General features: G+C 34.5%; 1 protein-coding gene and 1 long non-coding RNA gene across 2 annotated transcripts; both read right to left on the bottom strand.

Annotated features, from left to right (window-relative positions):
• Positions 1 to 12580: 12580 nt before the first annotated feature.
• LOC125674318 (uncharacterized) lies at positions 12581 to 15157 on the bottom strand. The gene is made up of 2 exons (XR_007370074.2): positions 15079 to 15157; positions 12581 to 13023 (listed from the first exon to the last, which is right to left on the bottom strand). It is a non-coding gene; the product is annotated as an uncharacterized LOC125674318 (long non-coding RNA).
• Positions 15158 to 34404: 19247 nt separating this feature from the next.
• Positions 34405 to 69517, bottom strand: LOC125673730 (atrial natriuretic peptide receptor 3-like). Its single transcript, XM_056159360.1, has 11 exons — positions 69145 to 69517; positions 56568 to 56677; positions 49047 to 49181; positions 45124 to 45360; positions 42567 to 42673; positions 40457 to 40564; positions 40204 to 40314; positions 38790 to 38928; positions 38510 to 38664; positions 36794 to 36920; positions 34405 to 34678 (listed from the first exon to the last, which is right to left on the bottom strand). The coding sequence occupies exons 1-11, from the start codon at positions 69381 to 69383 to the stop codon at positions 34674 to 34676; spliced, it is 1473 nt and encodes a 490-aa protein (XP_056015335.1). The 5' UTR covers positions 69384 to 69517; the 3' UTR covers positions 34405 to 34673.
• Positions 69518 to 72089: the final 2572 nt, after the last annotated feature.

Below are 72089 nucleotides of genomic sequence, written 5' to 3'. Positions count from 1 at the left end.
CAAAAAGCGATATTGAAGATAAGGTTCCATAAATAGAATGTGACATTCAAAATAAGATTCTATAAACACAGATACATTCAAAAGAACATTTAGTAAACACGGAGACATTCAAAATAAGATTTTATAAACACAGAGACATTCAAAATAAGATTCTATCAATAGAGAGACATTCAAAATAAGATTCTATAAACACAGATACATTCAAAATATGATTCTGTGAACACAGAGACATTCAAATTAGATTCTATAAATAGAGAGACATTCAAAATAAGATTCTATAAACACAGAGGCATTCAAAATTAAATTCTATAATTGGAGAGACATTCAAAATAAGATTCTATAAACACAGAGGCATTCAAAGTTAAATTCTATAATTGGAGAGACATTCAAAATATGATTCTGTAAATAGAGAGACATTCAAAAGAAGATTCTATAAACACCGACATCCAAAATTAGATTCTATAAACACAGACATTCAAAATACGATGATGTCAACACCGAGATATTCAAAATTAGATTCTGTAAATACAGACATTCAAAATAAGATTCTATAAACACAGAGACATTCACAATAAGATTCTATAAATAGAGATATATTCAAAATAAGATTCTGTAAATACAGATATTCAAAATCAGAATCTATGAACAGAGACATTCAAAATAATATTCTCTAAATAAAGACATTCAAAATAAGATTCTATAAACACGGATATTCGAAATAAGATTGTATAAAGACAGACATTCGAAATAAGATTCTTTAAACATAGACATTCAAAATATGATTCTGTAAATGCAGACATTCAAAATATGATTCTGTAATTCCAGAGACATTCCAAATAGGATTTGTCAAGTGCAAAACGACATTTAAAATAAATGTCTCTAAATAAAGAGCGACATAAAAAAGGTGATTCTGAAAATGCAGAATATATTCAAAACAAAATTTTGTAAATGCTGAATTTAAAATAAAATTCTGTAAATGACATTGAAAGCAATAGATTTAGTTACTAGATACCTGTGATATAGTACATTACTTGATGTATCATGTATGTTTACAAGATCGCAAGAAAGAGAAACATTTAAAATTACTCTTACCAGTCGTAGTAGCTAGCTTTGCAATCTTTTTAGTAGTTCTATCAGTTAACACTTCAACACTGGCACTTTATACTAGGTAGCGACTCATGAAGGTGGCAGAGGGCATTAAAGCACTGACTACATTTCAGTCGTCAACACAGTCTATATAGATACTGATATCAATCCAATTCCTTGTTCAACTCAAATCGATCTATGAAATCAATGTTACTTCTACTTCGACGTTACTTCAATTTTCAAAACAAGCTCACTAATTGGTAGGTCTAAAGACCAGGACGGGACAGGAATGGAGTTCTGGATCGATCTGCTGATACTCATAATTTTATTCGTTCAAAACTAATTTATCGACAGCATCTTTCAGAATCCGTTAAGATATTAACAGTTTAACAAAGATTGGAATATGAAAAGCCTACCGGAATGATCGAAGGTAGTTAACACATTTTGCTTTCTCAACATAGTCATCGACGCATATTTCTTTATAGTTCCTATAAATTCCAATATTTTCCCATTCGGTAAACTTTAACACAATCTCTTGAGCAATGTAATTTCAGAACATTTCAAATTTATGACAATTGGATTATTTTTAATGTGTGATAATCATGGCATAATGCGTAAATGTAGTGAAATAATGGAGCCGTCGCGACGGAGAATGCAAGGTGAAGATAACGAACAGTGATCAATCTCATAACTCCTATAAGCAATACAAAATAGATAGTTGGGCAAACACGGACCCCTGGACACACCAAAGGCGGGATCAGGTGCCCAGGAGGAGTAAACATCCCCTGTTGACCGGTCACACCCGCCGTGAGCCCCATATCCTGATCAGGTAAACGGAGTTATCTGCAGTCAAAATCAGTGTGCCAAGAACAACGTAACAATCGGTATGAAACACGTCAGACAGCATTTGACCCAATGTGAGGTTGTATTGACGAACTAGATCGTTATAATGACCATAGAATTTGCAAAATGCTGACTTCAATCGAGACTGTTGAAATCCCTGTACCATCAACTTGTTTGTCAGTAGCTTACCTCGATTTAAAAACTGACTATACGCAGAAGAAGCTCTTGCATATCGAATCAGTTGAGATATATAAACACCATACGCAGGCGATAATGGGATATTGCTATATAAATATGGGAAGTTGGCGATGGAGAAGGTGAAATCATCCCGTTTGTCATAAAGTTGAGTTGTTAGTTTGCCGTAAATGTATACTCTCAATAAAATATCTATGTATAAAGCAGAAGTGGACGAATGTATTTTCAAATATGAAGATAAAGAACAGTGATCAATTTTATAAATACTATAAAAAAAACGAATTAGAGATTTGGGCAAACACGGATCCTGGATGCACCGGAGGTGGGATGAGGTGCCTAAAAAGAGTATACATCACCTGTCGACCGGGCACGCCTGCTTTGAGCCCTATATCATGATCATATCCGTAGTCAAATTCAGTGTACCAAGAACGGCTTAATATTTGGTATGAAACAGGTCAGTCAGCATTTGATCCTGTGATAGGGTGAAATGGCAAACTAGATTGTCATAACGGCAATAGAATTTGTGAAATGCTGACTTTCAACGATACTGTTCAAACTCAACTTCTTTGTCACTAGCCTGCCTTGATTTAAAAACTGAGGATGCGCAGATCAAGCTCTTACATATCGAATCAGTTGAGAGAAACAAGCACCATATGCATGTGATAATGGAATATTACTAGATAAATATGGGAAGTTGACGGTAGAGAAACTGAAATCATCAAGTCTGTTATAAATTAAGTTGAGTTGTTGGTGTGCCGTTAATACCCATTTTCAATTAAATATCTAAGTATCAAGCAGAAGTGATCAACTCTGTGGTGTTTTTTATTTCAAGTTCGTGTAATCTCTATCATTTCGAAAATCAGTCTATATTATCTTCCCAAATTTTTCCACCTCTTCACAACGAGTCAAAGACGTGTGTTGATCTCTGATACCCAGATTAGATGATTTTATTGGAAGTTATTTGTAAGATTATGAAAGCAAAACTGGATCTAACACATCGCAATAGAGAGAGAGAGAGAGAGAGAGAGAGAGAGAGAGAGAGAGAGAGAGAGAGAAAGAAAGAAAGAAAGAGAGATAGTATCTGGTATCTTTAATTATTGAATATACCTATACATGAAAGGGGAGGGTAACAAACAGTGATCGATCTCACAACTCCCACAAGCAATACAACATAAAGAGCTGAGCAAACAGGGACCCCTGACTATACCAGAGGTGGGAATCAGTTCCTATGAGGAGTAAGCGTAAATGCAGTATGCTTGTCCTTTACTGCATAATAATTCACATTCAAAACACAAATCACCATTACTACTCATTATTATTTTTAGTACTGTTTCTAAACAGTGAATTTAAGAATACAAAATAAATGAAAGAAGGGGATAAAAATGAAAATTTCCAAAAACAATTTTGCTCATACACAGTATATGAATGGTGTTTGGTATCGTTGTAATTGGCTCAGTAAGCTGAAAAACAATATACATATCAGGACAAAAATGGGGGAGAACTTGTTTTGAAACAACCACCTTTTTCATTTGTATTTAGCCTATGGCACATTGTCACACTTCCTGCAAGGTCACAGACAGGTACATTTAGCAGCTCTTTTTGTAATGTTTCCTTGTAAGAGTTATTGTTCGTATAGGACGGTCTATATAAACTTTCGGCAACGAATTTACAAATCACTCAAATAAAAAAAATCCTTTGAATATGAATTCCCTTATCATTACATGTACAGACTTACCATTAACTTCGAACACTACCATCAAAGACACCAGGGACTTCCAAAATTAACTTACATCCGAACATTGCTTCAAATAAATCATTTTTAATAAGTATCAACAAACTTCAACTTGCAAGTTTTGTGTGTTGTTGACGCAAGTCCTAAACCCTTACTTGCGTCTATAGTTTTTCCCCCTTTATTTTTGCTTCTTGCATCTCGGGTCAAAATTCTAACATAAAAAATAAAATCAAAGCAAAATCCTAATATATTCTCCCACTACACTTACGTCAAAGCATACCTTTAATATGGCTCCATGTGAACTGAAAACACACATAAACAGCTACAAATGATATATTGTACTGATAGTCTGAGATGTAACCCGTGGAAGGTAGATTTCTCCTCTAGCTGCCCCCGTTCCTCCCCATTTCCCCCGGATGAATATAGTTTACTGAATTTAACGATAATGCCGGAACAGTCATCGATATTATACTTTATCTTATGAAGAATACAAAAGTTAATATGTAAAACTTATACGGTACCAATTTTGATGCACCAGATGCGCATTTCGACAAATAATGACCCTTGAGTGATGCTCAACCGAAATGTTTGAAATCCAAAATAACAATGAAGTTTTAGAGCTATTATAGCCAAAAAAAAAAAAAAAAAAAAAAAAACATCGTGCCAAAAAAAGCGGAGTCAAATTCGTCTAAGGATAAGAGCTATGCATGAGGAAGATAATCCTTAATTTTGAGATGAATTTCTAAATTTTATAACAGCAATTAAATATGCATCCGTATTTTCAAGCTAGTAACGAAGTACTTAGCTACTGGGCTGTAGAGACCCTCGGGGAATAACGGTCAACCAGCAAAGGCCTCGACCCAGGGGTCATAATGTAAAACTTATATGGTACCAATTTTGATGCACCAGATGCGCATTTCGACAAATAATGTCTCTTCAGTGATGCTCAACCGAAATGTTTGAAATCCAAAATATCTATGAAGTTTTAGAGCTATTATAGCCAAAAACAGCGTGCCAAAAAAGTGGAGTCAAATTCGTCTAAGGATAAGAGCTATGCATGAGGGAGATAATCCTTAATTTTGAGATGAACTTCATTATGGATTATGCTTGCAGCGTGGAATTCTTTCCAATGCTTATCGGTGTAATACTGACCAGTAGTTATGAGTCCGTTATCTTCACCTTTCATGCATGATATTGAACCTGACTGGGAACTTTCAAAGACGTTTACCTACAAAATGGACTATAATTATCGTAATTGTGGGATAGTATAAATATCAATTTCTATATGCATTTATTCGTTTTATATTTTTTCATTTATCGTTTCATGAAATGTAATCTTAAATTTTGATTTATCAAAAGTTCTATTTTGCATCTGGATTGAGTTGGCTGAGAAAAGTTTGATTGTGTAATTTCATTGGCTCTTGATTGCATTGGTCATTTTATATTTCTTTATTCAATAATAGTATTTTTACAGTATATGTAAAAATCTACCATGTTTACCCATGGAATCAGAGCAGTAATACATTTTGACGACTTCCTGCTGGCTAGCATCATCCGCACCTTATGGTATGTTATTTCTATATTTCATTATATATTACTTTTCCATATAAAGAGATGATATCCGTAATTATTTTGATTGCAAGTCTTCTATTTCATTGTAATTTTGCAATCAAAGTTGTAATGATTAAATGAGTCTGTAAGATCTGGATTTAAATTATTTACAAAACACATGTACATTTTTTTCATAACGTATAATATTCTGCTAAAATGTTTACTGTGGATGTAAGTCGGATCAATAATTAATTAACATCATCTAGACTTTTTATTATTACGACCTCTCCCCTTTTAAACACATTTTATATATATGACAATATTTTTTACTACAAATATTTCGTTCCATCAGTACAAATTTTTTAATCGGTTAGATTTTTTTCCGTTAGCCGGAATATTGTTGTCAGCCATAGTATGTAACACATGATTTCTCAGTCATTTATAGACAAACAAAATTTTGGATACCGTCTCACACGAACGACAACTCGCACAAGCAAGAATTGCGAAAATCCCTAACATCAGAACTCACAGCACAAACAACAATATATATCAGTAATTCTCAGCACCAACAGAAATCATCAGTACCAACAGTAAAAACATCAGTAATCGTTAGAATTCATCAGCACCAACAGCTTGTTAACAGTAATTATCATCAATTGTCAGCAACGATGAAACTCGGTACATGTTCTATCCAAGCGTTTCAAACGCCTCTATGACAGTCAGTACATCGCCAAATCTATGGTTGTTATAATGGTCTAGTCTGCTAATACAGACTATCGCTGGGTCAAATTCTGTCTGACGTGTTTCATACTGAGTGTACGGCTGTTATAAGCACACTTAGCTTGACTACTACGAACTACCCTGATCAAAATACAGGAATCACGATCAAGTACACAGAGAAATCCAAAGTCAAAATCAGTATATAAAAAATAGCCCTATAATGGGTGCGAAGCACGTCAAATTTTATCATATATAATTACCGATGATGCCGATTTCTAAACTGTTTTCCACTTCAAACAGGAATACCTAAATTACATAAAAACGGATTTGTTCTGCTCGCATCGTGTGTACGTTGGCGTCGTTACAAAATAAAACTTAGGCTCCCTGCACTTACACACTTCTGTAAAACCTTGGTCTAAAACAGATTCAAATGGAGCATATTAACGCCACTGTCTTGCAAAATCAACAGAAATGTGTGTGTTTTCAAACAACAAATATGAGGCATCTTTTCATTGAATGACCAGATCGAACCATATAACTATTAACGTTTGGCAAAAACCAGGTACAGGAATTTTGAATACGAGAGCAACAGTGATTGGGCCACTAATGATATAATGATAATCTTTATTTATACAGTATGACACAGGATTGCATACAGATAATTTTCATTGTGGTATTGCATCAAAACACATATTAAAACGTATCTGAAATTCGTATCAAAATACGAATACATGGTATGAAAAAACATCATGAGACAAATACATATACACAGTTTCACATCACAACTATATAAGAGATTATGGCACGCTATCAATGAACCTCTAAATCGCTCTTTGTAGCAAGTGATATAGATTTCTCTCCTCTTTGCGAGTTAATATTTTCAATTGGAAATGAACAATATAAAAAAGAAAACAAAACACAATGAAAAATAAAAACTTGATACATCTCGTGGAACACCAAGAAAAATAGTTTAATATTACTTCCATTCATCTGGTGTTGAACTTTATTGATTGTTAAACTGATATATCAGATTTAGAGGAATAAAGGAAAGCTAAGGAAATCAAACTTCAAATTCCTTGCGTTGACAATCATATCGCTAGTAAAACATATTTCATTGTTCATCCCTCCCATCTTAGGGATACAATTAACTCATTCAACATTGTATTCAACTTGAAAGTCCATACAATTTAATTACATATACAGTCTTTCATGAATCAGGAAGTTTGGCATGGACAGATGCGTTCCTGAAGTGCGCAGTTTATTAAGTACATCTTTTGACTTATGATATGTTGATGGTGCTACTATTAGGTGATCACGGCTAGATATAACTTACCTACATTCTCAAACATCAAATCTCAAACACCTGTTTATTTCCATTTGTCTGCTGACACAACAGATTAAACTGTTAACTTCTATTCTAAAGCTGATTCTTCATAATAATTAACTCACAATTACAATGCATCTACTTTGAATTGAAACTTTTCAGCTTATGCTAAATATTATATTTCTGTCTATACATTTTCCTTTTGTAGTGGCGAGGAAAGAAGGAAACGAGACCGGAATTCAAAGATTGGACCCCTGAATTTAATATTGGTCTCCAGCAGGTGCCCTTCCACTGAACAATACGTGTGTCAAATCGTATAGTTTAATCTGCATGATTGTTGCAGCCACCCTTATTCATTTTCGGGCTCGAAATTAGCAAACTTGCGTCCATACAGAGTTATTCATGTGCCAAACGATATATCGCATTAAATGTAACAAGAAAAGGATAACACGTAACTGACAATACCAAATTTAAAACCAGGAACTCCTGGATATCCATACCTGTGTTTTACCATATACTACTGAGATACCAGTATCCTGTCAATGCCGATCAAATCGTCAAATCAGTCTGCCCATGCTGTGTATTCTTGATCCAAAACATGAAATCTTAGTTTGACTGCCCAATTAATATTTTGAAACAATGTGCAACTAATTTAAATTTCAATTTCCTAAAACCATAACATGATATTCAAAACCTTAATGAATTGTGACTGTAGGCTGACAAACTTTTGTTTTAAGAATTGTGTTTTGAAATTTGAATAATTAGGTATTTGTGAGAGAAACACTCTTTTACGTAAATAACTAATTCAAACCATCTGTACTTTCTTTGTGATATATGTATAGTAAAATTGCATGCATGGTATCGGTAATAAGTAGAAAAAATATATCCAACGATGACTAAGTACACATGATCCACATTTGATTAATTGCACTTAGCGCTTTCGCCGTGTAGTTCGGCTCTTCAGAGTGTAACAAGTTTTACCAAAGGAGTACAATGTACTTATTATGACATTGTAGTTAAGACATCGCTATTGTGACGTCGCAAAGGCAGCATACTAAATTGGCGCAAGTTAAATTCAATAAGGCGCCAAAAATAAAGCAATGACTTGAAATATAACATCCAAGTTATAATAATTAATTTACATTCAATTTAGGTTTGAATAACTTTATTAAATAGTCCTCTTTTGTTCTCCGTAAGTGTTCATTATTTTCTAAAACTTTATAAAACGGAAATATTAAAAAGTTTCCATTGGCACATAAATCAAAATGTTCACTGCAGGGTGTATTCCTGACGGGCGGGTCCCGTATTTGTTGTTTGTGGACTCTCACACAGTCGACTAGTTTGGTTCCGGTTGTCCTATATAGTTGCCCCGGTAGGAAGTACATCATAATAACATTTATATATATGCACTATAAAATACATGCCGTCGAAGATGTGTTGATGTTCCTAAAATACGCACAGTACATCCTAATCACTTGATATCATCTTTTGTATAGAGCGAATTAATTCAGGTAGATCATGGAGTTCAAACACCTTTCCAAAATGGAGCAGTTTTAGTAAATGTTTTGTTAATCTCTCCTTAAAATATCATCGATATTAAATTTAAAACGTTTTTAACAATATACAAGTACAGCCTCAATGATTTAACTGTACCTACTATCGCCCATATATACTAGATCGGTGAAAGTATATACGGGGTCATATGCCTATCAGAATTTCATCAAATAAAGAAACTCCAAACTTAAACTCAGAGTTTTATACCGCTGTGTTCTAATGTATGCTCCATGTGACATTTAAATAATAAAAGTACAAATGTTAATGAGTTCATCATGTAATTAACATGAAACGAGATTTTTGGTAAAACTATATTGTGGAACGTTAGTTTATAGCCATTTCAGTTCATCTTTCATTTTTTATGTAAAACTTTGTCCTAATATGACCTCATGTTTAAAGCCTATTTTGTGAAAAAGTCTTACAAGCTATACCATAACAGGTTTCTATTTTTAGAACATAGAAAATACTTTAATCACTAAAGCATACCCTCAATATGTGAGATCGCCTTCTTCATATATACTTGGATATTTGATTAAATATAGACGTTATCGGAAATCTACCGACTCAGCTGTATAACGTCAGCTTCTACATCGTCGACCTCCCAAATTTATATAACAATATTCCATTATACCCTGCATTATGGTGTTTATGCCAATTCGATACGTATAAGCAAGACCATCTTCTGCACATTATCAGGTATTGAATCGAAGCTAACTATTGCCAAAAAGGTAATGCTATAGGGGTTTAAAATAAAACATTTCGAAAATTATTAGGTCATTACATCCATCTAACTTAACAACACAACACGTCATTGGATGAATAGCTTGTGACGTGTTTCATTCCAATTGTTAGACTGTTCTTTACATATTAATTTTGACTACGGATTACTCAGTTTATCTGAACAAGGTTTAGGGTTCAAGGTGGCTACATCCGGTCAACAGGGGAAACTTACTCCTTCTAAACACCTTATTCCACCTCTGGGACTGTGTTTACCCAACTCTTCATTTTTTTTACTTTATAAGAATTATAAAGTGCCGTGTATGTACCGTATCAGTTTTACATTATGACCCCTTGGTCGAGGCCTCTGCTGGTGGACTGTTAGTCCCCGAGGGTCTCTACAACCCAGTAGCTAAGTACTTCGTTACTAGCTTGAAAATACGGATGTATATTTAATTGCTGTGATAAGATTTAGAAATTCATTTCAAAATCAAGGATTATTTCCCTCATACATAGCTCTTATCCTTAGACGAATTGGACTCCACTTTTTTGACACTCTATGTGTCCTTAAAATAGCTCATAGGACCTACAAGTTTACTGTTATTTTGGATTTCAAAACTTTCGGTTGAGCATCACTGAAGAGACATTATTTGTCGAAATGCGCATCTGGTGCATCAAAATTGGTACCGTATAAGTTTTACATGATAATGATGACAGTTCATTATCTTCGCTATTTAAATTCATAAATAGATAGAATAGATAGATAGATGCAAGGTGAAGATAACGAACAAAGATCAATCTCATAACTCCTACAAGCAATACAAAATAGATAGTTGGGCAAACACGGACCCCTGGACACACCAGAGGTGGGATCAGGTGTCTAAGATAAATAGATAGATAGATAGATAGATACATGTAGATAGATGTAACGATATATTCCTTTAAGGAACGACAGTAATTCGTACAAGTTTTATATGAAATAAAATATTTTCTGGCAGTATACAAATTGTATTAAACATGAATTTGATATAGTTTTCTTCCGTTTCATTCAGATTTAAAAAATGGATTTGATGTAATATCAGAGACATTTATAAAGAATGCTAGCATGTTGTTACTACGACAATATTGTTTCGCGTCATAAAATCCCATAAACGTATAAACACTGCATACAAATTGTAATATTAATGTTTCAGGTAGCATGAAAGGTGAAGATAACGAACAAAGATCAATCCCACAACTCCCACAAGAAATACAAAATAGATAGTTGGGCAAACACGGACCCCTGGACACACCAGGGGTGGGATCAGGTGCCCAGGAAGAGCAAGCATCCCCTGTCGACCGGCCAAATCCGCCGCGAGCCCTATATCCTGTTCAGGTAAACGAGGTCATCTGTAATCAAAATCAGTGTGCCAAGAACGGTTTAACAATCGGTATGAAACATGTCAGACAGCATTTGACCCAATGATAGGTTGTGTTGACGAACTAGATCGTTATAACGACCATAGAATTTGCTAAATGCTGACTTCAATCGAGACTGTTGAAACCTCTGTACCATCAACTTGTTTGTCAGTAGCTTACCTCGATTTAAAAACTGACTATACGCAGAACAAGCTCTTGCATATCGAATCAGTTGAGATATATAAACACCATATGCAGGTGATAATGGAATATTGCTACATAAATATGGGAAGTTGACGATGGAGAAACTGAAATCATCCCGTTTGTGATACAGTTGAGTTGTCAGTTTGCCGTCAATGTCTACTTTCAATAAAATATTTAAGTATGAAGCAGAAGTGGACGACTCTGTGGTGTCCTTTACTTCGAGCTCACAGGGATATTTCAAATCGACATATGAATGAAAGTTATTATTGTTAATAGACAAAAAGATATATTTAAGTTTATTATGAAATCTTCTATTTGAATAAAATGAATTCTTTCATTCTAAGCAAACGTTGAAACGTTCAGGAAGGAGGACACTGCTGTTCCTCAAAGAAATAGCATGGAGTGGTCCGCAAAGATTAGTATCGTATCTGTTGTTTGTGAAAGTGGACACGAATACAGTCTGCTTTCAGCTGTTGTGATATACATGATATAATTTCTTGTCCCATGTTAAAGATCACAAACCCCTTGGCACGGGCAAGGTCATTTCCCTGATTTTCGATATATAGGAGGCTCGCAGAGGTTCGTCACGGAAACTAAAACACCAACAACCAAACATATTTCAATTAGTTAACTGCCGTAAAATGGCTGAAATATTGTAGTAAAACTATAATCCATCAATCAATCAATTCATATAATTTCTTAATCTGGAGAGCAATTTTACAACTGGGGGAGAAAATGCAAAATATATGAAAGGGTTTATGCAATTGTTTATCAGAAGAAAAAAAATGAAACAAATTATTACGATATCTAAATTTGAATGGAATGATTGTATACAACATAGGATACACTATAGTAATTAGATATACCATGATGATTATTGAGAACATGATGGACATTGGATTAGTTACTTTAACCCTACCTCCATCCATTCTTTCTGGTTTATTTCGTAAATGACAAATCTTTCCGATATGAAAACAGCTTACCAATACAAATGGTATCCCAGCTATATACAGAGCAAAACCAATTTCAGTTTTCTTACGTAAATCAATTGATATCATCTCAGACAAAAATAATGCTTGTCTCACTCCGTACACTCCTCTTATTATAAAGGAGAACACCCAAATGATTATAGACAATTTAAATACCTTAGTACAAGTAATTTTTAGACTCTTTAGAGGTTTAACAATGAAAACGTAGCGAATGTATGATAGCAATATCATGTGAAAATGTGCAGAATGCATAAACAAATAACTAAAGATCCCGAATACATGTATTGAATAAACCTGGAAATTAGAATAAAACAAAGAAATCAGGAACATAGCATAACGCGTGGAGGAGGCCAAGCAGTCGGATATAGCTAGACAGGCGATCGTGACGTAGGTTGGAGAGTGGAGATGTTGTGTGACGACAATTAGTAGCACGGTTATTAGGTTTCCAACTATTCCAAAACCGAAAAGCAGTGTACAGACAATGAAAATCATTCTCATCCCAGAATCATCAATGAATGGGAATGATTCCTCAAGGAGTTAGAAAGATTCATCAGCGAGATGAAAAGATTCCTCATCGAGTGGATAGAAAGCTGAATTAGATACATTGGTTTCACGGAGTATGTCCAGAAGCTCAGTCCAACGGTGTGTATTTGTGGAAGATTCATAAACTGGGGGAATGGTTGTTGTGAACATTCTCATCTGTAGGAATTCTGCAAAGACACAATTTAACGTTTCAAAAGTTATCATTCCATGAAAGGCAGTTTTGATAAAGTTTGGTAAAGATAGTTTTGTCACTGATGGTAATGTTTGGTTTCATGCACTTTATGTATCAACCAAATCTATAAGCAATACAAATCTACTGAGTCGTCCACTTCTGCTTCATACTTAGATATTTTATTGGAAGTAGACATTAACGGCAAACTGACAACTCAACTCTATGACAAACGGGATGATTTCAGCTTCTCCATCGTCAACTTCCCATATTTGTGTAGCAATTATCACCTGCATATGGTGTTTATATATCTCAACTCATTCAATATGCAAGAGCTTTGTTCTGCATATAGCCAGTTTTTAAATCGAGGTAAGCTACTGACAAACAAGTTGATGGTACAGGGATTTCAACAGACTCGATTGAAGTCAGCATTTAGCAAATTCTATGGTCATTATAATGATCTAGTTCGTCAGTACAACCTCGCATTAGGTCAAATGCTGTCTGACGTGTTTCATACCGATTGTTAAGACGTTCTTGGCACACTGATTTTGACTGCGGATAACTCCGTTTACCTGATCAGGATATAGGGTTCACGGCGGGTGTGACCGGTAGACAGGGGATGCTTATTCCCGCTAGGCACCTCATCTCCGGTGCGTCTATTTTGTATTGCTTATAGGAGTTATGAGATTGATCACTGTTCGTTATCTTCACCTGCATTCAGCCATAAGGACTGTCAAACAGGGAACAGGGCAGGCAAAACCACGTTGAGTAATATGAAGCGGCCTTATAGCATTTTCCATAAGCAGAGATTGTGTTTCTTTGTTATTTGACATGTTTTTATATTTTTAAGGACAGAATTTATTCAAAATCTTCTACATAAGAAGAATAAATTGTCTTATGCTCTTCTATTCAATTAACCTCAGTTAACTAGAAATCTAGGACATAACTTAGTCTTCCACATTTGCTTCATGCTCGTGCCTTTGGAATCAGTTGAAAGACATGAACACCATATACAAGTGATAATGGTATGTTTCTATATAAATATGGAAAGTTGACGACGAAGAAACTGAAATCATCTCGTTTTTCATAAAATCGAGTTGTTAGTCTCTCAACTGATTCGAAAGGCACGAGCATGTCTTGCACATGATCAGTTTTTAATTCGAGGCCGGCTACTAACGGTTACTTTGATGTTGAGGTTTCAGCAGTTTTATTTGAAGACAGCATTTTGCAAATTCTTTGGTCATTATAACGATCAAATTTACAGAAATAATACCTAATTTGGTCAAATGCTGTATAATATGGCTCATACCAATTGTTAGGACATTCTTTACATTTTGATTTTTACCAAAGATTACCTCGTTCGACTGTTCAAGATATAGTGCTAACGTCGAGTGTGACCAATCAACAGCGAGTGTTCACTTCTCTGAAGCACCTGGTCCCAGCTCTGAGGTGTCCAGGGGACTTTGTTTTCCCCAATCTTAATTTTGTATTCTTTATAAGAATTATGAGATTGACCATTGTTCGTTACCTTAACCTTTTCATATACCTTTAAAATACCTCACCATATTTTCACTATTAATCTTCTCACTAATTGAAGGGGGTATGACTCTTTAGCGGTAAATGTTTTTAACCCTTTTACCCAATTATCCTTTATGATAAGTTTAGTTGAAATTTGTCCAGTGCAGACCACTGGACAAATTTCAACTAAACTTATCATAAAGGATAATTGGGTAAAAGGGTTCAGAATTTTACCGCTGAAGAGTCACACACCTTTCAAAATTTGTAAAATACGACAGAAGGACAGAGAATGGACGGAGGACGGGGCCGCCGGTGATCAGAAAAGATCACTTGAGTTGAAAGCTTAGGCAACATAAAAAGATTTTTTGTTTATCATGACCCGCAAGTACTATTTTGTTATCAAATGGTCTTAAGTTAAATTTGCCAAGAGGTCTAAGTTTTTTATAGTTAAATAAGATTTTTAATCATTGCAAACCTTTTCTGGTATAGAACTTAACAGTGCCCATGCTACATGTACAATCCGAAATATTCTTACCGTTTGTTACGCCAGAACCGTCGTCTTACTTTCAAGTTTCTGTCTCAAGGAATGTATGTGTTCATTTAATTACAAAAATAGAAAACTACACTTAAATAGACAAGAAGGCCTCAATGATAGGAAGGATGGGGAAGGTTGGCTTTTACTGATAACGAGGATGAATTAGGGCATTATAAGGCAAGTTGTAATTCACACACAGTCAGTTATTCTACTATCACGCGATATAGAGTGTCTCTAGGTCCATTTCTGAAAATAAACAAATACTTTCCTTACTTTGTTCCAATAATCTCAAACTTTCTGGACCGAGATCAAACCAAATAGAAAAGAGGAACATTACATTCATCTCCATGTCTCAGCATAGGACCTCAAAAGTGGGCATTCCCGAATCGATGAGATTGGCTATACAGTAGTGTTTGGTCGTGTATCATCCCACCCCATTTTGAGATTGTTACTGTCGTATTCGAACTCCATTTTCTACCTTCACGGTAGTGTACTTCCACAGTATGACATTTCTCCTCATCTCGTTTAATCTCGTCGTTGTGAAGTTAAGCATCGCACGTAGCTATCAAAGACTTTTACATTGGACAGTATTTATTTTTTACCTCTAAATATGAAGAACACAATTTGTAATTACAGAACGACATTGAAAGCATAATTCTGTATATACAGAGGGACATTTAGGATACAACTTTGTAATTGCACAACGACATTCAAAATAAGACTCAAAAGTACAGAGCGACATTCAAACTAAGAATCAAAAGTATATAGCGACATTCAAACTAAGACTCAAAAGTACAGAGCGACATTCAAAATAAGACTCAAAAGTATTGAGCGACATTCAAAACAAGACTCAAAAGTACAGAGCGACATCCAAACTAAGAATCAAAAGTATATACCGACATTCAAACTAAGAATCAAAAGTATATAGCGACATTCAAACTAAGAATCAAAAGTACAGAACGACATTCCAAATAAAATTATGTATATACAAACAAAATCCAAAATAAGATTCTATAAATACAGAGCAATATTTCAACTTAGATTCTTAAAATACAAACAAAATCCGAAATAAGATTCTGCATTTACAGAGCGACATTGAGAACAGGATTCTATAAATTATATATACAGAGCGATTCTAATTTTTGGAGCGGAAAATGTACAAAAATTGATTGCAACCCACATTTGAAATGTTCTTGATCAACCCCTGTACATGGGTTCTCGAAATCATTTTATCTCTAAAGGTCATAAGATGTAAGAAATGCTTTGAGAATGAATTTACATTTTCTCCCTAACCATGTTGTGCTTATAAATCATGTAGATACAGATACTGGTGTACGTGCACAAGATAAGTACTTGTCATGAGAGAAAGATGAAGATAATGAACAGTATGTAAGATACATATATTCTATGAAAGAAAGGTATGAAAGATATTTCTATCTTTCATATCACGTGACGTTTATCTTTCATATCCCATGACGTAATAATCAATACACAACTAGCCTGCAACTTACTTCGATTGACGAGCATTAGCCTAGCGTCCACAAAGCTCTTGTACAAAAAATGACATATTGCCATGTCTCTGATTATCTCCAGGTGTATGTGACCGGACCCAAAAATACACAACTACCGGACACTCAACAACAGTCACATATTCCTCATATCGAAAATGCTATCGAGTACATCTATGTCATCCGGTGCATTATGCCAGTTCACAGAAACCCAGCCCACACGGTCTACTAGTTCTAGACCTACCTCCACATTCACTTTGTCAACGTCTACTGTCCCTATATGTGTCTCAGGTGAAACAGGTGCCTCCAATGTCCATGAGACTCGAGTCCTTGCACGTGTGGAAAACGAAAGTCTATCCATGCCCATATCCACCAACAAAACCCACTTGGAATCTCTCTTCACACACTCGTCATTAAATAACTGCTTAATTAATATTGATATTAATGCTCCTTTAAGAAAAAAGCGTGCAGTTGTGGATTCAGATTCTGATTAGGTCTGTCAAAATGTTTCGAACTGATGGACTGCCGAGTGACGTCACGCATCACACTGATTATCGATTTATTGTGTTCTCATTCAAAGAGGAATAACTCTAATGCAATTCACTTATACACTCGTCGACCGATTTTTTGTCAGCAACGTAGTTACCAAAATGAAGGTTGTAGAATTCGATTCTGGTCTTATTTTTAATGTACAGCTCAAAATGCCGTTGCTAGGCACAAGGAAAACGGAAACTTTCTAGAAATATGAGAGAAAAATACTCTCTTATGAGTTGCCATGAAATATTAAGGTGATCCAACCCTCAGATAGAATCACCTTATATTTCATGGGTTACTCATAAGAAAGTATTATATTGTTATGAGATAATGGTGAAGATAACGAACAGTGACCAATCTCATAACTCCTATAAACAATACAAAATAGAGAGGTGGGCAAACACAGACCCCTGGATATACCAGAGGTGGGATCATATGTCTAACAAACTGAAAAATGTGACCACTTGAATGTTTGAATTTACGCAAATAGTAAAAGGGAGCACAAAAGTGGACAGAATTCCTTGTCAGGCTGGAACTCTAAGCAAATAGTAATTGATTGGTCAGCTTGCATAGTTTTTGCACGATGTAACATTAAGCTTACGCTGCTTGGCTTCCCTCCTTTTGCTTCAAAATGTACGTCAGACCTTTGTATTACTCGAACTATAGCCTGTTTTGACTTAGTCACTAATTCCCCTAGTCTGAAAAATCAAAAAAGGCATTGAGAAACAATCCTTTCAATAAAACACGGTGAAGAAAATTGGAGCATGTATTATGTATGGCATTGATGAGTTTCATGAGAATTTGCCCCATGACATGATTTTTGACAGACTTTTAACAATTTTTGTACTAGAAAATTTTGGGATGGGTCAGGCAAGTTTAAAATTTTATGAAGAAATGAAATGGCGGAAACATGCAAGGTGAAGATAACGAACAGTGATCAATCTCATAACTCCTATAAGCAATACAAAATAGATAGTTGGGCAAACACGGACCCCTGGACACACCAGAGGTGGGATCAGGTGCCTAGGAGGAGTAAGCATCCCCTGTTTACCGGTCACACCCGCCGTGAGATGTGATGCTAACATGCTTGCCGAGTAATTGTTTTCGTATAGGTGAGCAAAAAAGTTACAAATTGTAGATATTTGTAATGGGAGAGTAAGCTTTGATGCTGACCAATGATACAACTTATCCCATGTATGTAGATATGCCTTTTCTGTAGCAGGGTTGAGAGAGACTTGTAGTAAGTCACATGCCATCGGTGTCAAATGTGATAAAGCTGGCATGGAACGTGTGTTGGTTGCTTGGCCAAGTATGGAGCTTCCCTGAAAGCTTCCGGAAATTTTAAACGAGAGAGCCTGTCAGCCAGTACAGTAGCTTTTCATGAAACATGTTTAGCTCTGAAATGGATATTGTATTGCATCCCCTGTCGACTGGTCACACCCGCCGTGAGCCCTATATCTTGATCAGGTAAACGGAGTTATTCGTAGTCAAAATCCGTGTGAAAACAACGGCCTAACAATCCGTATGAAACACATCCTGCTGCATTTCACCAAACGTTGTAATGGGAAATTACATCGTAATAGCGACCATATAATTTGTGAAATGCTGATTTTAAACGAGATTGTTGAAACCCCTGCACCATCAACTTGCTTGACAGTAGCTTGCCTCGATCTAAAAAAGTGATCATACAGAGATCAAGCTCTTGCGTATCAAATAAGTTGAGATATATACACACCATATGTAGGTGATAATGGAATATAACTTCATGAATATGGAGAGTTGACGATGGAGAAGCTGAAATAACCCCGTCTGAGTACAGACAATATCTTGCAGGTAGAAATGTGACATTTTCTCGTCTCCATCATACATAATATTTACCATTCACGTGTTGGAGATTTTGAGAGAATAACGTTTCAATGAAAGATGAAGAAAATGAACAGAGATCAATCTCATAACTCCTATAAGCAATACAAAATAGAGAGTTAGGCAAACACGGACCTCTGGATATACCTGAAGTGGGATCATTTTTTTGAGAATGAGTAAGTATCCCCCTGTCAATTGCTCACAACCACCGTGAGTCTTAAATCTTGATCAGGTAGATGGAGTAATATGTAGTCAAAATTAGCGTATAAAAACAGCATAATAATTGGTATGAAAGTCGTCAGATTCTATGCAAATCGAGCTACAGATAATTTTGGTTTCCTGAATATTTTCACGAGAATACCCAATTTGTATCAACTAGAAATTGTTCTACTCTTATCCTGTGTAATATTACATTTTTAAAAATAAATCTTAGGCTTCAATTGCACTTACTCCCTGTCGGCGCGTCACGCCTCCGTAAAACATTGGACTTCCACATATTTAGATTTAAGTCTGGTGCAATGTAAAGAGCGTTCAGTGTTTTCAAACATTAAAATCCAGGCATATTTTCCTGGATTGATCAGACCGAATCAGATAACAATTAATGTTTGTTAAGACCAGGTATAAGTACATGTAATTAGATACGAGAGCAGCGGTGATCAGTGCACTAATTAAACAATAAAATACTTTCTTTGTCGTTTAATTCATCGGGTGATGAAGGTAGCTACCATTGCAGAAAAAATAACAGAGAAAAAATAATAACCCGTGTAATAATAATGATAATAATATTATTTATTTATATAGCACCCTATATGACTATACATTACCGCTCTAAAGTCCTGTACACAATACAATGATACAGCATGTTATAAAAATAGTAAAGCGAAATCATAATAGCATTAAAACAGATGATATCAAAACAATGCTAGAAAAGCATCAATAATGTGAAGTAAAATTACTAAAATCTGAAACATGATATGCATGAAAAAAAAGTTCCACGCCGTACAATCAAATTACATAAAATACAGTAGTTGAAATAAATGTACAATTATGCACTTGAAAAAGTCATGTTAAAATGATGGTAAAATAACTATAGAAATGTTACCAACTATAATACTAATAATATGCAAGTCTTAAAAGATGTGTAAGTGGGTTATTTGATTTTTTCTTTATTTATACAGTATGACACCAAATTGCATACAGTTATTTTCATTGTGGTACTGAATTGAAAGATATTGGAAATTAGCAATTCGATATGAATACATGATATATAAAAAACGCCAGCAGGATACATAAATATATACACATAGGGTCACATCGCAACTTCTTTTGAGAATTTGGTACACTATCAATGAACTGAACTAAAAAGAGGAAAGCACAATATTAAGCGATACTTTATAATCCCTCATTGCAGCAAAGTTAAATAAAGCTGTCTCATATTCATGAATTTTTATTTAAAAGCGAAAGATAAAATAAGATAACTTGAGATATATCTAGGAACACAAGCAAAAGAAATAGTTTAATATCAATTCCACTCACCTGGACTCAGTTGCACGAAGGTTAGTTAACTTTAACTGACAGTTAACTTCAAGTTAACACTATATGATTGTTTAAGTTAATGGCAAGTTAACAGTCAGTTAAAATTAACTAACCTTCGTGCAACTGAGTCCAGGTTTTGAACTTTATTGATTTAGAGGAATATGTCTACGTAAAAAGTATGAAAGTCAAACTTAAAATTCTACCGAGTGACGATCTATAGATGTCGCGGTACCTATGGTGTATTCAGAAGAATGAGTACAAATTCTATAGATAAAATTGATAATCTTTAATTTTAAACCTTATCGTTACTAGATTAGCTTTCGTTGTTTATTCCTGCCATCTCATGGATACAATTAAAGACCCAACTTTAAGTTAACGCCCCCAAATTTTACCTGTGTCGTGATCAATGATAAGCCCCCGGTCAATCAAACTTTTAACAATAGAGCTTAGGTTGATTGGCGTTTGCAGATACCGTGGTCTACAGCTACCTGAGAAAGATGTTTTGATAACAATCATGGCTAATGATGACCGGCAGTCTTTAGATCTCGAGGGAAGCCCCAGTATACCTGAGTTTTGATAGCATTGACTCGCACCTAGAAAATTTTAATTTCTAACGTCCCCTATACAATGCAGTTTATCATCGTATTTTCTCTCTCCATCTATATACATGTATTGTAGATTAAACAATCCGAAATCAAACAATATTAAAAAAAAAAAAAAAAACCAAAAAAAAAAAAACAAACAACATAAGTTATTGGAATATTTTCTATTAATGATTTATTGTGGCTTTCTATTTATAAAAACATGAACAATTAATTCTTTATTGGCGCAGCACATCAACATGTATAACTGTTATATTGGCCATGCGTAAAACTGTTACAGTAGTTACAAAAATGCTTCTGTTTGAGATACCACATGTATTATAAATTACACAATCAGAAATCAAACAATAGTAAAAAAGCATGAATAAGTTATTTATAATTTATCACGGCTTTATAATTAGAGAGAGAGAGAGAGAGAGAGAGAGAGAGAGAGAGAGAGAGAGAGAGTTGTTGAGATATTTCTATTTATAATTTATCACGGTTTTATATTTTTATATATATATATATATATATATAGAGAGAGAGAGAGAGAGAGAGTTACTGAGATATTTCTATCTATAATTTATCACGGCTTTATATTTATAGAGAGAGAGAGAGAGTTATTGAGATATTTCTATTTATAATTTATCACGGTTTTATATTGAGAGAGAGAGAGAGAGAGAGAGAGAGAGAGAGAGAGAGAGAGAGAGAGAGAGAGAGAGAGAGTTATTGAGCTATTTATAATTTATCACGGTTTTATATTTATAAAGAGAGAGAGAGAAATGTAAAACTGTAGCAATAATATAGATGAAATAATATGACATGGCACTAGTGTTGCATACGTATGACAATAATTACTCATTTAGTCAATGATTGAGAGTAAGGGAGAGAGAGAAAAGTGGGGGTAGACTAGCTATGTGTCAGCTTCTGTTTGGGATACCATCGTTACACAAACACTACGTCCACAGAAACCCTAAAGAGAGAGAGGAGAGGGTGTAGACTTCGTGTCAGCTTCTGTTTGGGATGCTATCGTTACACAAACACTACGTCGACAGAAACCCAAAAGAGAGAGAGGAGGGGGGGGGGTAGACTTCGTGTCAGCTTCTGTTTAGTATACCACCATTACGCAAACACTTCAGCCACAGAAACCCTACAGACGGCACACATTGAGGGTTATCTTGATCATTCTTCATTTGGTTGTACATGTACACAGATCTGCTTGGATTTATTCATTTTCTCGAACCACGGATATTTTACGTACTACACCCACGACACCGCGAACTCCCAGGACACCAGGAAGTGCCCAAAAACGCCGGGTAATATCATATTTAGGAAAATATTTATATACGATATATAACAATTTAATTAGAAGTTTTAAAAAACAAAAGTTTAGAAATGGGCTGAACCTGTTATCTGCAATACATAAATATGACCAAGTTTGAAGGTTTACGGGAAATAGAAATGCGGTATGCATATAGGTAGAAATTAAATTTTTTTTTTTGCACAAATCAAGACACTAAGCTTAATTTGTAATAACCTGAGAAGTTTCCTGTGTATATCATAAAAATATACACAACAACCGATCTCTTAGCCAGGTAAATAACATTGACCATAGATAAGCTCCGCCCACATTCAGTGATCCGTGGAGAAACCGTACGGTGTTTTGTGGGGTCTTTAACCCATTCAATTTTTTCTTATGTATTTAGATAAATGAGTACCGATACTATAGACAATAGTGTTCGGTTTTATTCATTATCGCTAATAACACATTTTCCATTGTTCATTATGTCCTTCTCACGGATACAATTACTTCATTCATCATTGTATTTCACTTCAGGAGTAAAGTCCGTAAGATTTAACAGTGTATAACATAATTTATGAAACAGGAAATAATACAAATAAGTCACATTCCAGAAGTTTGCGATATATGAGGTGTATCTTTTGACTTCTAATATGTTTGAGATGCAATCACGTCTAGAAACAGCTTACCTACACAAAACATTAAATATTTGATATACTATATTTCTGTTCAACTGATATGTCAACAGATGAATCTGTTAATTTGTAATCTACAGTTGATTCTTCAGAATAACTAACTCAAAATTAGAATTTATTGATATTACTAAAAAATGTTTCTCTTTAATATAATACATTCTTTGATCTTCCTATATCATTTTGAAAATGGAAAATTTGAAACCGTAGAAACGTTGGATGAGGTAGGCACTGCTGTTCCCGAAAAAAGAACGGGGAGAGGTCCGGGGAAACTACTATCGTATCTATTGTTTGTAAAAGCGGGCTCGATTGCAGTCCACGTCAAGCTGCTGTAATTTGTAAGTCCTTCACCACGTACACAATATTTTGGGATTGATGTCGTGTCAGAATGGACATGGAAGGAGTGTCTGGATTTAACGTCAATGTTCTGTACCTCTTTGGAGAACCGCATTGTTCCTTTTTACGATGTAGAATTTTTGTGATAACTTTGATAAGTGATATCTTAAGCCTTGGCGGTGTCTCCTAGTGGACTCCTGCTGTTCATCATTTACATTGGACGTTGGTGGGCATCATCAAATTTTGGGTAAACAATTTCTACCCATCTCTCACACAATTTCGTAATTTGGAGATAAATCTTATAACTGGGGGTGAAAACGCAAAATATATGAAAGGGTTTATGCTGTTATTTACCAGAAGAAAAAAATCAAACAAATCATTACAATACTTACATGTGAATAGAAGAACTGTATATAGCATAGGATACACTGTAGTAAATAAATATATCATGATGATTATCGAGAACATGATGGACATCGAATGCATTGCTTTAACCCTACATCCCTTCTTTCGTTTTGGTTTATTTCGTAAGTGACACATTTTTCCGATATGAAAACAGATTACCAATACAAAAGGTACCCCCACTACATAGATACCAAAACCAATTTCAGTTTTGTTAAATACTTCATCCGGTATCATGTCATATATATATAATGCCTGTCTCGCGCCATACATTCCGCTTATTATAAGGGAGAACATCCAAATGATTGCAGACAATTTAAATACCTTAGTACAAGTCATTTCTAGACTCTTTAGAGGTTTAACAATGAAAACGTAGCGAATGTATTATAACAATACAATGTGGAAATTTGCAGAATGCAAAAACAAAAAAGAAAATAACTCCAATACACGCAATTTTAAAAAATCCTGCAACGAATAGTTAAAGACGTAAAACAGGAACTTGGTATAGCGAATGGAGGAGGCCATGCAGTCGGACATAGCTAGACAGGCGATTGTGACGTAGGTTGGAGAATGGAGACGTTTCATGGTGAAAATTATTAGCACAGTTATCAAGTTTCCAACTATTCCAAAACAGAAGAGCAGTGTACCGACAATGAAAATGATTTTCATCCCAAAATCATTAAGTGGGAAATATTTCTCAATGGGTGAGAGAGATTCCTCAGCGAGTGGAAGGGAAGATGAGGTAGATACATTGGTTACGTTGAGTACTTCCAGAAGCTCAGTCCAACGGTGTTTATTTGTGGACAATTCATGAAATAGGGATATGGTTGTGTTGGACATTCTCAAGAATTCTACAAAGACAAAATCTAACGGATTAGAAGTTACCAAACAGAGGAGTTTTGACAATACTTAATAAAGATGACTTTGTCATTCATGTTAATATTTGATTTCGTGCACTTTACATATCAACATAATATGTTTTAAAGAAAGTAAGTTTCAAAAGAAGATGGCTATTGGCCACACCGCTCAAAGGAGTGTATCTGGCACTGTTGCTCTTCGTCAGAAGAATTTAGAAGAATGTTTCCCTCTTTTTATTTCCATGGAATAATTTTATTCACATGATAACCAACTTAAGTAAACCCTTGTGATTATTTAATCCAAATTTCAGCCCTTGTAGCCCGTGTAACATGCAACATTTCATCCCCAATTTTAGCCCCATCTTAACCCATCGTCAAAATTTAAAGTAAATGAATTTCAAATTCCTCTCATCATATTTTCATGTTAAACTTGAAATCTTTAATTTGGTTCTAAACCTGACACCAAGGAATTTATTTGAAGAAACTTGAATCTGCACAACCGGAAGATGCTTGTATATTGTGATTAATTCTGGCTGTACTGCTCTTTGAGGAAAATAATTTTTAATGTAAAATCTTTACCCTCTTTTGAGAACCATCCAATCCTCTCAAGGACAAGATTTGAATAAACTTTAAGGTGAACTACCTGATTATAGTTGCTTATTTTAAAAGGTGTCTAATCATGGATCTGTTGCTTTTAAGAAATAATTAGATATTTACTGATATATTTCAATGATAAAAATTGAATCCCATTCTGGAATTCTACCATACCCATCGCTCCCATGATTTGTTGGAGTTTCAGCAGTTTTATTTAAAAGCAGCATTTTACAAACAATACTCCATTGGGTCAATATTGTGTAATGTCTCTCATACCAATTGTTAGGATGTTCTTTACATTTTGACTTTGACTAAGGATTACCTCATTTACCTGTTCAAAATATGGGGCTAACGGTGGGTGTGACCAGTCAACAACGCATGGTCCCTTCTCTTTGGGCACTTTGTCTCAACTCTGAGGTGTCCAGGGGACTGTGTTTCCCCTACTCTTAATTTTGTATTCGTTATAAGAATTGTGAGATTGATCAATGTTCGTTATATTAATCTTTTCATGTACCTTTAAAACATATCATCATATATTCATCATTAAAGGAGATGAAAGCTTAAGCAAGATTAAAAAGAAGATTTATGTTTATCATGACCCGCAAGAACTATTATGTTTTCAAGTGGTCTTAAGTTTAATTTGCCAAAAGGTGTCAAGTTTTTGATGTCTAAATCAGATTTTTAATAATTGCCAACCTTTTCATATATAGAACTTTACAATAAGCATGCTACGTGTACAATTCAATATCTTCTTACCTTTTTTACGCTAGAACGGTCGTCCTACTCAAGTTAAGTTTCAGTTTTATAGAATGCATGTGATCATTTAAGGAGAAAAATAGAAAACTACACTCAGATAGACAAGAACACTTTAGTAATGGGAAGGAAGAGGAGGGTCGACTCAGGACAGTATAAGACAAGATGTAATTCACGCACAGTTATTCTACTACCACTTAATACAACGTGTCTCTAGGTACATTTCTAAACACAAAACTTTCTGGGCAGAGATCAGACCAGAGAAAGGAACATTATATGCATCGCCAGGTCACAACATGGGACCAACAAATACAGGTATTCCAGAATCGAGGATAGTTGTTATACCGTAGTGTTTGGTCGTGTATCATCCCACCTCATTTTAAGAATGTTACTGTCGAATTCGAGCTCCATTATCTATCTTCACGGCAGTGTACTTCCCCAGAATGATATGTCTCGTCCTCTCCTTTAATATCATTATTGTGAAGTTAATTATTCTATGTGGATATCAAGGTTATCATCGTTGAAAGGTATTTATCCCTTACCTCTAGATACGAAGAACACATTTTGTAATTACAGAAATACGCCCAAAGCATAATTCTGAATATACAGAGGGACACTTAGGATACAATTCTGTAATTGCAAAACGACATTCAAAATAAGACTCAAAAGTATAGAGCGACATTCTAATTAAAATTCTGTATATACCAACAAATTCCAAAATAAGATTCTGTAAATACAGAACAATATTTGAAATAAGATTCTTTACATACAAACTAAATACAAAATAAGATTATGAATTTACAGAGCGACATTGGGAACACGATGCTATAAATCATAAATTCAGAGTGATTCTAATTTTTGGAGCGGAAAATGTACAAACATCGGTTGCAACGTGCATTTAAAATGGTTTTGATCAGCGCCATCTACATGTACATGGGCTGGAAATTATTTTATCTCTGAATGTCATACCATGTAAGAAAGGCTTTGACAATAACTTTACATTTTCTCCTTCACCGTGTTGAGCATATAAAGCATGTCGATACAGATACTGGTGTATGTGCAAAAGTTTAGTACCTGTTATGAGACAAAGATGAAAATAACGAACCGTGATCAATTTCATATAAGCAATGCAAAATAGATAGTTAGGCAAACACGGAGCCATGAACACACCAGAGGTGGGATCAGGTGCATATGAGAAATAAGCATACCCTGTCGACCACTCACATTCGCCGTGAGCCCTATATCGTGATCAGGTAAATGGAGTTATTCGTAGTCGAAATCAGTGTGACAAGAACGGCCTAACAATCGGTGTGAAACACATCAGACAGCATTTCACCAAATTATAGATTGTATTGGGAAATTACATCGTTATAGCGACCATAGAATTTGAGATATGCTGATTTTAAACGAGACTGTTGAAACCTCTACACCATTAACTTGTTTGTCAGTAGCCTGCCTTGATCCAAAATGTGATCATAGGAAGATCAAGATATTGCGTATCAAATCAGTTCAGATATATACAGACCATATGTAGGTGATAATGGAATATAACTACATGGGGAGTTGACGATGGAGAAGCTGAAATCACTCCGTTTGATGTTGTCTACACACATACTAGTATACATGTTGAAGATAGGTAAATGTGATGAGTACAAATCTTGTCTATAAAAGGCGAAGATAACGAACAGCGATCAACTTCATAACAGTAATAATAGTGTGCATGTTCAATATAAATACTTTTTATAATTATAAGCATTGCCTATCCAGATACTAGTATAAATCTACAATGCAACAAAGCAGGAGGTATTTGGTTGTATGTTTTCTTAAGACATTCAATATATGCCATCAATATCAAATCTTAAGGGTAATTGTCTAGATTTAATGAAATATCTGTTTCGATAGGTCAATTGGATGAAGAAAGATTTTTTCCGATATCTCATCTTGAATTGCACTTTTGGTTCAGAATATTTATCTTTCGCTTGAGAACATTAGAAGCTGATGTAAAAAAAAAATGCGATGGACTTTGAAGAATCCCCCTTCATATGGGGCATCTTGAGGAGCAATTATGACTGCCTCCCAAATTAGAAGGTGACACATCAGCAGTGCCCCGGGGACAAAGAACAAGAGAAATTATAGGTCAAAATCGGCTTCACTTCATCCACAAACAATATCTTGCAAGTACAAAGGTGACATTTTCTCGCCTCAGTAATACATAAAATTTATAGGGCTCACAGCAGGTTTGACCGGTCGGAAAGGGATGCTTGCTCCTCCTAGGCACCTGGTCCCCCTCTGGTGTGTCCAGAGACCCGTGTTTGCCCAACTATCTATTTTGTATTGCTTATGGGAGTTATGAGATTGATCAATGTTCGTTATATCGTTACCTCCCTCTAACAGGTACCAACTATTAAAGCACTCTCACTCTAACAGGTACCAACTTATAAAGCATTCTCCCACTAACAGGTACCAGATTATAAAGCACTCTCCCTCTAACAGGTACCAATTTATAAGGCACTCTCCCTCTAACAGGTACCAACTTATAAGGCACTCTCCCTCTAACAGATACCAACTTATAAGGCACTCTCCCTCTAACATATACCAGGTTATAAAGCACTCTCCCTCTAACAGGTACCAACTTATAAAGCACTCTCCCTCTAACAGGTACCAACTTATAAAGCACTCTCCCTCTAACAGGTACAATATTATAAAACACTCTCCCTCCAACAGGTACCAACTTATAAAGCACTCTCCCTCTAACAGGTACCAACTTATAAAGCACTCCCCCTCTAACAGGTACCAACTTATAAGGCACTCTCCCTCTAACAGGTACCAACTTATAAGGTACTCTCCCTCTAACAGATACCAGGTTATAAAGCACTCTCCCTCTAACAGGTACCAACTTATAAATCACTCTCCCTCTAACAGGTACCAACTTATAAGACACTCTCCCTCTAACAGGTACCGTTTAACGTCCCTCAAGAGAATAGTTCACTCATATGGAGGTGTCAAGCATTAATATGATATCAATAATTTAATTAAATGCGCGCAACAATTCAATTGAAGAGAGCAATAATTGAATTATTGCTCTCTTCAACTGAATTCTATCGCGCATCAACAGGTACCAACTTATAAGGCAACCTCCCTCTAACTGGTACCAACTTATAAAGCACTCTCCCTCTAACAGGTACCAACTTATAAAGCACTCTCCCTCTAACAGTTACCAGATTATAAAGCACTCTCCCTCTAACAGGTATCAACTAATAAAGCACTTTCCCTCTAACAGGTACCAATTTATAAGGCAACCTTCCTCTAACAGGTGCCAACTTATAAAGCACTATCTTTCTCTAATAGGTACCAACTTATAAGGCAACCTCCCTTAAACAGGTACTAACTTATAAAGCACTCTCCCTCTAACAGGTACCAACTTATAAGGCATTCTCCCTCTAACAGGTACCAGATCATAAAACACTCTCCCTCTAACAGGTGGCAATTGATAAACACTTTCCCTCTAACTGGTACCAAATTATAAAGCACTCTCCCTCTAACAGGTACCATCTTATAAGGGACTCTCCCTCTAACAGGTACCAGCTTATAAATAATTCTCCCTCTAACAGGTACCGTTTAACGTCCCTCACGAGAATAGTTCACTCATATGGAGGTGTCACGCATTAATATGATATCAATAATTTAATTAAATGCGCGCAACAATTCAATTGAAGAGAGCAATAATTTATTTAATGCTTGCAATAATTGAATTATTGCTCTCTTCAACTGAATTCTATCGCGCATCAACAGGTACCAACTTATAAGGCAACCTCCCTCTAACTGGAACCAACTTATAAAGCACTCTCCCTCTAACAGGTACCAACTTATAAAGCACTCTCCCTCTAACAGGTACCAGATTATAAAACACTCTCCCTCTAACAGGTACTAACTAATAAAGCACTCTCCCTCTAACAGGTACCAACTTATAAGGCAACCTTACTCTAACAGGTACCAACTTATAAAGCACTCTCCCTCTAGCAGGTATCAACTAATAAAGCACTCTCCCTCTAACAGGTACCAACTAATAAAGCACTCTCCCTCTAACAGGTACCAACTTATAAGGCAACCTTACTCTAACAGGTACTAACTTATAAAGCACTCTTCCTCTAACAGGTACCAACTTATAAGGCATTCTCCCTCTAACAGGTACCAACTTATAAAGCACTCTCCCTCTAACAGGTACCAGATTATAAAGCATTCTCCCTCTAACAGGTATCAACTGATAAAGCACCCTCCCTCTAACAGGTACCAATTTATAAGGCAACCTTACTCTAACAGGTACTAACTTATAAAGCACTCTTCCTCTAACAGATACCAACTTATAAGGCATTCTCCCTCTAACAGGTACCAGATCATAAAACACTCTCCCTCTAACAGGTGGCAATTGATAAACACTTTCCCTCTAACTGGTACCAAATTATAAAGCACTCTCCCTCTAACAGGTACCATCTTATAAGGGACTATCCCTTTAACAGGTACCAGATTATCATGCACTCTCCCTCTAACAGGTACCAAGTTATAAAGCACTCTCTTTCTCTAATAGGTACCAACTTATAAGGCAACCTCCCTCAAACAGGTACAAACTTATAAAGCACTTTCCCTCTAACAGATACCAACTTATAAGACATTCTCCCTCTAACAGGTACCATCTTATAAGGGACTATCCCTTTAACAGGTACCAGATTATCATGCACTCTCCCTCTAACAGGTACCAAATTATAAAGCACTCTCCCTCTAACAGATACCATCTTATAAGGGACTCTCCCTCTAACAGGTACCAACTTATAAATCACTCTCCCTCTAACAGGTACCGTTTAACGTCCCTCACGAGAATAGTTCACTCATATGGAGGTGTCACGCATTAATATGATATCAATAATTTAATCCCTCTAACAGGTACCAGATCATAAAACACTCTCCCTCTAACAGGTGGCAATTGATAAACACTTTCCCTCTAACTGGTACCAAATTATAAAGCACTCTCCCTCTAACAGGTACCATCTTATAAGGGACTATCCCTTTAACAGGTACCAGATTATCATGCACTCTCCCTTTAACAGGTACCAAGTTATAAAGCACTCTCTTTCTCTAATAGGTACCAACTTATAAGGCAACCTCCCTCTAACAGGTACAAACTTATAAAGCACTCTCCCTCTAACAGGTACCAACTTATAAGGCATTCTCCCTCTAACAGGTACCAGATTTTAAAGCACTCTCCCTCTAACAGGTACCAACTTTTAAAGCACTTTCCCTCTAACAGGTATCAATTTATAAAACATCCTCCGTCTAGCAGGTACCAACTTATGGTCCCAATTTATAAAGCTCTCTCCCTCTAGCAGGTACCAACTTATAAGGCACTCTCCCTCTAACAGGTACCAACTTATAAAGCAACCTCCGTCTAACAGTTACCAACTTATAAAGAATTCTCCCTCTAACAGGTACCAACTTATAAAGCACTCTCCCTCTAACAGGTACCATATTATAAAACACTCTCCCTCTAACAGGTACCAACTTTTGAAGCACTCTCCCTCTAATAGGTACCAACTTATAAAGCACTCTCCCACTAACAGGTACCAGATTATAAAACTCTCTCCCTCTAACAGGTACCAATTTATAAGGCATTCTACCTCTAACAGGTACCAGGTTATAAAGCACTCTCCCTCTAACAGGTAACAACTTATTAGGGACTCTCCCTCTAACAGGTACCAACTTATAAAACACTCTCCCTCTAACAGGTACCAACTTATAAAGCACTCTCCCTCTAACAGGTACCAACTTATAAAACACTCTCCCTCTAACAGGTACCAACTTATAAAGCACTCTCCCTCTAACAGGTACCAATTTATAAGGCACTCTCCCTCCAACAGGTACCAACTTATAAGGCACTCTCCTTCTAACAGGTACCAACTTATAAAGCACTCTCCCTCTAACAGGTACCAACTTATAAGGCACTCTCCCTCTAACAGGTACCAACTTATAAGGCACTCTCCCTATAACAGGTACCGTTTGACGTCCCTCACGAGAATATTTCACTCATATGGAGGCGTCGAGCATTAATATGATATCAATAATTGAATTAAATGCGCGCAACAATTCAATTGAAGAGAGCATTAATTCATTTAATGCTTGCATTAATTGAATTATTGCTCTCTTCAACTGAATTGTATCGCGCATCAATTCAATTAATGCGCGCTCACCAATTCAGTGGAATGATTAATGCTATCAACAAATCAAATAATGTGCACAATAATTCAGAATTGAAGATATTTATTATTTGCGGAGATATGTAATGGATTTGTTGCTCGCATCAGATGAATTGATGATATCTTCAAATAATTGAATATGTCTTATATTATTTGAGTTTATGTTAATTTGGAGCTCAACAGTACAAAGTTGATTGTATATTTCTTGAAATTAAAGAATTCTAGATACAGTAAACCAACTATTTTTCGGGAGCGATAAAACTTCGCGAGATTCGCGATAACCTCATTATCGTGAATACATCTAGTCGTGAACCAGTCCTTGAACGTCTTTCACAGGCCCGAAAACGGGTCGATCGCGAAAATTACTCGCCGCGATCCAGTTTACCGCAGGTAAATCGCGAAATAAAAGTAGCTACGAATAAAGTTGGTTTACATTAACTGAAGTGGTGGTCGTCACAATTATTAAGTAAAAACCACCATCAATTCGCGGCCCACAACTGAAATAAGTGACCACTGACAGTTAGACAACAGGTGAATTTTGTGGTGGACGACATTCCGCTTAAGTGCCATACAAGAATTGGCTTCCGGCACTTAAATTGAGTTGCGCAGCCAGATAATGAATGGCAGTCACCACTTAAATTAAATGGCGGTTGCCAGCTCATTTAAATGGCGGTCGGTAACTAAATCTATATCAATTCCCCATAGTACCTACCGATGTTCGTTCACAATACTAGGGATGCTTTATACTATGCGCAATTTTCTAAGGAAAATCATTGCATTTTTATTAATAATTTGTTTGTTCCTCAAAGACCCATCACCTCACATCTCTTTGACCCTTCCTGAGTATATGAAAGACTAGACGAAAAGACCATCAATCTTTCCCGACCCACTAGGGCCACCACGTGATACCTCTATGGCTTCAAACAGAATGCGTGGATTGATAAGTCTAGAAATGGAGAATCTTTACGATGGAAAGACGAAATGCATTATAGTACTCTCTATACATGAGATATATGTATGAAAAAATCAGACGACCTAAACAATACTTTCCGTATGACAAATCTCTTCTTTAGGTGAATTAACCAATACTTGTGAGTATCACAGAGCTCTTTTGTACATGGCATCGAGTAGCCCTTAGTACTCTCTACCTCAATCAATGAATACATTGTCCTTGCCATCCCTCCTAGAGTAGAAATAGGGACTCGAAATCTGTCCCGACCCCCGTGAGCCACCTGGTGGTACCACTACAGCCCAAAGCTGAATGCGGTAAGTGGTAGTCCTAGGGGTCCTCTACATTGCCTTGATGTTCCTTCTGCCTTGTCTTCAAGGATTAATGCTGGAAGAGGAGTCATAAAACCCCCTCTTTCATTACGAGAAACGAAAAATGTCAAAGTTCAGGTGAGCTAAACAATACTTCCGGGTATCCCAGAGCTCTTCTTTACATGGTAGCGAGTAGCCCTTAGTACTCCCTACCTTAATCAATGGACACATTGTCCTTGTCACCCCTTTTAGTGTAGAAATAGGGACTCGAAATCTGTCCCGACCCCCGGGAGCCACCTGGTGGTACCACTACAGCCCCAAACTGAAAGTGGTAAATGATAGTCCTAGGGGTCCTCTACCTTGCCTTGATGTTCCTTCTGCCTTGTCTTCACAGATTACAGCTCTAAAACCAGTCATAAAACTCGTGTTACACTTTTTTTTTTACTAGGTTATGCGCAATGTCAAAATCAGGTGAGCTAATGCACAATTTGTTATAACAGTCACAAGATGGAGGTAGTATTCACCAGATATTACAGAGAAAGTGTTTGTTTCATTATTTAATTCTGCTTCCTTACACCACTTGCTCAAAAGATTTCCTTTGTTGATTTCTTTTGTTACAAAGCAATGGTTATCACTCTTCAGGTGAGCTAATTTACAGAAAAGATTTTTGAATGCAATGTGATATCAAATGGATTGGCACATGAGAATAAGATTAGTCTTGAGATAATAAAGCACCCCACATCATATAGTTTTCCCTATCATATCAATCTATTCATTGGTACTTAATGACTGATTGTAATATTCTGGTGAGCTAAATTATCAATGTACACTTACTTTCGTGCATCAAAAAGATCAGAAAATGAAATGTGTGGTCAATTTTATTTCCTTTCATTACAAATTACTGATATAAATTCATTTCACCATTGGTGTACAATCTCTCATGTGAACTAAGTTGCCCATGAGTGTTGCGATTGACATTTATTAATTCAAAACATTAATTAAATTAAAATTTTCCTTTAGAATAGGTTTCAAATCAAATATTTTTCTATGAGTACTCTCAGTCCTTTGATGATTTTCCTTAATGGCTGCTAGCTTCTACGTGCTTATTTGGCTGCTCCTTAGTGGCTGATAGCTTCAACCTGGTTTAAATAAAGGACATTATTATTATAAGTACAGGCGAGAAGTGTATCAATTTTCTCATAATCAGTTAATACTGGAATCATTGAGAGGTGAAGATAACAAACAGTGATCAATATCATAACTCCTACAACGGTGAAGAGAACGAACAGTGATCAATCTCATATCTCCTGTAAAGGTGAAGATAACGAACAGTGATCAATCTCATAACTCCTGTAAAGGCGAAGATAACGAACAGTGATCAATCACATAACTCCTACAAAGGTGAAGATAACGAACAGTGATCAATCACATAACTCCTATAAAGGTGAAAATAACGAACAGTGATCAATCTCATAACTCCTATAAAGGTGAAGATAACGAACAGTGATCAATCTCATAACTCCTATAAAGGTGAAGATAACGAAAAGTGATCAATCACATAACTCCTATAAAGGTGAAGATAATGAACAGTGATCAATCTCATAACTCCTATAAAGGTGAAGATAACGAACAGTGATCAATCTCATAACTCCTATAAAGGTGAAGATAACGAACAGTGATCAATCACATAACTCCTATAAAGGTGAAAATAACGAACAGTGATCAATCTCATAACTCCTACAAAGGTGAAGATAACGAACAGTGATCAATCTCATAACTCCTATAAAGGTGAAGATAACGAACAGTGATCAATCTCATAACTCCAATAAGGAATACAAAATAAAGAGTTGAACAAGAGGTGGGATCAGGTGCCCCTAGGAGAAGTTAGCATCCCCTTTCAAATATTTTTTTTTAATTCACAGTGTCTGGTATAAGATATTAAAAGAAATAGAATAAACAGTACACAAAGTTAAAATTTTAACTTTGTGTACTGTTTATTTTATTTCTATATATATATATATATATATATATATATATATATATATATATATATATATATAGATGATTATATATATATAATTATATAATCCAAACTATAAGTAAATACATGTATCAACACAAGAAATAGTATAAAAAAGAAAAATAAGAAAGCCGAATAAGTGCATGACCACTAAACAAGTTCCCTATGAGTAATGATGTATTCTCAACATCAGAAATACAAAAAATGCCTATGACCAAATTTTCGATACTTCAAAAGATCTCCGAGGATTGATAAGCTCAAACACTTATAGTTATGTATAAAAATTATAATTCTGCTACCAAATGAAGACTAATACCATCATATAATTTTTATATCAAAAGAAACGAATGGTGATTATCACATGGGGATAAATTAATTCTATTAGTATGAAATGGAAAAATAAGCTAAAATATTTTACATTGAACAAATGTAATCTTCGCTGAAAAGTTGAACACTTATTATTTCATTTATTAAATTCATAGCCAAGATAATGTATTGCTGTATGTACGAGGTACATGTACCTGCGCTCTGATAACAACATATGATATATGAAATCATTATGTAAAATGATATTATATTGCAATTTAGACGATTATGTTTTACAGATACTTACCTGTTCCCACGCAAAATCAACAAATATTTTTCAAACCATAAGGCCATGATCAGAAATATTGCGCGGTTTGTTTTCAGATTGATCAGATATTTCATATACAAAGTACATATGTACTTCATAAAACTAATCACAAAATTAGATCCGTTATCAAACTATTGGTATTCCTGACAGATCTCGATGAAATAAAACCGTAGCTTCTGTAAATGAAGGTTATAAGAATTGTTTTTGATGTGTTAGATAAAAATTATATTGCAATTGCATACATATTCTTGTAGTCGGGTAGCATCATTATATGACTTATTCCTTTGGTAGACCGAGAGGATATTATATATTATGACATTTTTCATTTTGTATGAGTACTTTACAGAGTGATAGATCATAATTAGATTTGCATTTCTTGTCACATAAATGGATGAAACATTGACAAAGGATGACTATTTGCCAAATTTGGACCGATTTTTCGGTGCACAATGCCCATAGCACATATTAACCAATAGCTTATCAATATTTCTCGTTTTTCAAATTATCCACAGGGATCGGAAAAGGATTATTAATGTTTAAACATCGATTAAAGAACTATGTAAGCCAAGCAGACACAATATTTTTCGTTGGGTTACTGACCTGGCTGTTTATCCTGTTCCGGACACTTCTTTCCATCGAAACCACAAACCGGCTCATCAGGAGGCGCGTTCTGGAGACCCACTTTACCCTTCGGCCACCGACTAACTTCAGTTACATTCTTAATGCCCTTTGCATTAAAAAGATAAGAAATGGAGGTATTTATAGTATAATTTGAATATTACATGTAACATTCGTTATCGACATTATAAACCTTTGACATAAGAAATCGGTAGATGTTAACACCTAGGTGCAAAAATTCCTTCTCGATAACACATTTAAATTCTGGAATATATATATATATATATATATATATATATATATATATATATATATATATATAAGCACTAGAGTTCCAACAACACCTGATACCTCAAAGTGTCGGATCCACAACATGGATACAAGGTCAAATACAAAAAATTATACAAAGCACTAAAATGACCAACGACAGGAACAACCAGATTGTCAAATTTTCGGGACGACCGAATGTGGCCAATATCAACAGAGCATAATAACAAAAACTACATGAACTAGGCTGCTTATTCTTTGTTTTTGTTTGGAGTTGGTCCACTTTGTTTAGATTAGTGTAGTTGTAGTGCTGGATGTATGTATATGTAGTTTTTGTTATTATGCTCTCTTAATATTGGCCATATTATGTAATTCTTTTCGTTTGTCCTGAAGAAGGGACGGGTCGTTCCGAAAATTTGACAATCTGGTTGTTCGTGTTGTTGGTCATTTTAGTGCTTTATATATATATATATATAAATATATATATATATATATATATATATATATATATATATATATATATATGCAAGGTGAAGATAACGAACAGTGATCAATCTCATAACTCCTACAAGCAATACAAAATAGATAGTTGGGCAAACACGGACCCCTGGACACACCAGAGGTGGGATCAAGTGCCTAGGAAGAGTAAGCATCCCCTATATATACATAGACATGATCAGTACGGGAATGTCTGGTGTTGATTTAATTTCCTAGCTGCTTATTCTTTGTTTTTGTTTGGAGTTGGTCCACTTTGTTTACTTATTCAAACTTGTTATTTGCATTATTTCTCTCTCCAATTTTTGTTCATTTCATATCTTATTTTTATAGTGTTCATTCAGATACATAGTTTATTTTCATTATTAGTTTTTTGTTGTTGATATTGTTTTCTTATTATTATCTTTTATAAATTATTTATTCTTAATGCATAGTTAAAATAGAATCTCTCTGGGTACGAGTTAGCTTTACTATTTGTCAACGTAATATGGTTAACTCGTTCCGCTTGAGATTAATTAAGTCTATTTTCATCACTTCGTACATTTTGGATCAGCTCTTTGGACGAATAAGGCATGTCCTAATTCGTTCCGCTTTTAACATTGATTGGAAAGCCTAAAAACCAAAAAACAAGTAGTCTGCGTTGTAGATTTGTGTAGTTGTAGTGTTAGATGTATTTATATGTAGTTTGTGTTATTATTCTCTGTTAATATTGGCCACATTATGTGATTCTTTTCGTTTGTCCTGAAGAAGGGACGGGTCGTCCCGAAAATTTGACAATCTGGTTGTTTTTGTCGTTGATCATTTTAGTGCCTTAAATATATATATATATATATATATATATATATATATATATATATATATATATATATTACCCCCTCAAACTGTCCATTGATCTGAGATATTTAAAGAAGGTGCCAATAACGAATGAAAACATACCTCAAAATCCACTACTCGTTCACCTTCCCTAAAATATCTAATGGTGATAATTCTTGAAAACGTGCCGTTTTCTGACATATCTAGAACCTGGAAATCAAGATTTCTATCTCCCCGGGAATCTAGATTGACCTTTCCCGTCAAACCATTGATTTCCTCTGTAATGATAGAAATAAATAATACATGTAACCCGGCAGTAATGCCTTTTTTAAAAAATCGACAGAAGTAATGAAAGTTGAGATTTTGAAGGGAAAAAACCCGAAACAAAATGCATTACAAATACCTTCTTGCGTCAAAGTGGTGGCCATCTTAAATATATACTCCCCGTCATGTGGATTCTTCTTGTTTTCTTTCAAAATTTTGTCTGTTAGCAATGCCCATATGATTGTTGCATCATACAGATAGGGCGAGTAAGCATCAGGCTGAAATTTAAACGATAACTAATGCTTATATATAAACCTTTCATAACCAGGCTCTCACAATTTGCTCACACAAGCATGTACTTAAAAAGTACATAGTTTTCAGTGTTTAAGTGTTTGTTTTATAGTCAAATATTAATTTACGAAATGAACCATGCCAACAAGAAAAGGAAAAAAAAAAAAGAAAAACCAGCGCGTGTAAACACTTCATAAAAGGCATATAAATTTGTAAAATAGATTGGTGAGCGTAAAAAATGAGTTTCCCTCATAATGAAATGTTCTCAATTTTTAGTTAAATTAAAATAGAACGATGGCCCTTTTTTCAAAGAATGTTCATGTAAGATCTTTTAGCTAGAAACGCTATAATTTCTTTACATCTCCATATGAGTTAAGTATTCTCGAGAGGGACGTTAAACAATATTCAATCATCAATCTTTACATCCCATGTCTTGTAGCTTTTCTGGATTTGTATATGGTGTATTTTCATGATAGATAAGGCTTGCATAATTACTTATTGTGAAAGGCGAAGATAACGAACAGTGATCAATCTAAACTCCTATAAGCAATAATTGTCTTGTGATGTGTATCGCTTGAAATCTTAATCATAATATATTTTATAAAAAGGGCCACATTCGCTTCATTAATATACGGTTGTCTTCAAAATTTCCCCAATTGCCAACACAATTTTAACTGAAACAATGATGGCAAAATCTCCATTTTTCAGCATATTCTTTTTAGATCTATGGGTTTCTTTTATGACCAGATTTCATAATTTGTCAGAATAAACCAGGAGTGCTCAAACTTCTATTCTGATAAAGTATCAAACATGCATATCATGTTAAGATCGCCATTCGAGGTCAGTTTGTGAAAATGTAGAATTTCACGTGCATTACTCTGAAGGAGGTCGTTCTCTATAACTTGATGATAATACGAACACGTGATGATACCGATCAGTGTCATAAATCCTATAAAAATTAGAAATTTAACAGAAGGGCAAACACGGACCCCTGTACATACCAGAGGTGGGATCAGGTTCCTAGGAGAAGTAAGCATCCCTGTTGACCACACTTAAGAGCGAGGGTTCCGATTTAACTATGGAAGCTTCTCGCGGAATTAATACGAATTTTACGAATATCAATTTTCGCGTATAATAAGGAATAAAAAGTTTCAGAAATCAGAGTTTTTGCATAAAATATTTGTGAGTGTATAAGTAAATACGTACAAAACTGTAGTGAAAGACACTGACCCGAGTAAATTATCACTAAAAGGAATACATACCGAAGTATGCTGGTCAGGTAAATTCCAATTTGGATTCGTCATATTGCCATAATCAATAGCGACCTGTTTGAAGAGGTTCCAGTTTTCCTTTTCTAAAGGTTTCATCATAATCTACAATAAAATGTACAGATGATTATACATATTTACATGAAAAACATTTCAAAAACATACATAGCTAGATATTTTTCATTGCATTAAAACAATTGACATTTATCATACAGAAACCAAACAAAAGTATAATCGATTGACGTACGTGTAGGACTGGTTCAAATGCATCTTTGGCGATGTCGTCATACGAGTCGTTTCGACGCCAAACCCTGTCAGAGAACACATCATTCTCCATTTTGTCATAAGTGTAGAGCTATAAGTGTAGAGTGAATGATTCCATTACATCTAACTTACAAATCAAAGTTATTGTAGAGTGAATGATTCCATTACATCTAACTTACAAATCAAAGTTATTGTAGAGTGAATCATTCCATTACATCTAACTTGCAAATCAAAGTTATTGTAGAGTGAATGATTCAATTACATCTAACTTACAAATCAAAGTTATTGTAGAGTGAATGATTCCATTACATCTAACTTACAAATCAAAGTTATTGTAGAGTGAATCATTCCATTACATCTAACTTACAAATCAAAGTTATTGTAGAGTGAATCATTCCATTACATCTAACTTACAAATCAAAGTTATTGTAGAGTGAATGATTCAATTACATCTAACTTACAAATCAAAGTTATTGTAGAGTGAATCATTCCATTACATCTAACTTACAAATCAAAGTTATTGTAGAGTGAATGATTCCATTACATCTAACTTACAAATCAAAGTTATTGTAGAGTGAATGATTCCATTACATCTAACTTACAAATCAAAGTTATTGTAGAGGGAATGATTCCATTACATCTAACTTACAAATCAAAGTTATTGTAGAGTGAATGATTCCATTACATCTAACTTACAAATCAAAGTTATTGTAGAGTGAATGATTCCATTACATCTAACTTACAAATCAAAGTTATTGTAGAGTGAATGATTCCATTACATCTAACCCACAAATCAAAGTTATTGAAGTATGCTTGGATGTCTGGAATCGTAGAATGAACATGGTAACCATAGGTATCTAAATGTATGGGCTACTGTAGGTCATTGATTTTCGCTAGGGTCTAAATTTCGTAGTTTTCATAAAAAAACTAAAATTATAATCATCTATGAATATGAGACAGTGAAGCAACTCTATAATGACCTATTTTTAGTAAGTAACTTAAAATCACTTAATTTTTTTTCATAAATAACTGTAGAATCAATGATTTTCAATGTAAAACTTATACGGTACCAATTTCGATGCACCACATGCGCATTTCGACAAATAATGTCTCTTCAGTGATGCTCAACCAAAATGTTTGAAATCCGAAATAACAATGAAATTTTAGAGCTATTATAGCCAAAAACAGTGTGCCAAAGACGTGGAGTCAAATTCGTCCAAGGATAAGAGCTATGCATGAGGGAGGTAATCCTTAATTTTGAAATGAATTTCTAAATTGTATAACAGTAATTAAATATACATCCGTATTTTCAAGCTAGTAACGAAGTACTTAGCAACTGGGCTGTAGAGACCCTCGGGGACAAACAGTCCACTAGCAGAGGCCTCGACCCAGGGGTCATAATGTAAAACTTATACGGTACCAATTTTGATGCACAAGATGCGCATTTCGACAAATGTCTCGTCAGTGATGCTCAACTGAAATGTTTGAAATCCGAAATAACAATGAAATTTTAGAGCTATTATAGCCAAAAACAGCGTGCCAAAAAAGTGGAGTCAAATTCGTCTAAGGATAAGAGCTATGCATGAGGGAGATAATCCGTAATAAGTAGCTGTGGAATTACTGATTTTCAATAAGTAGCTGTAGAATTACTCATTCGTAGTAACTAACTGTAGAATAACTGATTTTTAATAAGTAACCGTAGAATTACTTATTTTTCATAACTAACTGTAGAATAACTGATTTTTAATAAGAAACCATAGAATTACGTTTTTTTCAAAAGTAAATGTAAAATCACTAATTTTTAATAAGTAACTATATAATAACATATTTTTGATTAGTAACTGTAGAATCACTTATTTTTCTGTAGAAGTATCTTATTTGATGTATTGCTTTTACATCTGTAATTATTGTCACAAATGGTCAATTTTGATTCACTATATACTAGAATGTTTTCGCATGTTCACAGACATGCATGGATTAAATTGATTTTTACGAAATTGCATCAATAGATATTTGTAGTCAATAAAATATCATCTGAGTGCGCATTATCATATGTTGATTGGAAGAAGTAAATCATGAATAAAATATCTTACATCACCATGAATGCAGAGGAATGCATATTCCCCATCGCTCATTCCAAGTCTATGGGCAATCAGCATGTATCTCCGCATATCTAACCAGGGCAACGCCATTACGACAACTGAAAATTAGAAAAGTAAAAGTTAACAAATATTGTAATATAATTTTTCTCTTATCTACTCGACTTGTGAATCATATAGATGTAGGATTACCTTTATAGACAGCGTATCATCTTACATATGCATGCTTATAACTGCCATTGGTACAGTATTCGCTCGCAACAGAGTTGAAGTAGGGAGATAGTGAACTGACTGTCCTTTCAAACGTTTTCACTTTTGGATGATTGTTGTACGAACCCGTGTTCAAAATCTAAGACATCTAATCTTATCAATATCTCAGGAATGTTAGGTTGTATAACTGAATGTTTTAATGGTTTTAATTATTAAATGCAGGAACTTTGGAATTCCTTTTACAAGATTTTGCATTCACTAACACTTTCTGGGGATGCTTTCATAAATTTTTTTTATCTGCTTTTAAGGTTAGATATAAAAAGTTAGAGTCACTGGAAAATCAATTCAAAATTTCTTTTAGTGATTTCATCTTGCACATAGATTTATTTGATTTAATATCAAACTTAATTAAGTATAATAATATCAGTGTTGATAAGATATTGTTTGCTATTTATTAAGCATGGTAATATCAGTGTTAATAAGACACTGTTCGCTATTTATTAAGTATGGTAATATCAGTGTTGATCAGACACAGTTCGCTATTTATTCAGTATGGTAATATCAGTATTGATAAGACACTGTTAGCTATTTATTAAATATGGTAATATCAGTGTTGATAAGACAATGTTAGCTATTTATTAAGTATGGTAATATCAGTGTTAATAAGATACAGTGCGTTAGTTATTAAGCATGGTAATATCAGTGTTAATAAGACACTGTTCGCTATTTATTAAGTATGGTATATCAGTGTTAATAAGATACTGTTCGCTATTTCTTAAGTATGGTAATATCAGTGTTGATAAGACACTGTTCGCTATTTATTAAATATGGTAATATCAGTGTTGATAAGACACAGTTCACTATTTATTAAGTATTGTAATATCAGTGTTAATAAGATACTGTTAGCTATTTATTAAGTATGGTATATCAGTGTTAATAAGACACTGTTCGCTATTTATTAAGCATGGTAATACCAGTGTTGATAAGACACTGTTCGCTATTTATTAAGTATGGTAATATCAGTGTTGATAAGACACAGTTCGCTATTTATTGAGTATGGTAATATCAGTGTTGATAAGATACTGTTCGCTATTTATTAAGTATGGTAATATCAGTGTTGATAAGATACTGTTCGCTATTTATTAAGTATGGCAATATCAGTGTTGATAAGACACAGTTAGCTATTTATTAAGTATAGTAATATCAGTGTTGATAAGATACTGTTCGCTATTTATTAAGTATGGTAATATCAGTGTTGATAAGACACTGTTAGCTGTTTATGAGTTTGTAACATGCACAGTCCCTGCTTGTCCCTTTGAGCTACTTTGGCAAATTGTAGGTAACAGATTTCTAGGGCAATTCAAAGCGTTTTGTGTGATTTTTCCTAGGCAATCACGTCAATATTTGATAGGTTTTGATGGTAAAGGTTGCGATTATCTTTTGTATGGTTACATATTTCCCCATTGTGATTTAGGTATCTGGTGAACAAGTGAAGAAAACGAACAGTGATCAATCTCATGAATTCTGTAAAGAATACAAAGTTAAGAGTAGGGTAAGCACGGACCCCTGGACATACCAAAGGTGTGTTTTGGTGCCTAGGAGGAAAGAGCATTTCCTGTTGGCCGAGCATACCCGCAATGAGCCCTATCGGGTATAGAATCAGTTGAGAGAGAAATAACTCACCATGTTCTGGTGATAATGGATTATTGCTACATAAATATGGAAAATTGACAATAGAGAAGCTGAATTCATCCCGTTTGTAATAAAGTTAAGTTGTTCGTTTGCCGTTAGCATCTTTATTCAATAAAATATCCAAATATGAAGCAGATGTGGAAGACTCTGTGTTGTTGTTTATTTTGAGTTAATTGGGATATATCGAATCGACATATGAATTAGAATGAGCATTGTTAAAATATAAAAGTTTTTATTTAGAAGCTTTTGAATAAATTCAGCCTCAAAAGAATACAAAACAGGTTAGCTAATAAATGAGCACAAAATGTGCATATGGGAATTTCAACAGACTGTTGGAAGACCTGATCACCAATGGCTACGTAAATATTGTCAATGAGGAATTCCAGCATCGCTTTTATAAAAAAATTAAAAGTAGTTGTGCGTAGAATCAGAGTGTTTTGTAAAACAATTTTTGGATGGCCGGTCACTAGATATGAATATTTACGTGTTCCATTTTTATTGAAAAATATATAATGTAAAAGGCATAGTCTTTAATTTATCGTATCTTTTAATCCTGTTTCATTTCTTAAATTTGCCATGTTGTTACATAAAATAAATTTGCAGATACTTTAGCGATGTGATAGACAATGTATGGTCAAAGAAATCTTACTTCTTGAATATCGTTTGATTTGAAGGAATATTTGCTCTATTTCTTTCTCTTCCATATCGTTGGAGACTTTAAAAGAGTTGACGATGGTGTACCAAGATTTACTCTCTTGTTCCCCGTTTTCGATAGATTCTTTCTCGGAAATAGCAGATGCCACTGCCCGGTATGGGTCCCGTTTGTCATACATTACCGCAAACTGTGACCACTTAAACAAAGACTGCATGTGGAACATCACTTTGGCTGGAAAAGAGTGAAGAATGATGAGTGACAATAGAGAAAAACACATACAGTAGACCATAGCGCTTTCTAATTCATATGTCTCACCTAACAAGATATATCCTTTAATGTCATGACTTTAAAACACTTTTATAATTAGTTTGATATATGATTTAGCTTCTTCATGGGTGTTGATCAGATAGAAAAAAGATGAATATAACGAACAGTGATCAATCTCATAACTCTTATAAGTAAAAAAAATTAAGATGTGGGCAAACACGGACCCCTAGACATACCAGAGGTGGGATCAGGTACCAAGAAGGAGTAAGCATTTTCTGTCGACAGGTCACACTCACCGTGGGCCTTCTCGATCAGGTAAGCAAAATAATCCATAGTCAAAATCAATGTGTAAAGAATAGCCTAATGACCGGTATAAAACACGTCGAACAGCATTTAAGCCAATAATAGGTTGTATTTACAAACTAGATCGTAATAACGACCATATAATTTGCAAAATGCTGACTTTAAACGAGACTGTTGAATCCCATGTAAAATCAACTTGTTTCTCAGTAGTCTGTCTTGATTTAAAAAATGATCATACGCAGAACAAGGTCTTGGGTATCGAATCAGTTGAGAGACATAAACACTGCATGGAAGATATGATGGAATTTTGCTACATAAATATGGGAAGTTGACGATGGGGAAGCTGAAATCATCCTTTTTGTCAAAAAGTTGAGTTGTAAGGTCGCTGTTAACATCCATGTTCAATAAGATATATAAGTACGAAGCAGACTCTGTGGTGTCTTTTATTGCATTCACTGGGATATATCGAATCAACAAATGAATTGGAAAAGTTTGTTGTTAGTAGATAAAAGGTCATAGATGCAAGGTGAAGATAACGAACAGTGATCAATCTCATAACTCCTATAAGCAATACAAAATAGATAGTTGGGCAAACACGGACCCCTGGACACACCAGAGGTGGGATCAGGTACCTAGGAGGAGTAAGCATCCCCTGTTGACTGGTCACACTCGCCGTGAGCCCTATATCCTGATCAGGTAAACGGAGTTATCCGCAGTCAAATATATCTAAATGTCGAGTTTGAAGGCTACAGCAAGAGATTTTTCTTCTGATGTAGAAACTTTTGAATAAATTCTGCCTCCTAAGGATATAAAACAGGTCAGCCGATAAAGGGTAATAATTCGTGCCCATGGGAATTCCAACAGACTGTGGGAAGAACTGATCACTAAAGACTACGAAGATATTGTTAAGAGGAAGGAACATCTTCTTTTTAATATCAACTTCAGAATACTTGTAATTAAATTTTGAGTCTTGTTTTACAATGTAATTTTTTAATGATTGAATACCAGATAATTGTGATTATTTCTTTTTTCCATTTTTGTTAAGCAGGTAACTGTCCATGATGTCAAAAGGTGTAGTCTTTAATTCATCGTGAGGAATGATCGTGTAAAATGTTGAAAAGTGATACATTTTGATATTGTCGACTTGAGACTAAAAGTTTTTAAATTTTTTTTTTAGAATCCATATTTGATTTACACCATTTCTGGCATATATTGTGGCACAATAGTTTGATTTTTCTCCTTTCTCGGTTGTTAACATTTCCATGAGTAGCAAAGATAGGGACTTGGTAGAACATTTACTGGATCCAGCAATGTTTCTATGTTTGTGAGGGTTTTAGTGAAGTTTAGGAATCCAGTATAGTTACGGTAACCCATATTCATTCGTCCCATTGTCTGGGATATTAAATTTGTTTAAATATGAAGCATGGTTTTGAAGAATTTTATCTTTTGAAATGGCAGTTGGATTATAAGTACTATTACCAAATGTAGAATTAATGTAAAGCTCGATTATAATAAAGTTGTAATAATGAACTTTAAAAACTAAGACGATGTTGGTACAAACTTTGTCAGTCGGATCCAAAACATATTCCTTGTTTAACCTATCTAATTCTTTTATTACTTCTGGTTTACTAAAAATAGAAAGATAGATGGTACGCACGTTTGGTTTGATGTGCCTAATACGTTATTTTAATATTCCTCTTATACTTTTTACCCATTCCAACAAAGTATCAATTTCTTGTTTTTCATATTTAGCCAATCGCCTGGCATAATAGAGATGCAGTTCTGTCGTCATTGGAAAGACTGGGGTTCTCTGAATTTAAGATTGTATGCCAACATGCTTGGTGAATCAATAAATGAATTGAAATTAAAATAAGTGATTTCAGGTCATTTTAAACTATATCAACATCACCATAAATGACATGTCTGGTTGGACTATAGTTGAAAAAAGACGAAGAATAAGAACACGTAGGTGTATTGTATATTAACACGTCTATACATAGGTATTGTAAAATATGTTTGTAATTTAAAAAGTTTGGATTCAATAGGAGATATATATTTGTTATCTTCACACTTTCAGATGCTGGAATACAAGTTAAAAGAAATTAATCTTTTATCTTGTTCCCCTGCACGTGAGACACACGCCCCATCATCAATATCACCTATTTATATAATGCCCGTAGATACAGCCTTGTTTGTCAAACGTGTTTAATGTTTCAAAAAATATAAACTTTCATAAAACTAGTATAAAATACTTAAATATTGATGTGCATCATTCCGATTACTAGTATAGGACTAGATATATACCTATGTGTGTCAGAAGTTGATTCCCCACAAAAATAAGAGGTTGATGAAAATCAAAATGGCACATTCCATAAAAACAATATTGAGGATCCCATAGTGGTCCCATACGTAGATCAGTGACCTTGGATGGAATAAGATTTGACAATCAGCAGGCCTATTATTTATTAGTTTACGGTTATTTTGTACACACAGTCAACATTAAATGACCTTTAACATTAACCGCTAATGTTACACAGAGTATTTTAATGTTAAATTTACATTAAGCATAATTGGCTCTGTATATCAGTTTAAATATTTTGGAACCTCTTTGTCAGCCATTCTAACATCATGTGAAATTTTCAAATACATTTTTATGATATATTTCCGTAAAATTTCAAAATCTCGTTGTATTTATGTTACATTCCTTATTTGTCCCAGGGGTTAGGATTAAAGTTCAACCTGGCCACCGGAACTAGAGAGTAGACTTTTCGGTAACACTAATTCATTTCTACTGGCAGATGACTTGTTATTGTCTTCGGAAGAAATAAAATAACACTCTTCTATCTTTGAGGTGTTTGATGCTATGTAAAACTTGGTTTTAAAGATCCAGTAACTTTGGAAAAATGAGACATTTTATATTTGAAAATACGGATGTATATTTAATTGCTGTTATAAAATTTAGAAATTCATTTCAAAATTAAGGATTATATCCCTCATGCATAGCTCTTATCCTTGGACGAATTTGGCTCCACTTTTTTTGGCACGCTGTTTTTGGCTATATTTAGCTCCAAAACTTCATAGTTATTTCGGATTTCAAACATTTCGGTTGAGCATCACTGAAGAGACATTATTTGTCGAAATGCGCATCTGGTGCATCAAAATTGGTACCGTATAAGTTTTACATATATATGATTAAATAGATAGATAGACAAGCATATCATGGTAAGTAATTCAACGAAAAAGAAAACAAATAACATGATGTATCCTATATGTATAATGTACGGTGGGAGAATGGTCCTGATTACTACATGTCAAAGGGAAATCAAAATGTTTGTTGTCGTACTTACGAAAGCGGTTTAAGGGTCCCAGAAAACGTACCAAAGTCGAGTACATTGTTTTATCTTGAAACTCTTCCTCTTGTGATACCCATCCAAATATAGGTGTATTCCAGTGTGACGCCAGAAGAGCAACGCCTCTCATACCTGAAAACAATTTTCGATAATTATACAATTATACACATGCACATGCTACCTGTTTGTTACAGTATGGTATGATTACATATGAACAATTCCTGATGTGGAAATCAAAGCAACATCATTATCTCTTTTACAGGTGCTGGAAATACAATCGAAGTAGAATGATGTATCATTATGTGTACATTTTAATGGCATTTGTTGTTTTAGATGTATCATAGTTTTTCCTATAAAATAACGGAATTGCAATTTCAAGGTTTATATTTTCCATCACTTAAACATGCGATATTGGATTAGTTATTCAGAATTAAGAATACTATACCTAGTGTACTATACTAAATATACTAGTGCATTTGTCTGCATTTCACAATTTTCAAACATTTCTTACCTGGTAGCTGTGGAACGTTAGCTCTCTGGGGAACATTAAGATTTTTCACCATAGAGCTACAGTTCTGTAGTTATTTACATGTCATTTGATAAGCATAAAAATTAACCTGATGCAGGAAATTTGAGAAGAAACTTGAAATTGAAAGTGTATAATAAAAATAAATAAGTTATTATTTAATACGAAGTGAAATAATAACTTTTATGTGACATGTCCATGTATTTTTTATGTACTTATATGTTCCTATTTTTACATAGTTCTGTTGACATTATACTACACTGTTCAGGGTCTGGGTTTACCCAAGCTGCTGTTTGGATGTTTTAAACCAATCAGCGTGGAACCTTTCTACCATGTGATCATTGTTCTTTGTTCTACTAGAAGGAGAAGCCACGCAAAATTTTGCTACGAAAATTATTGTTACCCACCATCCAACCCCAGTACTACCTCCTTTGTAATTGTTTTCTGCCTGTATTGTTCCATTACCCACCTGCCTGTAGTTTTTACATTACCCACCTTTTTTGTGGACAGGCAGGTTGTGTTGTTTAGATAACAGATTAGTTGATTCTCATATAATTTTATGTGATGTTTGTTGGGGGTCATGTTTTTGGCCCCCATATATCTTTATGTTAGATTTTGCTGGGGGTCAGATTGCATAATACTTATCCAAAGACGTTTACCAATGTTTTCTAGTCTTTTCTGACCCCCATTATTTTGTCAAGTTTCATTTTCGTCATTTTATTAATAAATGACATTTTTTCAATTCAACACTGTGTTACTGGTTCTGCCTGTCATGCCAAAAAACAAGCCTAGTCTACTTGGCAAGGTTAAGCTGAGGCTAACGGAACATAATTATTATTATTATCATCATATTATTATTATGCCTCATCTAATTCGCAAATAGATATAATGAATGATGCTTGTTTTATTTTAACAGAAAGAATTACACGTTGTCCGAGCAGAGATAAGAAGTTCCCTGAAGCCTATTACTTTAAAACAAACTCTAGACTGGAACACACACAATGGCACTTAACGCCTATTGGTGTGATTGTTTCTGGTAGAGATGACGCGGCGTTGAAGTCCATGATACTACCACAATATGCCACGTCATTTTCGTTTCAGTGATCGCATTGCACTCAGCGCCTCGTTGTAGGTCCTTTGTGTACGAACTCTAGGTTACGGTGAATTAGAACAAAGCGTGGATTTGAAAGATGGATATTTCTCAATTACTGACTACAGTGGAGCCTCGTTAATCCGGACAATTTGGTTTCCAGCAAAATCGTCCGCAAAAATGAAACGTCCGGATAATTGAATCGCATATTTTCTATCCTTACATAAGTAACCAATAAGTGCCTACTTTATTGATACATAGTGGACTAAACACATTCTATCATTGGATTTGACCATTTGCATTAGTAAATAAATTATGATAATGTTAACATTTACATGTATTTCAAAGCACTAAAATTTAATGTACGTGTTCAGTGTATTTGCCTGTGCTTACATTGTACATACATAAGATCCCTACAAATAAATATACAAAACTGTGTACCGTATGCACTAAAACAAATAATGAAGCACTTTATCTAACTATAAGTAAATAAATCATTAGTAACTAATATAATCATTTACACTTCAAACATTTCATCACACTTTTACTTTTTAAAGAGGCCGGTAATTTCCATCTGTCACGATTCACGGGTTCGGCGGTCTGTTAAAACAATCTTCATCGTCCAAAGTTGATATAAGAATTCCGTGATTATCACGTCAGTTGACAACATTCTTTAACCGAAATTCAATCTGCCAGAGTTTATATTTCTTATTCTATAATTATCCAAGACAATATCGGAGAACAAAATCATTTAAGCTCGTAATATCAAGACCTACTACTGCTTTGCTCTAGTCACGCGCACCTATTATTTTCATGATGCGATAATAACGGAATAAAACTCGGGTGAAACTAAAATTGGTACCGTATAAGTTTTACATTACAGGTACATACAGAATTTAATTGTCATTTTCCTTAAAATGGTAATTTTCTCACTTCTACCCAGAGTTTAAAAATTCGAAAGCAATAAAGCTCTACAACATCGTAACAAGAATCAATCGTACACAGGTACATTCTACATGCTTGACATTCTAAACGTTAAAACTTTATACTACATATATCAGGTCTTCCAACAGTCTGTTGGAATTCCCATGGGCACGAATTGTGCTCCTTTGTTAGCTGACCTGTTTTTATATTCATATGAAGCAGAATTTATTCAAAAAACTTCTACGTGAGAAGAAAACATCTCTCGCTGTGACCTTCAATTCGACTTTTAGATATATCGATGACGTTTTGTCTATTAACAATGATAGCTTTCATTCATATGTCGATTTGATATATCCCTGTGAGCTCGAAATAAAGGACACCACAGAGTCGTCCACTTCTGCTTCATACTTGGATATTTTATTGAAAGTAGACATCAACGACAAACTAACAACTCAACTGTATGATAAACGGGATGATTTCAGCTTCTCCATCGTCAACTTCCCACATTTATGTAGCAATATTCCATTATCACCTGCATATGGTGTTTATATATCTCAACTGATTCGATATGCAAGAGCTTGTTCTGGGTATAGTCAGTTTTTAAATCGAGATAAGCTACTGACAAACAAGTTGATGGTACAGGGATTTCAACAGTCTCGATTGAAGTCAGCATTTCGCAAATTCTATGGTCATTATAACGATCTAGTTCGTCAATACAACCTCGCATTGGGTCAAATGCTGTCTGACGTGTTTCATACCGATTGTTAAGCCGTTCTTGGCACACTGATTTTGACTGCGGATAACTCCGTTTACCTGATCAGGATATGGGGCTCACGGCGGGTGTGACCGGTCAACAGGGGATACTTACTCCTCCTAGGCAGCTGATCCCACCTCTGGTGTGTCCAGGGGTCCGTGTTTGCCCAACTATCTAATTTGTATTGCTTGTAGGAGTTATGAGATTGATCACTGTTCGTTATCTTCACCTTGCATATGCATGTGCATGAACATAAATGTATATTTTACGCCAATCAACAGTATAAAATCCAGAGCCTAGAAGTATAATCTACACTCTTTAGATTTGAATAAGCCGATATCAATTTCCGAATCAGTACAATTGATATGCGTAGCAGTTAAAAAAATTATCATTACAACATGATGTTTAATTTATTGATACTATTAGGGTATTGATGACTATAAAATAATATACTACAGATTTATTTACAAAATTCAACACTACACGCAATAAAGATCGTATGTGCGAAAATTGGCAATACAATGTCTCGATCGGCACGTGCTATCTAACGGATTTATCATCAAACAGCACCTAATTGGAAGGGGGTGTTGACAGGGTACAGGTAATCGCTTCAATTAGAAAGTTTGTCTTGTTTTCTTTATAATTTACGCCTTGCTAAAATTGTCCGACACAGACCTTCCCTAAACAAAATGACCGTCCGGATTAACGGTACAATTTTCAATGCATTATGTCGTTATAACGATCTAGTTCGTCAATACAACGTCGCATTGGGTCAAATGCTGTCTGACGTGTTTCATACTGTTTGTTAAGCCGTTCTTGGCACACTGATTTTGACTGCGGATAACTCCGTTTACCTGATCAGGATATGGGGATCACGGCGGATGTGACCGGTCAACAGGGGATGCTTACTCCTCCTAGGCACCTGATCCCACCTCTGGTGTGTCCAGGGGTCCGTGTTTGCCCAACTATCTATTTTGTATTGCTTGTAGGAGTTATGAGATTGATCACTGTTCGTTATCTTCACCTTGCATTATAACGTTTTGTAGTAAAAAGTGACTGTCCGGATCCGAAACGCAAATTTCCGGATTAATGATGCAAAATAATGTATAAAAATTCCGTTCCCTAGAAAAGTCGTCCGGAAGGTGAAGCGTCCGGATTAATAGCGTCCGGATTACCGAGGCTCCACTGTATAGAAAACTAACATCATTTGTTTCGATAAAATTACAAATATAGTATCTTCAAAAATGTTTCAACACATGTTCTATATATATCTGTACGTCTGTGTGAAAGCGTTATAAGAAACCAACGTTTTATGGTCGAGTGCTTTCTCTCCTATGTGATCGTGACTGGTTAACCTCATCACGGCGTATGGATACATTGCCCAAATTCAAAGATTCGTGCTACACAAGGACTTAGCCTCTAATTTGGGTTATTCTTTGAATTTAATTATCCAGTCAATATATTAAGCTGAGTTGCTACGAGAAAGGAAATGTGGGGTGGAGGTACATAGCGTAAACAGTTTATTCAGTTTAGTTTCAAATATACTGAATGGTAAAAATCCTAAACATTACCATTTTTGTGCTTGACCTAATTTATTATTATTCTTAATTTTCTGCCAAAATACCTTATTTTGCGTTCGTTTTCGAAAGATAAATACATGCAGAAATATTGAAATAGAAGTCCTCTCCTGTGGTTTTATAATGCAATGTATACACCCATGATACACCCTTGAATTCAGAAATTTCATGGACATCATTGAAAGTGAACTTTTTCCTTACATTATATATATATATATATATATATATATATATATATATATATATATATATATATATATATATATTAATTTATTTCCCAGAGCCTACTCTATAACAATTTTAAAATAACTAACCAATATAATAGGGCAGCTGCTAGGGATGGGGCCCTGACTAAACTCCCTCAATATAAGACAAAGTGTTTACTAAGGTACCACCAGGGTACATATTAACAAATTTAGATGTACATTCATTGAATACATATATTTCATTGCATGTCACAGTAATATTGTCATAGTTGACATTTAAATATATAGGCTATACAGTATTCATATTGTATGATGATCAATGTAACAATGAGTTTGTAGATTACAACAGTGAGATAATGTTAGATATAATAAAGCTAGGGTTTTCTTAAAACATAATACCACTCATGATGCCTCAGGGTCCACACACACAGAAACTAGAAACTAGACCCTAGGGCAGCCTAGCCGGGAGACCATTTTCTCCCAGTAGAGGTGGATTTATATCATACGTAAAACTACATTTACATAATTAAATACATGTTGTACGTGAACTATGTATACATATCGATTACAAATAAATACAGACATATAAATAGTAAGAAATATATGTATATTAATTAAAAGTATGTTACAATACTGATAATGTCTCGCACATTAATTTAATTTTATTAAAGTTTATCCGAAATTCCTAATATAATATCTATGAAATTCGAGTTATGAGTGTTACATTTCTTAAGTACTTTATGATATGTTAGCAATTCATATTTTATATGTTGTTTAACTCTTTCTTGTGTTTCATTTTTGCTATTGAGTCTACATAACATTTTGAATTTGTACATACGATAAGCAATGAAAGAAATTAAAATATTAAGGACTGATATTTTGTCATTTGTTTCCTGATAGAAACCAATAACAATATGTTTCCAGCTAATTTCAAATTTTAATGAGGAACTTATCAAATTCCAAATATCTTTGACGTTTGAACAATTAAATATTAAATGTTTACAATTTTCTGTTTCATTTGGACATGAGTTGCATTTACTGCTTATATCTTGACAGCATTTACTTAAGAATAAATTATTGTTGAGCAAGTTTTTCAGAAGTTTATAGTTGAACTCCGCAACCTTTTTATCAAAAATATTTGCAATTTTATGTCTATATATTTTTACCTATAATGATTTACACTGAATATGAAATTTTCTTTCATAGAATGACTGATAAATAGGTGTACGTGATTTTTTATTGCATAAAATTTTGTAAAATATTTTTGAAATACCTTTGCTTAAGTCTAATAGTTTGTTACCGTACTGAAAGCGAGGAATTATTGGAGAGTTTGTGATAAATGGAACAATATTGAAAGATCATATTTGTTGATAAATTCTCTAAATACTGAATATAAAATCTTATATTGACAAATCCAATTACTTTTGTATTTTAAATTATCAAGACACCATTTAGCAGGTTTAAGACCACTTGGGTCACATATATCTTTGACATAGAGCAGATTACTTTTACTCCAATCAGGGAAATATAGTGACTTACCTCTATATGTGAATAATTTATTATTCCATATTGGTTGTTGTAAGAATTCTGTAGCTGATAAATGCGTTTGTCTCTGTTTACATTTATTGTAACATATAAAAATTTGTTGATAGAAAATTGGAAATTTTTTGATTAAGCAATGATTTTTCAAATCTATTTCATTGGTAATTAGAATATATTTAAAGTAAATATTATTTTTCAGACATAAGGATTCTACATATGACTTTAATTTTCCCTTTGAATTTAGTAATTTTTCAACCCAAGATGCTTTTATTGACATTAATTTTGACTCAACGTCTATCACACCAATACCTCCTTCATTCATGCTACGTATTAAAGTATTTCGTTTTATACGATCTGTTTTATTCCTTAGGAACTTAAATATAAGTCTATTCATTGTTTTTATATCTTCTTTGCATGGTAATGAGAGAACAGAGATTCTATATAAAATCGTTGATCACGCAAGTTTTTCCAAAAAGAGTGAGGTTTTTGAATATGTAAAGCATAAACGCCTTCCTTCAGGCTATCTTGCACTGTTGCCCGAGGGCATTACCATACATCTATGCAATTTAAGATTAGTCCATTTTCCAGCGACTTAGCACATACATAATCTGTGTATTTGAATATATGTTAATTTCCCGAATTTGTAAGTATTTGTTTTATTTCGTTCAATAAGTAAATGCAAATAAACATTTTACAAATCAACCTAACACTGATGTTGCAAAGATTACAGACTTTTAAAGTAGGTTTTGAAAATTTGGTAACACTACAACAGAGTACAATACATTTTTATTGTACGTGTACGATGCCTTGTTACGTTACTTTAAACCAGTTGAGAGTTTAATTTCAGCAATTAGATAGGGAATAGATTACACGTATAGTTAAGTTTCACATGGACTTGCCAACAGAGCATGGTGGTCCCAGGAAGAGATGGGGGTCGAATGTGGATTTGGCGTGTACCGCAGCAGCTAAGGCGCTTTTGGCATTGCAGTCTGTGTCATACCATCGGACTCTGAAAGCAGAAAAGTAGGGACGTAAAATTACAAACAAATGAATTCGATGACAGACAATTGACGTTACCAGGAACATTCGATATGCTATGTATTAAAAATAACGTACCTACGCTGTGTATTACTTTGTGTACCTTCATGTACGTGTTTCAACATATGTGAATATTTTGTAAAATTAATTCCCAGTCAAGTGCGTGTTTCTTGTTTAAACGTTTTATTTCGGCACAATTACCTTTTAAAAAGTTAAAAAATATCAATCATAACAACATTTGAAGCCATCTGGTATTCATGTGAAACCACCTATGGAGATATTTCATTCAAAATACACGAACAATCAACCATTCCTAACTAAAACTAACTGTGATCAGACGCGAAATCATTAACTACCATACCGTGCTACATTTGGTTAGACTCGGGATGGAGACCTTAGTCATTATTAAGTAGTGCAATAGTTCGGTTCCAAGAGGGTCTCATATAATAAATGTTGCGCTCAATCCCAGTCAAAAAAAATTCTAATTAAAAGCAAAAATTTTATTAGAAAATTTTATTATTTGTATATTCTATATTCCATACCGTTTTTGAACCACTCACCTCTTTAGTTTTTTGCAAGTATAATTTCTAACATTATGATGGTACAACCATTGTGACTAAATGAAATTTCATAGAATATGACGTCACTATGTGCCGACAAATCAAATATCAAAGAGAAGTTGAAGCGGTAAATTCATAGCGATGTCTTTACAAAGGTTGAAAGACTACTAACAGGTCAATAGTTTTCTCAGGTTGAAACATTTATCGCATTGCTTTTTGCGGAATAGTCAAACTGTTATCCCGAGGTAGTGGAGAAGACCTGGGAAACTGTTGTGCAAGGTCTTGGGCAACAGTTCCCCACATCTTTTCCTCTACGGAGGGAAAACATTTGACTAATACCAAATAAGTCATGCAATAGGTATATTTTACCTAAATATGATTTCTATATTCAGTACAAAATCTCTTTGGTACCTTCATGCATTTTTAATCTTTAATGATGTATTCTACTAGTTGAGTCTCTTTTTTCTAAACACCTTCATCAAATCGTATTCAGTAATGTTACTAAACGTAGTCATTTTAAGAGTGAAACTTGTCTGGTAAAAAACATAATAGGTGTATATTATTACCTAACCTACAATTGCAATTTGTAAATTAGTCATTGAAAAAATCTCAAACTTACGTTTGAGTTTTCTTTTATTTGAGGAGTCAAAATTTAAGTAAAATCTCAGTCGTAAATCCAAATGACGACTTAAGTTTATTTTGAAAAATTCAGGCCTACAAATTGCCCTCAGTGAAATTGCTAATCCTAATCATAGCCCCCCGCCCCACCCCCAATATTTTTGATAGGAGTAGTAAATGGAAAGAATGCAAGCTTGAAGTTATACATATGGACTTGGGGAAGAAATGTTTGGAGGTATTTTAAAAGTAATTTAGGTGCACCATCCCCACCTCATAATTTAGGATTAACGCATATTTTGAATAATAACAGGTGTTTGTTTGTCAAGACATTTTAAAGCGAACACCCCCCCTCCCCCGTCTATGGAAAACCCTTCTACGTGCCTATTTATGATATGCAAAATCACAAACAATAATAGTTAGCAGTAAGAAATTACAGTTTATGTTTAACTTGCCCAAGTTTCTTGTTTACCTTGGGCGAAATTTGACCGTCCTCAAAAAGCCATGCAATAAATGTATACAGTTTCAACCTGCGACAACTTTTGACCGTTTAATAGTTTTGTAACGTATAGCGGTCACCCAACCAAGTGCTGATCACACTCGCTGTTGCTTAACTTGCGTGATTAAGAAATAAATTCTACCACATCCTTAGAAAAGCTAGCACACTAGCGAGGCAGTACAGGATCCCTAAATACTGTACACTACAGTTTTTCAACCTCTGACTACTGCAAAGACGTCTCTGTGAATTTTCCGCTTCAACATTTCCTAGATATTTGATTGGTCGGCACATTGTAACGTCATTGATTCAAGCATTTACACACCGTATGAAATTTCATTTAGTCACAATGGTTGTGCCATCATAATGTTAGAAATGATGTTTGCAAAAAACTGCAAAGGTGATTAGTTCAAAAGTGGTACAGAATATACAAATCAAAGTCTAATAAAATTTTGTTTTCATAGAGAAAAGCAAGTGTATATTGTTTTAACTACACGGAATAACATAAACATATTACAGAATATAACTTAAATTACATTATATACTGTAATATACAGAATATAACTTATCTTACATTATATGGAAGCATATTGTTATCAGTAGTTTATGAACATTTCTCATGTTTCAGATAAATCGTTTATGGTGTTCATAGTTATTGTTAACCAATAATCAACACCCGCATGATTCGCGAGCACCAATTTCTGGTGAATTTTTGTCACCTTATATATATATATATATATATATATATATATATATATATATTATATATTATATATTATATATATATATATATATATATATATTGTTATCAAGGAATGCTGATCTAGGTTTACCATTGGCTATTTATCGATCTAAGTTTAGCATTGGCTATTTATCGATCTAGGTTTAGCATTGGCTATTTATCGATCTAGGTTTAGCATTGGCTATTTATCGATCTAGGTTTAGCATTGGCTATTTATCAGATTCTACAGTATCTTACAATAGTTTACTGCAATTCTAAAACCTAAATCTACATTTGTAAATTTTATTTCACAAATCATGGCTGCTTTTTGTCAAAAATGGTTTTGAAATTGGCGTGCCAGAGAAGACAAATCTCTGATAGGTGTCACAATTTACAAATTGAATTGGGGATAAGTTTGTCAATAATCATTAAATTATTAGATTCATTACAAGTGTAGATACAAAGTACATACAGAAATTACTGCACACTCTGCAGGATGTTTAGCATACATATTTACAAAGGACTCGAGCCACGAACACCCTGTAATGGCCTATGCTTGGGGTGAAATCTCAAGTGTCTTTTGTTGATTTTTTCTATCCTTGATTTCTATGTATACTATTTACCCAAATCACATGTCACCTTAATTTGTTTAACCGGATGTTGATCACTTGAAATTAAATGTCAAACCCATACATGTATTTGATTTTTTCCCGGATTTTACCACCTCTTTTTGCACTTTGAGGCAATAATTTTTATATTGCGTATGTTTCGCTCTAAGATTTAATTCGATTGAATAAAAATTGGTAATGAAAGGTATTCTTTCCAATGAAAAAAACTCGCAACGACGTTCTAACTGCTATCGAAAAATAACTTTTTTGAAATATCGCGAGAGGAAGAGGAATAGACGTCTGAACAGCTGACATCAGTATATGTGATGCATTGTGATTACTGCGGATACAGAGGCCAATTAAAATGCTTCATTGTGTTGATTCCTAAAAATTAGATACGCGAGTATTACAGAATTTCCATTCTACAGCAAGTATTACCAATTATGTAGCCGGGAGTTAACATTTTCAACCAAATCTTTTAAAGTTTTGCACCTCGAATCAGTACGCTACGCGGGGCTATCACTAGGCCGACCACTCATCGGGCCAGTGCATATGAATTGGAAGTGCGGGAATAGTAGTAAAAACTTCATGTACATTCCATTTTTATTTGAAAATGATAAGTAATCTTTTTGATTTTATCTGGGGAAAAAACAACAACATACAATATCCCTCACACATAATCTTGCTCGTTTACTTAAAGTGTCTCCAGTCATTCAGCTATTCTGATATTTTTCCAGTTAGTATATTCCCGCACAAGAGTTTAGTCATTCGTCTTCTTTGCTGACGTACATTTGTTTTTACCAAACTAAATAAGTCAAAATTGTTACATATAGTGTTTTGTAATGTATTTTCTTTACGTTTAATTACAATGAGAAGTAACTATATGCATAGTTTCAGGCATAAATAAATGATTTATTAAATTTCTTAATTTATTTTTTAATTCAAAAGAGAAGTTGTTTTCTCAAATTATCATTTTACACATTCAAATGACGCTTTTAAGGAGTTTAATTCATATTTGTAAAAATGCAAGGGAGGCTACTGTAAGTTAAAATAAGTGGCGGATCCAATAGAACGTACACACACAATTTTCAATAGAAAATGGAGGACAAGAATATATAAATGGAATTTATTAATATTTTCATAGTATAATATTACCCCTTCATTTTTTTAATCAAGACATCCAAACCTGTGATATAGATCTACCATAGTATAATGATTATTGTACCAGTATTACATGTACTGGTCAGGGTTAAATAGTATATTTCAGTTTAGAAGTACGTGTAGCATATTGTGTTTATATTTCTACCTAGCCATTTATTGTTGAATGTGAAGAGAGCGATACCTTGAATGAAGGTCTAAGTTATTTATTATTATCTATTTTTTAAAAATATTATTATCCCAATTTTTTTACCTCACTCATTTAAAGTTCTGCACTATTACATGTACATGGCTTTATTATCATTCCTAATGAAACAAAATCAAATGATTTACATCCAGTGTTTTTCACACCAAATTCAGAAGCTACGAATATACCTCACTGATTTGGAAAAGCAATCAACTTATTTTGATATTAGGATTTTTTGAATATTGAACTCCTCCATAAATAAATGTGTGGGTAAATGGGTGCGTGCGTATGTGTTTGTGTGTAAACTATTGAAATTTTGTAACTATAGATTTTTAAAGAATTTTTCTTTTTGCTACTTATTCATGCGACATGGCATGCATCTCGATCATGAAATGGAAATTATACAAGGCTATCTTGATACTGTCCAATATTCACTTGATGGGGATGCCATTGACGCAATAGTAGGTCATACGTAAAATATTTGTAACATATTGTTTAAAAAGTGCAAATAATTTTGACACGATTTGGGGGGAAATTTTGACAATTTTTAAGGGGAAACAGCCTGAATAATGTCTTAATACTTAAGTATGTATGAATAACACTGACATAATTTACTTCAGCGTGCATTTGGAGAGGGTTAATATAGACAATGCCTGTTGTCCAATCCATTTGTGTTTTCTGCATATTAAGATTGATATTTTGATTTATTTCCGTTTCCAAATTGATTTGTAACAGATGCCTAGAAAAGAGTCATATAAGTGTTTTAACTGCCCTAGAACTACGAAACAAACATATATATGTTATATATCAAAGATTCATAGGATATAATAAGCAAACTATCTGGAAGAACGCATAGTCATCGTGATTTTCTGTGTGACAAATGCAGACCTATATGCAGGTCCTATGTAGAGAAATACGGCAAGTCAAATCCAGAACTCAAGAGGAGTAATCTCTCATCTATAAACCAACCATCATTTTCTACGTCCCTTAGTCCTTTTTCTGTTCAATTGTCATTCCCATGTACAGCTAGAGGTCACTCTTCTTGCATAGTTAAGATATTTATTTCAATTCATACAAAAAACTTTACGCGGTGGCCGAGAGGTTAGATCGTTCGTCCTGCATGCGGTCGGCCGGGGTTCGAATTGCGGCCGTGTCAGACCTAAGTCGTTAAAACGGGTAGTGAGTAGTGACAATTTCATCGCCAAACGCTTGGCATCAGGGGTTGTCCCATGTCACAGTAGGTGTGGCAAGCTAAAGAACCCTCACTGCTTAATGGTCGAAAGCGCCGAGCATAGGCCTAAAATTTGAAGTCCTTCACCGATCTTGGTGACGTCTCCATATGTGTGAAAAATTCTCGAGTGAGACGTTAAGCAAGATACAGTCAATCAATCAATCAATCAAAAACTTTAATATATTATGTAAATACCTTCTATTTAATGATAAGAAAGGATGATATCATGAATTTGTATCTGAATATCAATAGTACATAAACAAGTTTTTAAATGATTAACCCAGTCTGCAACTCTGCATATATTTGCATAACAATAAGATATCATCAAATGATATAAATATATACAAGTCGCCGTTTTATACGTTTTAATTTTCACCCACTAATAACATTTCGCTTAGAATTTCTTTCTTTTATTTCTTTGTTTAATCACACGGAGGTGCACGGGGCATAAAGGAGGCACAGATGACATCCACGGAGATCCTCCGCGGACTTAAAAGTCTACTTCGCTCAGAAAAATGACTTCAGATGTGCCTACAATTTTAATGGTCAACCGTGTTTTATCAACAACAAAAAATGGTTCACGAGGGGGATGTTAAAAAATCCATTTCCTAATTAATTACTATAATTACTCAAGTTTAACCAAAATTATAAAGTTGTCTCGTCAATTAATATCAATTTAATGGAAATTGATATACAATTTAAAAAAAATAAACTCGTCTCTGAGGTAGACGGTAAAACAATATTGCTTGCTGTGGTCCTATCACCGCATGAAATTTTGATTTTTGATCACGATTTTTCAATTATGTCCAATACAGCGGGGAAAATGTAAAGTGGGGGGAGGGGGCAATATATATCAAATCTAAACGTCGTGATAGAAAATATACAAGTTCCTAGTATTTTAACAGTTCTGATTTACAATCAGAATAAGCCCCAAAAATATATATTAACCTATACGTCCACTATTTTTTTTTTTTGGTGTTTTACCCTGTGATTCTCATAACGTCAACACCATGACGTAAGCATCATGACGTTATTTAGTTTTCATACTGAAAAACAATACAAAGTTTAAACGACTGTATAACGATAACTAGAAAAGATATTGTTATGAAATAAATTGTTCTATGACCTCTAAATCTTAGAACATCAACTGTGAAAGTCTCATTTATTTTTGCGAAAGGGCCAATTTTAGTACTTTGTGGCTCTAGTCAAATTTGATTAACATTTCTGTGTATTTACAAAGTTAAGGACTCGCGTCACATTTGATGAACATTTCTGTGTATTCAACACATGAATGCAAGATGAAGATAACGAACAGTGATCAATCTCATAACTCCTACAAGCAATACAAAATAGATAGTTGGGCAAACACGGACCCCTGGACACACCAGAGGTGGGATCAGGTGCCTAGGAGGAGTAAGTATCCCCTGTTGACCGGTCACACCCGCCGTGAGCCCCATATCCTGATCAGGTAAACGGAGTTATCCGCAGTCAAAATCAGTGTGCCAAGAACGGCTTAACAATCGGTATGAAACACGTCAGACAGCATTTGACCCAATGCGAGGTTGTATTGACGAACTAGATCGTTATAACGACCATAGAATTTGCGAAATGCTGACTTCAATCGAGACTGTTGAAATCCCTGTACCATCAACTTGTTTGTCAGTAGCTTACCTCGATTTAAAAACTGACTATACCCAGAACAAGCTCTTGCATATCGAATCAGTTGAGATATATAAACACCATATGCAGGTGATAATGGAATATTGCTACATAAATATGGGAAGTTGACGATGGAGAAGCTGAAATCATCCCGTTTGTCATACAGTTGAGTTGTCAGTTGCCGTTAATGTCTACTTTCAATAAAATATCTAAGTATGAAGCAGAAGTGGACGACTCTGAGGTGTCCTTTATTTCGAGCTCACAAGGATATATCAAATCGACATATGAATGAAAGCTATCATTGTTAATAGACAAAACGTCATCGATATATCTAAAAGTCGAATTGAAGGTCACAGCGAGAGATGTTTTCTTCTCACGTAGACGTTTTTGAATAAATTCTGCTTCATATGAATATAAAAACAGGTCAGCTAACAAAGGAGCACAATGAATATATTCATTGATACGCGTCTTGCACTGCATTTGTTAACATTTTAGTTCGTCGATGACGTAATACATAAAATGAACTGGTTCTCTACCGTAAAGGTAGCATTACTATTGCATTGATGTATATTGTAAATCTTGAACTTGGGTCTTTTCCCTTCACTCAATAGCACCGTAATCAGCTGATTAAGCCGTAATTGACGAGCCTCGGAATGTACACAGTGTGTTTTCCATGGCCCGAGGCCTTACGCCGTCTGATTAATGGATTCGTGAACATGACATGGTCCGACTAATTAACATATCACCTGCACGCCTGCCGTACAAAAACAAAAGTCTAACATTGTTTGCGAACTAAAAAGAGGAGGATATCATGAACAGCGTTACTTATAGATATATACTAATCCATACATTACTATTTGGAAAAAAGGGCGAGAGAAATAAAAACAAATATCATCATATATCATAGGACTTGTGTAAATAAAACAACGATTTATTATGACATAATATTTGAAATGATAAATTAATGAATTTGGCTGAGTTTTTTTACTCTATAGAATACGTTTAGATAGTCAAAAGACAACGAACTCTAAGATAATGTAAAAACGTGGCGGACTCGTGCTTTTTCCGCCTACACTTCACGCCTGTAGCGAAAGTTTAGGTTATGCAAAATGTAAATCCCAAACTGTGCCCCTAGCGAGACAGTGTCCACGGTTAAAGAGGACTGAAACAAAACGGCATGTCTTGAGAAGATTTTTTTCCCTTCACATTCTTCATCTTTAAAGAATTGGAAATTTGCGTAACGTGTAACTTCATGCATTTATCAAGAGCCAAATTCTGCAGCTTCTTCAAAACTGCTACATACATATGCACAATGAATTTCTCATAATTACATTTAACTGTAAAGTTGACAATAAAAGAAATTGGAATGAATCTTATTGGTAAGACTGTGGATATAAATTGTAATTCAGATGTTCTAACGTCAGACCTATGGAGAACCAAAGGGTTCAATATTCTATCTTTGTAGTTATGTATTTGTTGTTCCTAAATGCGCCATCGGTTCAATGTAAATAGAAAAATGTTAATCGTTATCTTGACATTTGTAGTGCATAACGGTATATTCGTCATTTGAATTGCGTAAGATGTAAATGGAATATATGTTTGTGTAGATGCGTAACAAGTGAATGCATTATTTATTTAATGTAAATTTGAAATTGGATCTTCGTCATCCGTAGTTGAACATTTGCACATTGTAGTTTGTTAAGCCTATGCAAGTTGTGATAAATGTGTTTTGGTAATCCGTCCGATGTTAGTTCGACATTCGCATTTGTGCAATTCAACATTTGTAAATTGTTCTACCATTATGACTACAGAAGTCGCGCACTACATCGTATCTTTTGGGAAACAGACTATAGAATCATATAGGAGGACCAGTTCACACTCGGGACTACTTTGGTGTCTAGCACACTCAACATTAACCGGTTGGCGCTAAAAGTCGTTGAAAATGTGCTGCTGAAGTAGTTTGATCAGCGACTTGATGTAGAACATTGCTGTAAGCATCAATATAGATGACTGGACTGATTTTTTCCATGAGTTTACTTTAAACAAACAGTGTATGCCATTTAGTAACCATATACCACCAGGGACGTTACATTTATTTGTGCGAGACCAAGAACTCTCGTACATATTTGCTTTGATTGGGATTTATTTTCGTTTTCGCGCCCCTTCCCCACCATTTTTGCATTGCTGTCACTGAAATACGTAATTCACAATATTAAATAGTTAATATGTACATTGGGTACGAATTCTAAAACAAGACGCAAAAACTATTCTGGTTTCATAGGCGTCGGAAATTGGGGGGGGGGGGGGGGAGGAGGCTAAACCAACATAAATGTTTCTACGTCGTTTTTTTTTTGGGGGGGGGGGTTATTATGGCTATCTTTGCAAAAAAAAGTGGAGGGGGTGGGGGTGGGCTAAGCCCCTCCCCAGTCCCCCACCGGGTTCCAACGCCTTTGGGTTTTATATTTGTAAACAAAGTGAATAAGTTATCATTTACCAGTTGTTTTCATTAAATGACAGCCAACCTTGAATGTAACATATTTAAAGTTTTTATGTAATAGACCAGTCGGACTATTTTTCCATAATTTTTACTAGGCCAGGCCATAAAACCAGTAGCCTGAGCCATGACCTATAGATTTGAATTTTACATTATTTCCACAAGCACTTGTTTCGTATCTGATCACCCCTTCTTTTTCTCTCCACAAGATAGTTAACTCAATTTCAGACACCCCAATTTCAAAACTCCTATATTTTTGTTAAAAATGTAACATTAATCAACATTACCGGGGGTATTTTGATATAGTTTAATTTGAGATACTTTCCTATTGTCAAAAAAATTGTTCCAGTTGTCCTCTGTCAAACCTCTTTATTGTAAACAACTCATTTTGTCTGTTTAAAGCAGAGAAAGAAACATTATCTTTTTATTTCATAGTCTAGCTGTTAGAGGTTATTTATAAACCTTGTTGGCCACATATAGAGTCCTTGTACATATTTGTAAATATACGCTACCTAGACTCTAAATATTTAGAGGATGTAGAAGTATTCTTGCACTTAATTTTTTACTCAAAGCAAACACGAGAATAGAGGGGAAACAACTGGAAATCCCAATGATACAGTTAATTACACTAAAAAAGAGTAACAATTCTATTTTTAGTGTAACAATTGCCCTGTTAGGGAATTGTGTCCAACCTTTTAAACAGTCGTAGTGATGAACCATCGGAATATTTTTTCATGATTGATTATCAGTATAATCGGACGCACTATAATAGATTAATATTATCGATTAATTTCAAGTATTAAATGTGTTTATTATTGAATGAAGAATGAATTGGTAAAGAATTTGGGGTGATTTCTGAAATGCATTTTTGATGTATTTTTTATCATTGGATTCATTTATCAAATTAATACTTATGAGTTAGTTACATTCACAGAAAATAATCAAGAAAGCACGAGAATAAATTACTTTAAGTTATATTTTGATTAATCGATTATCAAAAATTTTAATAGATTATCTATAATCGGGGGCCATTTCGATTAGATAATCGAAATTTTCTATTAATCAGTAGATCGTCGGAGAAGAAACTCTACTTATGATAAACAGAATGAATGAAACTCATAGTAAAAATATGGTATGAATTTGCTTATCAAAATATTTTTCTTGCACAAAATAAAATAATTTACCTCGGACTTCGAAAGGCCGGGAAAATAATAGCTACGAAGGAATGTCACATAAACTGGTCCTTCAATATGATTCTATAGTCTGTTTCCCCAAAATATTCGATGTAGCGCGCGCCCTCTGTCGTCATAATGGTAAAACAACGAACAAATGTTGAAATGCAGTAAACGAAAGAGCAAATTCGAATGTCGAACTATCATCGGACGGATTACCAAAATGTTTTACTGTAACTCGCAACTGCAATGTGCAAAGGCTCAAATACGGATGACGAAGATGCAAGGTGAAGATAACAAACAGTGATCAGTCTCATAACTCCTACAAGCAATACAAAATAGAGAGTTGGGCAAACACGGACCCCTGGACACACCAGAGGTGGGATCAAGTGCCTAGGAGGAGTAAGCATCCCCTGTTGACCGGTCACACCCACCGTGAGCCCTATATCCTGATCAGGTAAAGATCTAATTTCAAATATACATTAAATAAATAATGCATTCACTTGTTACGCATCTACACAGACATTACATTCCTTTACATCTCACGCCATTCAAATAACGAATACACCGTTATGTACTACAAATGTCAAGATAACGATTAACATTTTTCTATTTTACATTGAACCAATGGCGCATTTAGTAACAACAAATACATAATTACAAAGATAGAATATTGAACTCTTTGGCTCTCCATACAGACCTGCCTTAATGTTTTCATATTGTTTATGTAACAATTATTCGTTAAGGACGTTGTCGTCTCACTTCCCTACATTACGAATACTAAAATGTACACCTCATCTAGTATATGATATTTGTGAAGAAAGAGATATAATAAATCATATGTCATCATCCTCGTACTTTGTGGCAGGATCAGTGAAAGGTAAACATATTTTTATCCTCCACAGAGCTTTGTTGCCATGGTAGAATTACATGTATTGCAAATAATTATCATTTAACAGGTTGATCTCTTTGTAATCTAAGCCAAAAACCTTTATAAAATCCCAGCAACGAAAAAAGTTCTAGAATAGCTGAATATAACTCCCCTCTATTGTGTTGAACTCTATTTTTATGCAATATTTTGAAATGCTGATGGTTCATAGAAACCATATTCTTAAGGCGATACATAGCAAGAATACATCTACATTCTTTGTAGGACGTATAAAAATGTTACGCAGTACACACATTTCCAGACGAGTATATTTTGTCAGTACAAGATGTTATGATTGGAGCTCTATAATCTATAAATTTATAAAAAGAATTTTGTCAAATTAAGACTGAAATGAAAGTGAAATTGTAAATAATATTTCAATTGTTCTCGATGACTAATATGCAAAATCATATCCTGAATTATATATATTTTGGTGTTTTTCAAGTATTTTTCCTTCATTCAATCTGTAATATTTATTAATAGATCGATTAGTCAATTGCATTTTCTACCAGTGGCTTGAATTGTTGAATACAGTGGAAAATTTGAATGATACACATACACCATAATATGTCTTGTAGATAAGGCATTTTTCATTCAGCGTTTACTTACTTGATATTGGTGTCCTTCAGAGACTGTATTTGACGTAAGTCATTGATTTGTTCCATGGCAGTTAGAGCTACTTTTAATGCGCCAACACTCGAGTAAGCGCTCAAATTGTAATATTCCTTTTTTGGAGCCATCCATGCTATTCGGAATTCAATTTTGTTACAAGATACGAAGGTGATGGTCAATCCATATATCAAAATAGATGCCCACAACACAAAACACACATTTTCTGTTGATACCATGATTTACTTTGTTGATTATGTCATCTTCAAGAAAAAACATTCCAAGAAGAAAGTAGTCATGATTGATGGATTATTTCCGTTTCGCAATCCACAGAATTAACATTTCGTATTTGCATATTAGATTCTACGGCGGCGTAGAAAGGCCAAGTAAATAAATTTATTATTCGTTCGGACAAATTAGCCATTTGTTCGGACGAATTAGCTATTCGTTCGTATGAATTAGCAATTTGTTCGGACAAACGAGTTATTTGTTCGGACGAATAAGCAATTCGTTCGGACGAATTAACAATTCGTTCCAACAAATTAACAATTCGTTCGGACAAATTAGTTTTTTGTTCGGACGAATTGCAAGTTCGTCCGAACGAATAAGCAATTTGTTCGGATGGAATAGAAATTCGTTCGCACAAATTAGCAATTCGTTCGGACGAATTAACAATTTGTTCGGACAAATTAGTTTTTTGTTCGGACGAATTACTAATTCGTCCGAACGAATAAGCAATTTGTTCGGACGGAATAGAAATTCGTTCGGACGAATTAGCAATTTGTTCGGACAAAATAGAATTCGTTCGGACGAAATACTAATTAGAACTCTTTTGTGTTGAAAATATGGAAGAAAGGAATCTTCATTACTATTCGAAACTTTATGGCTACGCTATTGCGCATACACCAAATATTGACAACAAATGTCCAACTCGAATGTGTTCAGTTTTTGTAAACAAAAGACCAATCGACATGTGTCACAGTATCAGTACGTATTACACACAGAAAACGATTTGCTTCACACATATATTACGACGTACAACACTCGTAAGGATACTGAGAATAAATTTACACCAACGCCTAATGCTAAGCATATAATTTCTTGATGTATTACGAACACACATGTTTATCTATGGATAAAACCATTAAAGATGCTAGTACAATTATTTTACAACGTTTAAATAGTGATACGGAGGATCGGTGCAGTGCCAAGAGGATACTACCCCCCCCCCCCCATTGCATTTATTAAGTGGTACCCGAATCTCAATACTACAGGTCAGTCTATATGTGTAGCAAGTGTATAAAGAAAAGTGCATCACAATGACACACTACTCACACATACACCATTCTTTATAGAGATCTCAATAGCCTGTAAACTTTACCTACAGTTTTATACTTACCTGTTCAACAATGACTTACTGCACAAACACGCAGAATAAATAGTTTACTCAGGTGACCTAATAAAACTAAATCTGCAAATAGTGTAAAATCCAAGTGGCATGGTAGAGCTAATCTTTATGAGAACTGCATTGGCAATATTCAATTTCATTACATTTTAGTAAGGTGTTTTAAGTAAATTAGCCTTTCAAGTGGTTTAAGGTAGCTCACTACACTAAAGCTTATACTCTGTATGACAGCACGTCACAAGATTGCGATTTAAATGTTTTGTGAAATTATTTGTATCGATTGATTTGTTTGTCTATCATCGTAGCTCAGTGGTTAAAGCATTGGGCTGGTGAACTGCAGATCTCGAGTTCAAATCCCCCAGAGTCTTTTATTCATATGTGTTGAAATAATTTTGTTTGAAAATCAAGTTTTTATCCAAATTTGTATATTTTTTGCCTTTTTGGAATATATACTTATTGTGTATCATGATATCTTTTATAATTAAATCAATTCGTTCTGATTTGAGAATTATTTCTGGGTGTAGTGAGTCACCTTAAATAGCTATTGTTGGGCTACAGAATTGACCAACTCTGCAATGTATACAAGTTATGTTATGAAATCTTGTGGTTTTCTGTAGTCTATCATAATTGAGAAGTGAGTCTGTATGAAAATCACAAGGTTATACAGCCCTACCAAGTTTCATGGTAAATTAATGATGACTATGTATGTCAGTTTGTCTCCCTGGGCCTCATCAGTCAGAGAAGAGATCAAACTGAGATCCCAACATTGTCAAGGAAAATCCCTGATACCTTCCTGGTTTCAAATATACATTTTCACTACATGTATGTTTTTACAAGTTTTACTTTTACATATTCTAAAAATTCACATATTTAAACATTAAAATATTGAGCTTTATTCAAGAAACCAGGAAAGTTTCGGCCCATTTTGAAATGGAATTCTGCAGCAATGAAACAAATCACATTTTGTGACTTCCTTACAATCTAGGTGTTAATAAGCTTGACAAATAGAGAAGAGAATTTAAGAGATTCAAACACCCGGATAACACATTTAAAAATAGTAATTCGTCCGAACGATAAAGTTTTTTGTTCGGACAAAATATTGTTTTTGCTCGAACGATTTTTTTTTGTCCGAACAAAAAACTTTGTTCGGACAAAGTTTTTCGATAGGACAAAATGATATATGTTGAATTTAAGGGACATTTTCATCGTGTCTTTATAGAGAGCTCTGTAGATACATGTAGGTATAATTATACATAAATAAACAGAGATCTATAAGCTTGTAGGGAGGGTTGGCAGCGGATACTCGTCAGGGACGTAGCAACAGGGAGGGAGGAGACAGGAAGGGCCTGATCCCCTCCCAACTTTTTAAAAAATCTTCCTTTTTTTTTCTTTTCCCTTTTTACATATTAAAATTCTTTTTGGTCCGGCTGAACCCCTACCCCCACTCCTTTTTAGCTGGTCCCCAGCTTCCTCCTTTTAAAAACGATGCTACGCACCTTCTCGTGTCCCCTTAACACTTTCAAAAGTACATTGTAGGGAA

Source organism: Ostrea edulis, chromosome 3 (genome assembly GCF_947568905.1).
Source record: "Ostrea edulis chromosome 3, xbOstEdul1.1, whole genome shotgun sequence".
NCBI classification, from domain to species: Eukaryota; Metazoa; Mollusca; class Bivalvia; order Ostreida; family Ostreidae; genus Ostrea; species Ostrea edulis.
Note: the sequence above shows the minus strand (reverse complement) of the source record. Positions and strands in the feature narration are given on the sequence as shown.

Excerpts from the sequence above, each read along its gene's own strand:
- LOC125673730 (XM_056159360.1), bottom strand. The coding sequence starts at position 69,383 with ATGGTATCAACAGAAAATGTGTGTTTTGTGTTGTGGGCATCTATTTTG. Across the intron at positions 49,182-56,567 it reads GGGACCACCATGCTCTGTTG|GTATGAGAGGCGTTGCTCTT; the intron begins GCAAGTCCATGT and ends AATTGTTTTCAG. Across the intron at positions 40,315-40,456 it reads CATTTGAACCAGTCCTACAC|ATTATGATGAAACCTTTAGA; the intron begins GTACGTCAATCG and ends ATTTTATTGTAG.